The following is a 72089-nucleotide window of genomic DNA, read 5'->3' on the forward strand; positions in this document are numbered from 1 at the left end:
CCGATTTTACTGTATTTTACACAGTGGCAGAATTGATCTCCTCCTCCGACATTCTGTCCTTATTGTCAGTTACCAATGTTAAGTCAAAATCATATATATGTACATATCCTGCGTACTGCACGTGCAGCCGCAGATATTTATCCAGAACGTCGTTTTGTCTATCGATTGGCAACAAATTTATTCAGAAAATCAATGGATTAAACAAACTTAATACCCCTCGTTCAAATCATATTGTAGAACAAGCAAAATAATTATTATGATAACTTCTATGTTGCAACTAGTATTTCGAAAGTGCGAGAAGTTGGAAGGTGAAATTAGTTAATAAATATTAGCAAAGGTACAGAAAATACATATAATGCATGAATTTACCGCACATTGTTGGGAATGGTGTGAGGTATTCCTAATGAGGTCAATAAATTGTTGATATACATGTAGCTTTATTAGCAATGACTAAAAGACAAAGTATCCAATGATGCGTACTTAAATCAATTAAAGATTGATACTTTGCGAGGAATTATCGACCAATATAATTAATGAGTGTAATCTATAAAATGGCTTCAGGCTGAATAGCAAACAAAAGAAAAGTTATTTAGATCATTTAATATCTGAAGATCAAGGAGGTTTATTTCAGGTAGATTTAGTGGGGAAATTATTTATCATACTTTATTTTAAACGAGGAAGCAAACAATACGCGGTAAAATTTTGTCTCTATACAGTATTATGAAAAGGCATACGTCATAAATAAAAGTAAATTTCTGCAATTTTTGCCTTCTTTTGTATGGCTGTTGTTCTTATAATTTTCAAACCTTATTTTCCCTTTGTCGGAGGATTGATACTTAGATATTGAAATGGTTCAAATTGTGCAGAGATATTTTCGCAGCTTATTATGTCGCGGTCAGCGTGATACGTAAACATTAAGACTGACGTATGGACTGTGCTCTCAATAAATGTTTGACTACGAGGGATGGGATCTGCTCTGTTTGTGGCATGACTTGATTTTAATTAGAGTCCGCTCGATAACGGTCAGACTCATGGATGAGGTCAACGTTATCGTAAGGTCAACAGCGGAAAATGACGAGCTCAGACAATCAGAGCTAATTTCGGAAAAACTTGGGCCATTTGAAACTAGTGTCATAAATGATATTCTTTAGAATAGTTATAATAAAGGCTGACTACAAATGATTATTTTTACTTCGATGGGAGTGATACAAGTTTTGTCGGTTAAAGAACGTAATCATGATTGGCTAAGCTAAACAGCTAAACGAGTGAGTTTGGGTTCCAAGACGGACTTGAGGCTCTTAAGAAATTCCCCGACAGAAATTAGTTAGTCTAAGTTTCTAGGGCAAGTCAGTATTTAGATTCGATAATTGGCATTAAAAAAAATGGGGGACACAAAAGGAGACAGATTCGCCTCATAGAACGGTGCAAATTTCGAACAAAACACAAGGTTAGTCTCAAATGCATACAAAATATACTCATTGATATAAGTTTGTGGTTATTTGTTGAATTTGTTGATTTTGAATTCATACATCAATTTTCCCTTGAGTTCCGAAGTAATTCTTTGCTTGGTTTTTGTCTCAAATGATATATGACTCATGCATTATATGAGTTCGGATTTAGTAATTTCGTATGTAATAGAAGTTATGCATCATAAAGATTTTGTTCATTTCTTTTGATTCGATTTGAGGGATGTAAATCATCTGTCTTAAGTTATTTGACTCATCTATGCTGAGAATTGATTTTTCTGTATTAGCGAAGTAACATAGTTAGGACAAGGAGTGAAGTCTATTAATTCGTTTGTGTAGTTAAATTTTGAATTCTTTCAACCAAGGGTGTTACCGTTAGGAATGTGCATCGACAGACATAGTTTATCTAGTGATTTACAGCCCGCTTGGGCGAGGTAAAAGTTATCGAAGAGGTCTAAGTATGTCAGGTTCTGGGCTATGAATGCGTGTAGTCACAGAAATACATGTTACTGATAATCGGGTGAGTGTGTATTAGGAGGCGAACTGATCATAATAGCTTAGTTCTGTTGAATTACGATAGACGATATCTGACATAAAGAGTGGGAATATTGTTGCTGCCAGGGGAAGAAGAAAAACCTGACAAGTATTTAGGTTGACAAGTATATCTTTCATTTGAAGGAAAAAATAGCTTAATACCTGTAATGCGCAGAGGAACAAAAGCACAGTCTACAACCAAGACGGTTGATGACTCGAAGAGAGAGAGAGAGAGAGAGAGAGAGAGAGAGAGAGAGAAGAAGAAGAAGAAGAAGAAAAAAAAAACAAAAAAGAAATACGGCAACACAAATCGATCACCAACAGCGATTTCGAAAAGACTGGAAGCACTGGGTGATACTGACAGGCCGGCAATTTGAGTTCGATCAATTATTCGATTATATGATGAAATTTGTTTTATCGGTGTATCAGAACGGCTAATTGAATTTCTCATAAATTGTATAACTCTATTTCTAAGAGACAGTCAATGGTTCAAATGTTAAGATCAATTTCATGTAGTTTATGTAATTGATGAAATTGTTATAATTTACATACGGACTCGTGTTGTACTATAATAAATTTCTGCTCCGATATCTGTTATTCCATCCATTAATTTCATATTATATTTTATTGTTTACTCGATTTGAGAAGTGTGTGTGTGTGTGTGTGTGTGTGTGTGTGTGTGTGTGATTTGGATTGTAACATAGCTTTAACAGTTTTTCAGTCATATCGCTATGATTTATGTATTGTGACAGTTTATAGTGATGTCAGGCTTTGGGACATCGTGCCATGTAGCATCATGTTCCACCGAGTCACATTATCCTGACACCAGGCTAACCAGTCCTAATACTAACCTCTTAATGCTGAGCGCCAAGCGAGGCAGCTGTTACTACCATTTTGGTAAGTCTTTGGTATGACTCGACCGGGGATCGAACCCACGACCTCCCGCATCCGAGGCGGACGCTCTAACCGCTAGGCCACCGGAGCAGTGTGATTTGAGAAGTAACACCGTGGTCGATCATAACCAAAGCACCATAAAGCGTTGGGGATCTCAAACATCATCCCACCACCGCCTGACAGATTTAAGGATTGCGTTTTTGTACAAGCTTTTCGATTTTGCATTCCAAATGTTAAAGTAGACTGATATATATCGGTATTTGTCATGAAAACGTATTGCAATAGCTAGTTACAAGGATTTTTATTATGAAAAGGTATTGCAATAGTTTGTTACAAGTCTTTTATACGGACACATCAGTACCAAAACATTGCAGAAGGGTTTTGGCGTAGTAGAAGTAATGCACAATGGAGGATTTGCACTCAGTCTAGATCGGAGAACATGAAAGAAACTTGATATTGTCAAATTAGTTGATGAACGATAGCGGTATAGTTTATCCACAAAACGGATTAGATACAGCTTTCGATAGAAAATAGTTTCAAACACCTGTCCAAAAATTACTCTATTTCATTTTATTCAGTCCTGGCGGCATTTCTTTTTTAATGTGAACGTGAAAGCGAGCACTTTTTCATAGAAGAACAAAACTTGCGTTTCTGTTGAGATAAGTACTTACCTGTAAAAAAAAGAGCAGACTTATTTACCTGTGCTGAGCAGTATTTCCAAATTAGTAGCTTACATGTTTTTCTATCCTTATCTATATTTGATGGTAGATCGGCACCATTTGTATAAAATTGACAGCATTCCTTAGCGCAATGACATGTACCAACTTTGGCCGAAATAGATACGGTTGATTTTCACAATAAGATTAAAATAACCAATATTGTCGGATGTCTGACAATGCACAACGGAGTCGAATTTCTTCTAAAAAATATATTGACGTTTCCATGTATAAATAAATCTCCCCTTCTCCTGTTCTTTAGTCGTTGTATGGTATTTATCAAGATCAGTTGGGTTGCTTCCATGATGAACCCTAGAAACGGTGTATAAAGGTCCACCCGTTAAACTTGATTTCAATGGGGTTTTTTTAGGGGAAAGTAGGATGGCACAACGCATTCTAAAGCTTCTATGCTTACATAATTGGATACATTTTTTTTAATTAGTGAAGGATACAAACCAAAGAAGCGTTGTTTTTCCCAATCAGAAAATCTTCTGTAAATTACAAGTATAATGCTCTCTCTCTCTCATGCTGTACGTTGAGGCCACATAGTACACGGCTTACTAGTGAGACTGACTTAGGATGAAATACATAAACATATAACATGTAATTCTACTATATAATAATAAAATCGGATCCATGGTCATAACCACCTGATAGCACAAACCATGTTATAATTTAAGGCCTTATAGAGAGAGCGTGCTGTACCGTAATAGGTTATATTTAGGAAGCACTCTGCGATGAACAGAGAAGGCCTTCATATCACAGCGTATTATGGCAAGTTATTTGCTGTTATTGGTGCGTGTTATGTACAAGCAACAATGGTATAGGCTGACTCTAATAAACCTGCTTCTATTATAAGAAGAAAAACAAGAGCTCTGTATGGCTAGAAATACATGTTTTTACTGTTGGCAATGACGTATAGCTATTATAAGTATGCGTAGAACTGTTGGCAATGACGTATAGCTAATGAGTGACACTATATAAAACATTTACTCATGTTAAACTCATACCAAAGTGCGAACAGCGTAGATTCAGACCTGCCGCTTAAAAAAAAATCCTTTAGCGATCCTAGTAAACACACATTCTGGTTGATTATCTAAAATGAGAAAAGTGATCTTAACAAAAAAAAATCTAGCTTGTATGTGGACTGTTCTTATTTAAGTTAGAATAAGGAAAAAACTTTTGTTAACAAATGTGCCACGGAATGCGAATTTATTAAAAGGTTAAGTTGAACACATGAAGCCTTAGGGTTAATAGCGTCACCCCCACTGTCAGTGCCGGAAAGGTCATACCTTTGTCTTCCATTTATGGGCAAGACTCACAAAACGTACGGTGTGGTGTAATCTTGGTATTCCCGATGGATGCTAAATTTGTTTTTGTTAAACTTTCAAGACACCAATTAAAACTCCAAACTGAAACTTTAATACTAATGTTGCCAACATCGATTAATAAAAAAAAGATAATAAAAATAGAGAACTTTTCTCAGATGTGACAATAAAACTGTATATGTATTTTACACTGTGCACAAGTAGTGCAGTCAGTACTTTGAACGAAATTCTCACCACATGCACTAATGACTGCATCCATATCTGTCACAGAAACTTGAATACAGTCCCGATATATATTCCAATTTTATTATATACGTAAGCGTAAAATAAAGAGACTTATTGACGAAATAATTTTTATACTTTTTCATTCATATATTTTCACATGTGAAATATATATCATTATATTTTCGCATGCAATAAATATATTCTTATATTTTCACATGTGAACATGTAAGATTTCCCATCATGCCATGCGACGATTTACTGTACGTGTCTACAATATTTGTACCTAAAACAAAAATGAGTCCTTTGTGAGCTAGAACAAATAAATAGAAACTACCTTACATTTCAGACAAGGAAATTAATCATTGATAAAGAAAATTGACCAGACGCCGTTCGCGTCTCTCTGAAGGTATTTCCCTCCACTGCCTTGAGAACAACGACAAAACTGATGTGATGCATTGTTGAATCGACTTGCATTATTTTCAGATAGGGTCAATTAGTTCACACAATGGATCAAACATAATTTACTGCGATAGATTAGGTAAACCAAATCCGACCGCTTTCTTAAGGCACGTATATTTATTTATACGATCGTATTATGAAAGAGGTGAATTTACGAAAAGGGTGGGGAGGTGTGTTTTGCTGAAGAGGAGTTTAATCTCGTAAATTTCGATTTTGGAGCAAGTTTGGTAGAAAATTTTCTTTGCTTACGTTAATACCGGAGACATTTCATCTTGTGGTACCAGAAACTATGTATTTTAACTCACGGCTTTGCCACTCGTTAAAATAGCAATTGTTTTTTGGTACCTCGTGATAACATATATCCGGTATTAATGAAAGGATATTTCCTCCATGTATTCTGCAATCCCATTATTGGTATCACTTAAACAACAATCTATATTTTCACAAATACCAGTACCTACTTATTTCTTTCTTTTTTTTCTTTTTTTTTTTTTCTTTCTTTCTTATTTGTTATATTGAACCTCCGAAAACTCTTTCTACTTCACGCAGAAAGGGTGTGCATATTTAGTAAGTAACGCATTCATTGTTCGAAACGCAGGTTGGTGGCCAAACTTTACGTTGCAAACGTGATACCAGACCAGCACGGCGTGAAGATGTGGTGAATTGATGTGCATTGGCTGTATGTGCTCCAATATGTTACTGCATGTAACCTTGTATGTGCTCATCATTTCGGCTTAAGTCGTAGAACACTTCGGCATACTCAGATTATGTCTGTACAGAGAATTTACAGATATCAGACTGGGAAATAATACGGGCAATGCTATGCCTCGTTGCGGATTGCTTACATCCGGTATGGGCATTCAGCCCGCAAACTGGTTATGCCCTGTTACATTTACATCAAACGGGTATATTTATAAATCGCAATAAATCCCGCGCCCTGGAGTAACTTACACGTACCTGCCTTACTCACATCAGGTGGATACACCGTGATCATATCCTTTTGAGTACTTTCTATTGTAAATAAACAATGGACTTAGACGCCAGCACTTTTGATTTGTAAACAAATTATGTATACTCGCATAGTAGGCGCTTTACGTTTTGGTTGATTAAATTTGTTTCTGAATGAAGTAAAGTAGATGTTTCGTGGACTGCCACATACCAGCTGTCTGTTTTTTTGGATACAATGTTTCGGATTTAGGCTAGCTATAGAGTAGACGCAAGAAAGGGTCCTTACAAATAACATACAAGTGACAAGGCACAAACTGTCTTCTTTAGCTGGTAATAAGAATGGCAAAACAAAAAGATACTTTCAGTTTTGCATCCTGAATTTCCTCAAAATGTCCTTTCTTAGTTCTGCAAATCCGAATTACATGAGCGATGCCATAGGTTTTCAATCTTGATTACACATTTCGAAATTGGGCTGTAATTTCGAATATAAGTGCAATTACATCCTCCAGTGAGAAGAAGGAAGAGAATGAAAACAAAAACAAAACCGTTGTGTTGTGTTGTGTTATGTTATCGATGCTGATAGGCGCAATCAAGACAAAGATACACTAAACTTTCCTGTTATATTCTTGTGTAATAATTTTCACAATGAAAATTTCATGCCATATCACAACGGTTCTTTCTTCTATGTAAATGTTTCGCTTCCTTCCTTCCTTTCATGTCAAACAAGAGTAACAGGAATTGACCATCATGGGCAAGCAGATTTAGCGACAATGGGACCTTAATGTTAAAATAGTGAGTTTGCCCTTTGGCGACAATGGCATCTTAATGTTAAATAGTGAGTTTGCCCTTTGGCGACAATGGCACCCTAATGTTAAAGGGAGCGCTCACCAGTTAATATGTACTTTTCAGATAGTGACGTATGTAAGGTGAAGTTGTTTGCATTTAAAACATGCACAGTGGAGAGAATATTGACATACCCCTATGCTACTTTGGTGTAATGTGGCTGACATTTCTTTGGATATTGTACTTATGGAAACTGTACATGATCTAAGCACACTGCTAACTAAAATAACTGCTCCCTTATGCTAAAACAAATCAGCCTGAATTAGTCTAAAGTACACTATCTTTAGCACCTATGAAAATAGGGAAAATGAATTTTGCCTAACAAAACAATACCAGCTTCTAAAAGTGCCATGGATGAATTACTACATATATAACATGTAAAAAAAAGTTATCGGCTCTTCGTTTTACAGTTTACCTCTGAAGTCCAGGAAGTGAAAATGACCAAGCGGAGCTAGCAGTTTTTGAAAGGTGCACATCTGGAGTAAGGCCAAGCTGTATACTCTATAACCCATATTATACCCATCAATCATACACCAAAATGAAGGGAATTAAAGGTTCTTTGAACAATACCTAAGATATCCAAGGTATTTTTTAAACAGCCAGTATAACCAGTGAGGAAACTCGAGGAAATTCTTTTTCTATAAATATTCTAGCCCTATGCCAAATACGAAACTGTTGAGCGCCACCAAAATAGTGAGTTTTCCCCTAGGCGACAATGTGAGTTTAACATGGGGTGGGACTTTAGAGCGTCAAGGGGAATTGAACATAGGGACTGTATACCGAAAAGGGATTGGTACTGTCTAGCGACAAAGGAAATTGGAGAGGAGTGACGTCACGGTACTAGACACTGGGGAAACAATGACAACAATGTTGGAAGGGGCTGACCTCAATCGGGCGGACCTGAATACGTGTTACGCTAGGGTAGGGACGAAAAAAATACGTAGACATAGAGACGTGGTTAGAGACAGGGTTAGGGACAAAGACAGAGACATAAACAAACAAGCAAACAAATTTATCAGTATAGCAAAGATAGAATATATATAGTTTCGAGGCAGTGGAGTGGCTCTGAAAAGAGCCTTTGGGTTTCTTCTTCTAATTTCTCTCTTCTCTTCTTCTCCTCCACCATCTTCTCATGTTTTCATCACATTTGTCTTCTTCTTTCTTCCATGTTCCTTCTTCTTCTCCTCATTCTCTTCTTCCTCCTCTTTTTTATTCTTTTCTTTTTCTTCTTCATTTTCGAGCTTATCATTCCATCCTCTAATTTGCTCATGTTCCTTTAGATCCTACTTTTCTTCTTTTTCCTTCTTTATAAGATCCCTCAATATTTCTTTCCCTCTCCTTAAATTATTGATTTCCATTTTCAATCTGTGAGGGCTGTAGGAACCATACTCAGTTCTGCCCATCATTTCCTCAACCATCCCTATGTTATCCACTACTTCTTGTAGCTTCTGTTTTTTGTCCATGTAGTTCGTTGCCATCGTTGTTATTCAGTGTTGAATGGGGCGAATTGAATTGAATTGAAATTAGAGTCGCTTTCGCCCGATAGGGCATGTGCGACTAGTTTCTGCCTGCACTGCAGGCTATTTAATTATTTGTGGGGGAAGGAAGGACAGCCACGTCCCTCACGCATATATTCACTCAGAGATTGATGATCAATTTAGCCAACAGGACAATAAAATCCCAAACTACCTGTTTGTTAGGCTGTTATGAGTGGGAATAGACCCAACACACACGTTGAAAGCCTGTATCTACTGTTCAGTCGCTTATTGTGAACCACCCATTTATAGGCTACCCCCGGTTCTGTGATTACAAGGCATATCGAGGCACCTGAAGCATTTAGACGGTGGAAATAGTTTCACATTCCGTCATAAAGAAACTGTCCGAGTGAGGAGGGAGGTGCAATTGCAAAGGAAGGCTGAAACGCCAGATCGTACTACAATTCCAGTTGGGTCCAGTTATTCTAATGGACAAATTTTAATAACCATTAATGTGTAAGCCACCTGTGCAAAAATTAACCAAATCCAAAAAGTCAACAAATTTCAGTCATAAGTTAATATTCAATTAAAATTAAGTGTAGAAAGTGTACTTCAATTTTCCAAAAATAATATCAATCAGCTGATTCCAAATGACTCGTATTATTTTGTATCACGCAATATTAAAGTAGTACAATTTTGATGGCGGTATATAAAGGATCAAATCAGGATTATTTTTAAAAAAAGATATTAACAAAAGACGTTTCCAATACCAAAAAGAAAACCTCATGCATGCAGGCAATCCTAGTCATACATCGGGTCTTTTCACTCCCGAGTCGTTGTCTAAAATCTTCTTCATACACCGTCCATTTTTCATCAGCTAGGGCTACATTTCAGGATGGATCCATTCAAGAGTTTCTTCGGTAACTGCCTCTTCTCATGGAATGGCCCCGTCCAGCCACAGGAATTTTCGCCACCCCTTCTTTGTAGCTATATTTACAGGTCAATTGTGACTCGGACAATTTTCCTCCCAGATATCCTGGTGTCCGCCTCCTTCGGTCCATACGGTCAGTCAATTTGGCGTCCCCATTCAAAACCGGTGGCATTCTTGTCCGAAAATTAGTCGTCTAGCACTTGTTTTTTTGTATTTGAGATGAGTTGTTTGATTGGATTGATGTAATGATGCCGAGAGAGTCACTTATTATTACTGATCGTATAATATTATTTTGTTATCCATTTCAGAACTTCCAAGATTGCCCAGAATCCTGCTGTATAGGTGGAGCAGTGGTCAGGTAATCTGAATCCCGTTTGAGTATTGTATTCTGGGATGACTACTGTTGCTGCCGATCTGAAGGGCTCCGATGTTTTGGAACCATCTGTGTATATTTTTTATAGAGTTGGAGCATTTCCATTGTTATTGAGGTTTTCAGCTCAAGTTCCTGTTCAAATCTGCTACCAAGTGTTGTTGTTATTGTGTTAGTCGCTGGGATCGAATTTATCCAGGGGGCTAAGTCAGTGTATTCCATTAGTTTAGACTGACATTTAGATTTAGGTAGTTCTTCCATTAGCTCGTCTATTAGTTTCTCTCTTGGATTATTAGGAACTAGTTTGCGGCTGAAAGGTTTGTCGCATTTTTGGATGGTTATTCTTGTGGGGTGAGTGACTAGTCGGGTTGATACGTGTGCTGCATATCTTAGTATGAGCTCTTGCTGTCTTAGCTGCAATGGCAGCTCTCCAGTGAGTACTTGGAGCTCATCTAGTAATGTGAGTGGTAGCGTACCTGTACACATTATCAGGGCTTTCCTTGGTATCGTATCCAGCTCTTAAGGTGTTGCTTAGCTGAGTTGTATACTTTACATCCATATCCTTATGAGTGCTCTATATATTGTTATTAATGTTTCTTGATTGGATCCGCACGTTGTCCCTTTAAGGTTACGTAATAGGTTTATGTCTTTATTACAGGTTTTTATCAGTTTTTAATATGTTATCCACAGTTTAGGTGTTCATGCAATGCATACCAATGAACCGTACTCCCTTAACAGAGTTTATTATTTTATTCTGGATGTATAGTTTGGGGTATGTTATCTTGTTATTTCCGTTTGAGTTAAAAGTTATAGCTGCTGTTTGATCGTGTGATATTTTAAACACCCCATATATCCGCCTGCCTCTGTATGTTATCAAGACTGTGTTGGATTTCTTCTATTATTTGGGGACTAGCGGGGTTGGCTGCTCTCCAAATACCGCTGTCGTCTGCAAATTGTGAAATATCTATTTTGTTTGATGATAAATTGTGGTCTAGGTTATTAATCATGATGTTGAAAAGTGTGGGACTGAGGGGTACGATTTTCCCGGGAGTGCAGCTCGGATAATGTTTCCCCCAACTCTAGTAATAATTTTTCGACCCGTTAAACATGCGGCTTGTGATTCCATAATGGTTCATTTTAGCTCTCATGCCTTTGGTGCATACTATATCGAACGCCTTCTCTATTGTTATTGTTTTTAAATAATTGTAATTCTTGGTGAGGGAGATAGGTCTGTACGGATTGATGTTATTAGGATCTTTACCTGGTTTGGGGACCGGGATAAGAATAGCTTGTTTCCATTTGTCGGGTTGTTTTCCGGCAGTCCAGATTATCTTTAATAGTTTACGAATGGTTGTCAAAATGTTTACAGGTAGATTTTTTTAATGTATTTCATAGCCAATGTGATCTTCTCCAGGGGATGTGCATGAGTGTGTGTATGCATGTGTGTGATTTTGATTTTTAAAGTAGCTTTAACAATTCTTCAGTCATATCGCTACGATGTCTGCTGTGTTTCAATTTATAGTGATGTCTAGCACTGGGGCATCATGCCGCAGACATGTAACATCATGTCCCACCCAGTCACATTATCCTGACACCAGGCCGACCAGTCCTAACACTAACCTCTTAATGCTGAGCGCCAAGCGAGACAGCTGTTATTACCATTTTTTTAAAAGTCTTATATATGACTCAACCTGGATTCGAACCCGCGACCTTCCGCATCCGAGGCAGACACTCTAAACACTAGGCCACCTCAGCGGTCTCTCCTAGGGATGTAGCTTTTCTATATCCTAACGTTATTTCCCATTTATATAGTGTTATTAGGCTATTTAAGTTTGATGCCTTTGGTCTTGTGTCTTCAAATAGGTGTTTGAGGGTTTTTTCCACTTTTTCTCTGTATTGTTGGAAATTTCTTGTGTGGTTGTTGTTTCTGCTCATGTTGTAGAAGTGATTGGCTAGCTTGTTATCTTTTTCTTGGTTGGTGTTTGCACCTGTTATTTTGGGGGTTGTATTTACTGTTTTCCACGGATTCATTTGATTTTGTCCCAGACTTGTTTTGAGTTTGTTTTGATATTACGTTTTCAACAAAAGTTTTGCCATGATTCTCCTTTAGCTTGTTTGATTATTTAATTTAGCTTCTTTTCTCTATCTTTGTCGTGTTAGAAATCTAGGGAGTTGCCTATGTGTTTGTACCTATTTTAGCGCCTTTTCCCCTTATTTGCTGTCTTACATTTGTTATTCCACCATGGGACTGTTTGTTTTATTTGAGTTTTACTGGTTTTGGTACGATTTTTGTTGCTGCCTATTGTATGGTGGTAATTATCTTATCGTAATATTTATTTATATGCTATCTTCTAGGTTTTCTGTCTTTATTTTTTTTAATTTTTTTTTTGATATATCGGAATTGTTCCCAATTTGCCTTATGGCATCTCCATCTTGGATGTTTTGTGATGGGGTTGATTTGCACCGCCAACTGCAGGGTGATGATAATTGGGAAGTGGTCTACCTAATGCATTGCTTTGATCCACTCTCCAATCAGTCATCTGATCTAATTTGGGAAAGCATATGGTAAGGTCGATAGCCGAATGTGTACCATCCTCCGGGTCAAGTCGTGTTTTAGACCCATCATTAAGGATGGTCAGGTTGGTATCGGCAGTCCATGTCTCAACCAACCTGCCTCTTTTGTCTCTTCTACTACCCACCCCCAACTCGATGTGGGATTTTAGAATCTATGTAGATGTTGATGTCCTCTGTGCGATGTAGGTGTTTAAACTGATTGGTTATTATTGCCTCCTGGATTGTTTATAATAAATATTTGAAAGTTATTAGATCCAACAATGGCGCGAATGTCTTGTCTATTAAATTGTAGTCGTCTTCGCACATCTGGTCATGTAAGACTGGTTTACGTCCGCGGGGCAGACTGATAATAATTCGTGGGGAAAGGAATTAGTGCCTCATCTTCCACGCATTTATGTGCTCAAAGAGCACCGCTAATTTAGCCTCATGTCGTGGGACTATTTAAGTCCCTAATGACCTGAAAGTAAGGCCTTTCATGAGTGGGAATGGACCCAACACACACTCAGGTTTCTACCAACAGCAGAATGAGACGCCCGTTTAGATTGGTCGCGACTATGACGTCACATCGGGGCACCTGAATTTTGACGGGTGGAAACTGTTCCACATCTCCGTCACTGTTCGAATATCTGAAAGAGGTATCGATGCAAGGGACCCGGCAGAAGGCACAAACGCACAGAGCCCTGAAACTCCAACTCGTTACTGACCAAATCTAGTCCAGTTGTTTTTACTGGACAATACTAAAATACCAATAATGTGTAAGCCACCTGTGCAATTAATCAAATCGAATAAGTCAATAAATTTCTTTAATTCATTAATGAAATTTGAATTTTGTGTACAAACTGTACTTCTGTACTCTAAATTCATGCCAATCAGTCAAGTCAAAATTACTCACTAATTATTCAGTATCACGCTTAAGTAAATTGGAAAATTTCGATGGTGGCAACAAATGGATCAAATCAGAATATTGAGATAGATATGTTATCGAAAGCATACATTAGACCAGGCAACTTTGAAAGTAAATCGGCTTGTTCATAACGAGTTCAGGAACGTCGAGGCATGTCCAGAGTATGGTCTACACCGGTATTCGGGCTGGCATGTTCTTCATCCGGGAGTAGCAGCTAGGCTCAACTCTTCCAAATAAAATCTGGCATCCTTTCCCAGTCATGATTATGTTTCGGTCACAGTGTTTTTACTGAACTACTAGGCAGGTCACCATTAAGTAGACGCTCAAGTCTATTGGCTCGATATTTAGCTTACACATGCATGTGGCCACGCTCCTATTTTTTATATTTTAATGGTTTGTCATGCCCCATATGCAGCACGGTTTTATCGCCCCTGTCTCCGCCCTTACCATGATATATTACTTCACCGTCTCCAGCATGTATTTGGCATTCATGATACAGCCTTACTGTGGTTTAAATCCTATTTGGTCAACAGGACACAAATTGTATCTGCAAATGGAATACACTCCAGCCCAGTTGATCTATGTTGTGGTGTTCCACAGGTGTCTGTTCTTGGACCTGTTCTCTTCATTCTGTACACTCAGCCGCTCTCAAGTGTCATAGATCATCATCCAGTGTCTCACCAATTGTACGCTGATGACACCCAATATACAAATCTAGCCACCCAACTGAAGTTGATGCTACCATCCAAGGTGTTTTGAGGTGCATTTCTGATGTGAAATCATGGATGACATGTAACAAGCTGCAGATGAATGATGATAAAACTGAGGCCATTCTGATCACAACACAAAGACTTTCTCATTCACATCCTTTACCTCAAACAATAAATATCAGCAACGCCAACATTAAATTCACACAATCAGTACGAAACCTAGGTGTTACTATGGACAGTACTCTCACATTGCACCAACATGTCATGAACATATGCAAGGCTACATATCTTGAGCTGAGACGCATCAGTTCAATTCGCAAATATCTTTCAGTTGATGCCACTAAAACACTTGTATGTTCATTAGTACTTTCAAGACTGGACTATTGTAACTCAATTCTGTCTGGTTCATCTCAATGTCTACTCCAGAAACTTCAAAAAGTTCAAAACACAGCTGCTCGGATCATACTTAGAGTACCACGAGCAGAGCACACCTCCCCGCTGCTCTGTACCCTACACTGGCTATCCATTCGATCCAGAATCAAACGCAAAATTTGTTCTCTGTGCTACGTTTCACTGTCGGACTCTAATCCAACATACCTGTCCGATCTCACCCATGTGGATACACCAGCAAGATACTTACGCTCCTCTTCTGACAATCGTATACTCATTATTCCCACTATGAAAACAAAGTCATATGGACAACGTTCTTTTGCATACCAAGGCACAGCAACGTGGAATGAATTGCCCACTGAACTTAGACACAAAGACACAGTGATCACATTCAAGAGGGCTCTCAAATCTCACTTATTTCGACTGCAAGATTAAACTTAAAGATCTAATAATGTTTCCTACCTGAAATATTCTCAGCATGTTTTATATTTTTTAATGTTTTTTTTCTTCTAATTTCATGGTGTTTATTTTTGTAATAATATTATTATGTTTTTTATCTTATAGGTGTTGTCTAATTTTGTAAAGCGCTTGGAGCTTCTAAAGATTAGGCGCTATACAAAGTCCTCATTATTATTATTATTATTATTATTATTATCGAAATGGTGGTCAGCGCTCCGGAATTATTTCTGCGACGGTTCCGGTAGTGAGATCGGTTGGTCAGCTTATTATGCAGCATGCGATGCAGTCCACTGCACTCTTGTCCGTGTAGGGCTGGTGCCATTCTCTCCATTATACTAATGGTAAGTCACTGGCTGCGCGTGGAGGCATGATTTTTTTCAGCTTTTCAGCTACCTCCCTATGTCTGACGATGTGCTCTGGTAGACTTTGTCTCGTGGAATGTCATGAATGGAAATGATGACGCGAATTGAATGGAAATTAAATTAAAGAGGGTTTCGCACATCAGTGCATGTACGTCTGTTTTGTGCCTGCACCGCATGCTATTTAATTAACCCAGGGAGAAGGAATTGGAGCCACATCCCCCAGGCATTTATATACTCAAGAGCACTATTTAATTAAGCCGTCAGGTCGTGGGACTAATTAAAGTCCCTAACGACCTGAATGCAGGGCATTCATCAGTGGTAATGAATCCAACGTGACACTCATGTTAAAAAGGTAAATTAATTTCAATCTGCTATCAACTGAGCCAGGTGTCTACCAAAACAGTGTGTGACGCCCGTTGCGATTGGTCGCTACTATGACGTCACATTTGGACACCTGGATTTTTACGGGTAGAAATTGATCCACATCTCCGTCCTGGTACAGGAGGTCCGGGAGAGGTAAAGGAGGAAAGGTACCCCGCAGCAGGCGCAAACGCACACAGCCCTGAAACTTCAGCCCGTACTTAACCAAATCTAGTCCAGTTTTTTTAATGGACAATACAAAATACCAATATTGTGTAAGCCATCTGTTCAATTAGTCGAATCAAATAAGTTTTAAAAATTGCAAAAATAATTCATTCATAAAGATGGAATTTAGTGTACAAAGTGTACATACAATTAACTAATAACTACCAATCAGATAAGTAAAAATGACTCGTGCATAGTTTGTATCACACATAAGAAAAATCAGAGAATACAATTTTGTATGGCGGTACCAAACGGATTAAATTAGAATATTAAAATAAAGATATTATCAAAAATGGTTCTCAAGCCAAAATGAGAACCACATACATTCATCCAGGCAATAGTAATTCCCCGACCTATGCATGTCGAGCCCAGGAACATCCAGGCAGGTCCGAATTATGGTCAGGACTGGTACTCGGGTTTTCATATTCCTCATCCGTAGGTAACAACGTGGTGAACCTCCTCCAGATGAAGACTTCCATTTCTTTTTCGTAGTCGTGGTCGCTTTTCGATCTCAGTGTTAATATTGGACTAATGGTGCAACCAGTCACAATTAAAATCCAAGCTTTAGTCTTCAGACTCGATGGGTATGTAGATAGGTCTCCGCTGGCTGCTACACATGCGCATGGCCTTGCTTCCTTTTCTCTCTTTTGATGGATAGTCAAGGCCCATGTGCAGCACGCTTTTTCCGCTCCCGTCTCCGTCCTTGTAGTGACCAGCGCTCCGGTGATGTTACTCCTGCGACGTATCCTGGCTGAATGAGAAATGATGATAGCGCGAAAGACAAACGGCATTCTTTATATACCTCAAACACGGACGTGAAGATAAACATACCTTCTTACCAACAAAACATATCACTTACCAAATAACCTAAAGTGATTTTTTTTTTTACAAAACAACACACTAGTACTAACAAAACTCACTATACTTTCTATCAATACATAGAATATAAGGAATTTTTTTATTTACAAATCACACCATCACCTACAATCACATCAGTAAAGGAGTCAGTGTTTTTATGGTTACACTACTTCACTTTCATACAAAACAAATACTCATGAGAGTAGAGACAATGGTTTTGTTAAGGGAAAGACACACACGTACGCGTGCACACACGTATGCGTACGCACACAAACAGAAATACACACACGTACGCGTATGCATACAAATACAAACAAAAATACACACACTACCAACAAACACTCATATGTTTGGTAACATGATTAGCCTCTCTTTTATAGAGGTCTGGTTAGCCCTGAGAACGGCTGTTGTTTCGAACTCCAAACGAACCTGCCTAATGCCTGCACCTTCCAGGCCGGGCACCAACCGCAGAGACCACTTGAGATCCCCAATCGTCAAGCCTCGAAAACAAGACTTTTCCAGTCACGTACATCTTGCCAGTGAGGGTATAAGCCATAAGCTATACACACATCTTCGTAAACATCCTCAGTGACTAAAATTCGAGGAATATTTTTCTCAGAGAAGAGAGAAGTATCGAAATGAATGCGCAAGGCTTTTAACAGAATGATTCTCTCGTGCACATTTAAAGGTACAACCGCCCTCGTGTATTTGGTGGTAGTTAAGTCCACAAGAAATCAGTTGGTATTTGTAATCCCACAAAGGATGTCACTAAGACACACACCACACGACGTCCCCAATTCAAAGGGCACAGTTCTCCTACAAATGTTGGTAATCCTCTACTGTCTGAATAGTGTCAGTGACTTCCTTCCACGGAATCTGATGTACCACGACTATTAAAGGTCATGGCATAGTAGCATGTTTATATACCCTCTTTTGTTGGAGATAACAAAATGTACGTTTTGCACAGAACTGATCGTACTCCAGTGGCGTACCTAAATAGTTCAGCACTAACATAAACTTTACACGTCGCGCAGAATTTTCCTCTACAGATAATATTTGTTTGTGTAAAAGATTTTGGTAATCCTCTAAGTCTTCCTCTGGAATTCGATGTAGTATGGACACTTTGTAAGTAGAATGAGTACCATCCAAAGACTTTTGACCCTCGGGCAGATAATCAATATCTGACTGATGAAACACTTTAAAACAAATCAGTCCTCTGATAGCATTCAGGTACCAGTGGTAATTTAAACGTTGACGATTGCTCCGATGCAATTGTTTCTTGCGTTTCACTTGTATTTTGACAAACTCTTAGTAAATGCGTTCTCTCAACTCTACAGTCAAACCACGAATATTCTCTTGAAAAGTATCCATGAAGAGATTACTGAGGTCGTCCCACGGAAAGTAGATAGTGACAGAGCTTAGACCATCAAGCATGTTTCAGATAAGCCGAGTCTTTCTGCTCCCACTAGTGTATTGACAGATCACAAGTGAAGCACTTGACTTTTTCACCTTCACCCAAATAGACAAATCTGGCTCTGGCTAATTGTTTAGGGGTATGTCCTCCCTGATATTTAGACCACTTTCCTTGGAAGGTTTGGAAACAACTTTCAAAATCGCAGTATTCAGACAAGCGCACAGGGAACGAATATTCTTCTTTCAAAGGTTCATCTCGATGAAGCGGTGGTAATAACCGCAATAGTTGGCTCGAGCATGGATGACATCCGTAGGGTGATAGCCGCATGGCTTCAAATTGAGGATGAAAACCAGTAAAGAGTCCACGAATCGATTTAACCAAGTGCTGTAATTCTTTTACATATAAATGATGGAGAAACCAGAAAATACTATAGGAAAATATATCTTTTGAACATATATTAAAATACAATAATCGTGCTTACAATTCTATCTGGTCATCTGAAAATTCCTGGCATTGAGAATAGCCCAGTCGATAGAGTATATAACGACGAGTATATAACGACAGAGGTCTCGAGATCTAAAACCATTATATGGTTTATATATAGTACTTTAAGTCTTAATTGACATGGAAGATTTTGTGTAACAGAAACAGAAAAGTAACAGAAATAAGCGAAAACCATAAAATGCAACAAATAATTTATTTCCATAGAATACAACGTGAAAATTTAAAAAAGAACTTACAGTATTGTCAATTAAATCCTAAATAGTCCTAAAAGTTCAAGATCAAATCCTACTGTATAATGTTCCAACTGAATTCCAGTGGTATTACAAATAAATTCTTTTACTGAATGGGTTGATGTGCCCGTTGTCTCGAACATATTAATGTGCCAGTGGCCTGGTGCAAAGAGTCTTTTGTCGTATCACAGTAATATACTCCAAAAAATTTTCTGGTCTGAATTCACTATAATTAAAAAAAATGTTCCAGTCCAAGAACATTATTGATCAGGATATTTTATTTCGAGTGACCTAGATCGCAGTTCCTGAAAATACCCTACCAATTAATGCAAACTTCCATTCTAGAAGTTTATTTGTCAGAATAATGACTATGAACATATTTACCATTAATAATAATCTCAATGTTTAATCCACACTCATAGAGAAATATGAGCTATGTAGTATTTTGTTTACAAAATAAATATCTCTAGTCAGGTACACAGTGAACTTTATTAAGACATGGTCATCTACTAAATACAAATGTATAGGACATATAATCATCAAGAAACTCTTGCAAATAACACAAATTAAATATGCATAACAATAATTAAAAGTAAATGCAGAAAATTATTAAAATTTGGCAGAATTTAGCTCTTGGTCAGATAAAACAGGTGACGTCGGACAAGTAGGTCAAGTGGGTCAATTTATTAGGAACCACCAAGAACTCTATTGAGAAAGACTTGCTACAGAGATTCTGATTACCGTCTACATATTCTCTGTGTAACGTCAGAAATGAGGGGTAAGAATAGAAGGGGGCTATTAGACCCCCACGTGCACTAACATGTCCAATTTCATTTGCAGCGAATATTTAGAGGTTCTGTGCCTTACCATTCATCCACCATTCTCCTGGTCATCAAAACTGATATTGACCACTGTGGAGATGTATGCATGCGCCAGCACTCGGCTCGGAACAAGCCCCATAGTAGAGACCATTAGAAATATTGTTTTACAAAAGCAAAATCAAGAAGTATATAGCGAATATATTGCAGTCCATATCAAGGCCTGGCAGGCAATGATTTAAACTTGGATTTGTGTAATTATATTCAGGTTTGGGCTATAACGCCCATCCACCAAACCCCAAAAAGGAAAACAAAATGCGTACGAAGCAACCCGAATAGTAAGTTTAATTTACAGTAAAATGTTTAATATTATGCCCTGGAAGCGCTTAAAATGCGGAAGACACATTGCGAATTTGCTTCCTCCCAGCGCAACCCCTTAACCCTAAAAATACCAAACGGTATTTATGGACGACCACCCCATACGACTGGAGTCACTCTCTTCAATAGAAAATATATATACTGTGTTAGTCTCTTTATCACTTGACACGGTATACCGTTCTCCCGCAAGCGATCGCGTAAGACTCTGTAAGAACTGACACTTAAATTGACTTTATGGTCGGGTTTGATTTTTCAGCTTATTGATCAAAACAACATTCAATTCATAGAAATTTCTGGCTTGGGAATATAAAAATTACTGGAAGCACTAATATTTCAGTGGCATCTAGTGATAACTGTACAAAACTTTACTCACAGACTATCTTGTTTATCCCACGACCTGTTTAAAATGTGTGTGTATGTTCTTCCAAGATCATAGAAAACATTCCATCAACTTGAAAGCTTTGCTTTGCATGAAACTATAATTTTAAATGACTGGGTTTTGAGTAATCTTAATTCAACCTGTATTGCAAATAAGTTCTTTTGTTTCAATAATAAACTAACACCAGAGCTAATATCAAACGAAATTTATCAACCAGTTTTTTGGAAGTATTCTCGAGCAAAACATCAAACTTATTCGACGAATATCATTTTAAAGCAGCACAAATGGCTTTAAAACGCACTTGGATGCCTCGGCGATTATGACTTTCATTTTATGACGCACTAACTTTGTGCCATCACATAGTATTATTTGTTACATATAAAAAATATTATATAGCTAAAATGTAAATCCAATCATATTCGTAGACTGACACCATGTGACTGATCAACAGAAATCAATATTTTGCTAAGTGTGTTCTCTGAATCTTTATTGGACTAAAACAAGATCGATATTAAAACCTGTATTGAACTCGAAGCAAATTCAAGATTCTACTTCCCATTTGTTATTGTCTTTTATTTTGTCAGACTCACGTTGGATCATTAACTTTCTCTTCAAAAATCAGGTACGGTTTTCAACAGGTTTCGTTTTATAATTAAAATAAAATACAAACGATAATTGCAATATGACTGCATTTATTCTTTCGTCATGTAATACAATATCTAGTTAGGGACGGACTCAGAACCCAGCGATTGCCTGGGCAGTCGGGCAATAATGTCTGAGGTATTCTAAAGTTTAGTAAATGGAAGATATAGGGGGTAGATGTCGATGCTCACATGTTGCGCCTATTGGTGTAGGGCTGGTCGTGGGTAAAGTGGCGGTAGGGTTACCTTTTTAGGAACCACCAAGCACTCTTTCGTTTCGGAGAAAGCTTGCCATATAGCTGTTGAATACCCTCTATATCATCCATATGTAACTCTAGAGATGGGGTGTAAACGTAGAAGGCACCCATTAAAGACCCAGGGACATCGGAGTGATGCAATCCTAGAGCATGGCCAAATTCATGTGCAGCTACGATGTAGAGATCAAGCCCTTCCTTCGCAGCACTAGTACCCGTCAACCAGGTTTCATCGTCATCAAAATGGATTTGGCCCAATGGGGGTAAGAACGCATGTGCATTAAATCCGCCTGGGAAAAAAATCATCATAAGAACCATTATAAATACAACATTTTAAAAACAAAATCAAACAGTATGTAGTGAATATGCAACTCAGTGGATTACAGGCAAGACGTTAAGCTAACATTCGTAAGCATATGATGCAGATTATATTGTGATAAATCCAATATTGAATATCTCAAGCCTGTGTCATAGAAGGAGACTTAAACAACGTTTGTTACCTACATTACGCTGGATGACTTACTTAATAAAATAACCAAAAAATAGAAAGGAAAAAACCGAGAGAGAGAGAGAGAGAGAGAGAGAGAGAGAGAGAACATTCCAGAAATATGCATACGGATGCACATGTACTGATAAAGATTAAATATTACCGGGGCCGTCAAAGGAGGTTCCATCACCATGGTCCTTAGAAACAAATTTAATATCCAAGTCTGTAATGGCTCGTGGATTTCCCACATACTGAAAGAGAAGTGGTGAATCTTTCCTCCAGAGGTCTAAAGCTCGTGTCAAGGCTCCCCTGAAATTTAGATTAACTATAACGACAAATCTTGTCATAATATAGTTCCTGTCAAATTTCCTGATTCGATCCCATCGCCATTTCATGTTATATTCATGAGCTGGTTCTCGCCCTTAATTTGCTTGATAAACTGACATCCCTACGCCTGCTTTCTCATGTCAAACATAAAATGACGTCAATCTGCACTCACAAAAGCACCACATGCGGGACTTATATAACTGGTTTATTAGTCGGGTTTGATTGTTCAGTTCATTGATCACATCAAATACTTAATTCATATCAATTTCTAGCTTTAGATTGAAATCTTACTTGCAACTTCGAGATCACATATTACCGAAGCAACTTATTATAAAAGTACGATATTTTAATCACCGCCTACTTTTCTCATACCATGGATGGTGCGTATAATATATGTTCGTCTAAGATCATGGAATACATTCCCAAAGTTTGAAAGCTTTCTCTTCTGTGAAATTATGATCTCTCATGACTGAGTGTCAACCTGTATTGCTATTATTAGAGGATAATACACAAGTGCGCGTTTCAAATACAATAATTTCTATCTTTTCGAGCCTTGGAGGGTAAATTGAAATTATTTGACGAATTTCGTCCATTAAATTTGAAATGAGTACAAATGTAAAATCCTATTTATCGCATGACGAAAAATACTGATTCTATTTAACTAAACCGCTGAATGGTGTCTTATAAAGGCCTTAAAAACATTCGGATGCATCGGTCATTATGCCTTTGATTTGCTTGACGTTATGCCTTCTTTTATAACTTCGTGTAGTACTAGATGTTACATGTGTAACAATTATTATTCATCTTATATGATAATCCAATATTTTTCAGTTGTTACGAATCTTTCTTAATTTTCTGCTATGTGATTGGATATAGCTGGTCAGGTAATACTGATAAAGACTTTTTTACATCCGTAAATTTTGCTGACTACTTTTGATTTGCAGTTTCCAGGTAATATTATGTGAAGCTTTATCTGTACCAATGCCTTAACACCATAATAATAACACGCTCCACCCACACACCTCCGTGATTTCCGATCAAACATTTAAACCCTATGATTAAAATCGTGTACATTCATTCCTGCACTCAACACTCACCCCGTTTGCCGAAGAAAGCATATGACAGACTTTACTTTAGAAAATAATTTGCATTTTGCTTCGACAATATATTTCAGCAGCTGTTATTAAAGGTCAGGGTCATATGACGAGCAACGGATCTCACTAAAATGGACACGATTCTGCTTCTGGAAGATCGAAATGCGTGGAAAGCAAGAGCAACGGATGCTGTGACAATACGTGCCATACGCAAGCGCAATGTTAAAAAGAAAATAACCTATTTTAAACATCATCAACCATTTTTTTTCAGTAAAAGAAAATATTATCATAAATCTGCTGATATCATGAGAGAAAGGAAGTAATATGGAATTATAAGAATGAAACAATCCTGGCTGGGTATTTATCGATGTGTAAATTGTTACATAATCAGTCATAAAGTTAACATAAAGTCCTTCGGAAAGTATTTACTTTGTGAGTGATTAGACAAAATTTACACATCGATAAATATCCCACAATAATCATTTAATAATATAATGAAATTTTCAGATTGAAACCACGTGACCGAATAAGAAACTGAGTATTTTGCCAAGCACGTACTCTAAAACCTGTTTTGGACTTTGAAAAAATTAGTATTCATGAAACTTATTCTGGACTCAAGCGAATTCAAGATGGCTATCAAAAATTGTGTTTTCAACACAACATTGACTTGTACAATAAAAAATACCTATGCTATAATATTCAGTTAAAAATTACTTCATATTATTGAGATGATTCTTTTTATTATCCCCTGTGTTATATAGCTAGATTTTGGTTTCACGCTATTTCATGAAGAATCATTATAAATTATTTTGTCGGTAGATTTCTAGATAAATGTACACAAAACATTTCTTCAGCTTTGGTCACTGGGTGTGATAGTTAGTCATCATTACTCGAAAAGTTCAACGGTTTTTTTCACACCTTTATTGCCTTCTGAATACCAGTGCATCGCGTTGCAATTTAGTTAATATTCCACTTGTCTAACATCGGAGGAAAATATTTGCAAAGCAAACAATAGTCTGCACATGAGTGAAACAAAGAAACGCTAGAAACATGTCTTAAGTCATTATTTGTGTCGATTAATTAGACACAGAAGTTAATACAACGACTGATGTGTTCTTCTGTTATATAAGACACTGATGGTAATACAACGACCGATGCGCTCTTTGTGATGTATAAAGAAAAAAAGGTTAAATACAACGACTGGGGTGTTCTTCTGTAATATATAAGACACATAGATGAATACAACAACTGAGGTGTTCTTGTGTTATATATAAGACACATAGACGAATACAACAATTGGGGTGTTCTTGTGTTACATATGAGACAGAGATGAATACAACGACTGGGGTGTTCTTGTGTTATATACAAGACACATAGATGCATACAATGACTGAGGAGTTCTTGTGTTATATATAGGGCATATAGATGAATACAACGAATGGTGTGTTCTTGTGTTATATATAACACACATAGAAGAATACAACGACCGATGTGTTCTTGTGTTATATATAAGACATATAGACGAATACAACGATACAGGCGCTCATATGTAATTCCTAACTCGAATTGTATATGTGCCGGTGTCCTTAAATACTAAAGAATGTTTTTATTGTTATTGTCATAGTGATATTAATAATGATATTAGATGAGGGACATAATGTTACATGTATATATAATCAGATCTAAACAGAGAAATGTTTCTACAACTTATAATTCAAAACTGAATAGAAAAATAAACTCAGTATTCAATATCATTTTTAATTTTGCAAAATATGTTTACCCATTTTTCAACGGGTTTGTTCGTGTGTATGCGTGTTTGTGTGCACGTGTGTTAAACGTGCGTATTATTGGTGTATTAATCAAAGCAGACGACTCTTTCTAAGCGGTCAGACCAGTAGGAAACGGGATTATCTGTACCTTTTCAAGGAGTTCACACGCCGCCAATGTTTCACTTTAACTTGTTCATAAGGTAGAGAAATTTACTGAACTTTCTACAATCTACAGAATTTCTAATTTATTAGATATTTGATACTGATGTATCAAAGGATATGACTGGAAGCAAATTGATATCACCACAGTGATGGTATCACTTTTGGAACTACGTTCGTTATCTCTTTAGAGGTATATCTGCTCTTACGTGCGTTATTCGGAAATTGTGTTCTCTTACGGCGTTATTCGGAAACTGTTCCATATTTAGGTCTGTTTCATTTTCCTTCTTTTCCTTCCATCTTGTATAACCTTCACCGTCTTTCTCCCCGTCAGAATGAACAGATCTGACTGTTGACCGTCTAGCATACATTTGTGTAATCAATCAAAAGGCGTCGTCAAGAATGCATTAAAATGAATCCCAAATATCGCTTTTAAAACATTATTTTCCACACGAATCACCGAAATTGTTAGCGACTGAACTTACGTGACCTATCGCTATTTATTATTCTGTGTCTTCCAGACACTATGGCAACGACAAACGGTAAGATTATTAGTAAGAACTCGGTAACACATACAACAATAAAAAAAATTAAGTTGCAATTTTATCTATCATTACAATAATACTCATTTCTGAAAACGATGAAGAAATCATGCATGAATTAGTTTAGACTGCAAACCGAAAGTATGTAATAAGCGAAATTAGAGTGCAGCATCTCTTTGCGAAATAAATTTGAAAGTTAGCCTACACAGAATAGAGAAATAAATACATGCAAATCGAAGGTTTATGCTTTAAAATATTTTATAAAAAGAATATCTACCTTTTTGAGTAGATAAAAGGCAATATTTCACAAGTGAAGTGGAAACATATCTTTGTCACGAGTAGCTCCAAAACATTTATATGTTGGTTTCACAAATTCATGAGAAAAATAAGACAGAAAGAGAGTATATTTGAACTCCAAATCTTTTTGCTTCAAAACGATTTTGTGAAGCCAGCATGTCAACAACAGTTTTAATGCGGGAGAGATGTTTGCGTTTAAATAACTAGTGATTGGCGTCCGATAAATTGACGCATATTTATTTTAATTTTGCCGTTAAATATGATTTTTCAGGTCATCTGAACCTATTTGGAGTTAGTTATAGGTTCAGTGGACATTTATCGAGTCCATGTGCAGGTTGCAATTTCTTTGTTAAAGTTAGACGAAACGAGACTGCTATTTTGTTTTCTCATTTGTTTAGCCGGATTTGACAATGGTCTGACCTACCTCGGTTACTGAATTTAAGACCAATTCAAAATATTTCAGAGCGAAATCCTTCACCTGAGAAGGGATAGGGATCTGATAACCGAGCTTGAGATAATACTTATGACCCTGACCCCAAAGTCTTGTAATTAAAATTTTAATGAATTCTATTCCAGGTGTCATGTGAGATGTCAGTGTGTGTGTGTGTGTGTGTGTGTGTGTGTGTGTGTGAAAGAGAGAGAGAGATTAGATTTTAACGTAGCTTTTAACATTTTCCAGTTATATCGTTACGATATCTGCAATGTGGCAGCCTATAGTAATGTCTAGCATTAGGGCATCATGCCGCAAATATGTTGCATCATGTTACACCCAGTAACATTGTCCTGACACCAGGCCGGGGGCCCCGAGTGGCCGAGTGGTCTAAAGCGCTCACCGTTACGGATTACTGCTATCTCACCTCTGTCTGCGTCGGTTCGATTCTCGGATTCGGCTAATGTGGTTATGTGAGAAAGCTTGCCAGTAGCTTCTCGTGGGTCGGTTGTTCTTTCCGGGGTTTTTCCGGGTTCTTCCTCCACCATTAATACTGGCCGCCATGTATGGCCTATCTTGTGCTGAACAATGGCGTTAAACCCTACAACAACAACAACAACAACGACACCAGGAACAAAAAAGTCTAAACACTAACCTCTTAATGACGAGCGCCAGGCGAGGCAGGCATTATTGTAAATGACTGCTTTCAAGTGCTACATTCATAATTCTAGTCATGAATTTTTTATTTTTCATTGATCAAAGCTGTAAATGGTTGCTTGCAAGTTTTTCGATCAATTTCCTTCTGCGTCCTTCTGCGTCATTGTATCTTGCGATTTGCCAACTACTGAATTGATTCTGTAGTTTGTCGTATGACAAACGCTATGTCAGTTATTACAAGTTTTGTATAATCTGTTTATAAACTTTACGATTACATCATTCCAACTACTGTTTTCATACAGATTTGGCCTTGCAACAATGTAAATACTAAGTTTTATCAGTATCGTCTTTGTTGTCCAACTCGTGTCGCCATCTGTTTTCATAATGGCATACTATAGATTAGCATGGCATTATGACAACAGACGGCGCTCTAAATTTCTTAAGTTTTTCTTTACTAGAAACAATTAATGCTCCCCACGGAGCTTTACGACATTCATTTTGTGTCGATAACTCTTTCAGTCCCTTTTTTAAGGTGTACGTTAGCAACAAAGTTTTAATCGTCTCTAAAACCACATGCTTTCTCGTAGATCTAAGTGATCTGTAGCACCTTACGAAAACAAAAACACATACAGTACAGCAAGGTGGTCCATCTTTTTCAACCCCAGTTTTGACGCACTTAAGTATTTACCGTCACCGTTTAATAAATCTACTTCTTAGTGATATCTCTCATTACTTTGGAAACATTAGTTATTTTAGTAAGGATCAGAAATGATAATGATATATTCCCTCGTACTCTTCTTAACGAGCTTTCATCAGACGAACCCTGGTTGTAATGATTGTATTGTACGTCACCCATTTTGTCGCACCTCACAGGCGTCTATCTTTTCCTGTGATACTCTTGTACATAAGCTCCCGCGAAAATAAAATATTTCAGAGCAACATCAATAGCACATTAAAAAAATGTTTATAGGTAAAATGACATTAAAAAAATTAAGCATTCCTTAAAGGTGTTCTTATTCTTATCCCAATCTTCATTTTGGAACATATTTTGCCGCAAAAACCGAAATAATCAAACTGAGGAAAATCATAATCGTATCATGATAAAAATGTTTACTTGCGATTAGAAAGATTAGATTTAGTGTACAATTGTTTTCCAATATTTAATTTTTGTTAATGTACAGAACCTCAACATTTGAATGTATTTATAAAAAAACACCAAAAAACAGCTTTAAAACTGGTTGCATCCTTTAAAACTTTTGTCTCTAAAGGTGGAAATAATCAGAGACAAAAGATGTTACAGATTTTACTTGTATCTATTGTAATTCTTACTATTATCAAGCCAATTAAAATTAATAATTTGGTTCAAGAATTTTAAAAATATAAATATAGCACCCTTGGGTTCTAATTATTCAGCTGCTCTTTGTCACATTAAAGATTTTTTAATAACAAGCTTTAAAGAATTTTTGAAACATGGATGTAGTGACGCATGATTCTGACTTGTTAATTGTGCTGCTCTTTGCAATATGAAAGTAGCTTAGTGAACTATCTATGATCAAAGAGAGAGAGAGAGAGAGAGAGAGAGAGAGAGAGAATGCACCAAAACTGCATATTTCATTAAGTCATTGTAATTGTATACATGTATTCTGGGTTGATGAGTGTGTTTTAGGACAGTCTTCAGCAAGTATCAACAAAAGAATAAACTCTACTGATGGTACTCGATAATTATACATGGTAGAATTTTACAGATCGCTGTCTCTTTACTTGGTTTTATTCTACTTAACTGCCTACATGTATTCTGGGTAGCTGAAGGTGTTTTGGGACAGTCTTTTGTTGTTTTAGGGTAGTCAAGGGGTCTTTCATTTGGTTTTAAATACCAATATGGAGAAGAAAAAAAAACTCTCCTGATTTTACTCGATAATTATACATTGCATGATTTTACTGATCACTGTCCTTTTTAAGGTTTGATTCAAAATAATGGTATACATGTATCCTGGGAGGTAAGAGTGTTTTCAGACAGTCTTGAGCTAACCCCATTACTTTCAGGGTGACAGAAAAATTAAACTGTTGGATGTCTAATTCATGCATAAGTTGTTGGAAATAATCAAACATAAAATTTGCTGGACAGATTTGGGGAGGCAAACAAGTGTTGAAAACATTGCCTAAACTTTTAGAACAATTTTTGCTTTAATATTCTTCAAAGGAATAGACTATGGATATCTTGAGGACGCACACATTATGGTCAACAAGTATTGGTTGCTTGACTTAATATTAGGTAAAGAACCGACAGCCTACCATTTTTCTGTTAAATGGCTTGTCAAATGGTCAAATGCAGGAAAAGGTTACAGATGTGCCTTAGATATCTTCTGATTGGGATTTCCTACCATTTGACAAGTGTGACAAGAACTATGGTACTTATAAACGTCACTTTTAATTTTCGGCAAATAAAAATGATTCAGGATTTTGTGATACGTCGTACTGACACCAAAACGACCAGCTTAAGGAGTTATATGGGCTAGACTATGCGTTTCCTGTCCAAATGACTTAGGAACGACAATTTGATTGCTCACTGACCACTCATCACCAGCAGGTACATCAGATGTCTCCATTTTCTCATAATGACCCAATTTTCACAGAGTAACAAACTGGTACTTGTGTGGCTTTAATTTATAAAACCCAGTCGTGTGTCTTCTCTGAGGAATAATAGTACTTGGGGACCTATAACTCACATTAAAATGACTTGCGTGCTTATAAAGTAGCTGTTACTTCCTGCTCAGATATCTTACAACTGCAGTCAGAAATTTGCTTGTGGTTTCTATTATTCTGTGAAGAAACTAACTTACTTATGAATCTCTCTCTCTCTCTCTCTCTCTCTCTTTCTCTCTCTCTCTGAGTGATTAAGACATTTAAATTAAGTAATTTACCTTATCCATTGTTCCAAGGCACATACATCAGGGATAAGAGGCAAAATTTACAATTTCATCTTAGGTTCATAAATATAATAGTTTTGTGAAGGTCAAAGTATCAGAAATACGAATTTAGCAAATAAAATATAATCATTTTCATGGTTTTTGCTCATAGCAAGTGCAAACAACTTGTTTTTATTGGTCATCAAAGGTGAGCATTTTTCTACAGTGTATATATTGAATACAGATCCAGTGATGGAATGATTTTGGGGATTAATTCTTGACACAGACACTAGGGAATATAACCTGACTGTTCTTGAGTCATAATTTCTAAATGTATGTGGTACACAAAAGGTAATGTGTCTTGGCCAATCCAGAATTTACAGTTTTAATTCCTCAGAATTTGCAATGATGAGTGTGTGTCCAATCCAAACGCCAGATTGTGTGAAAAACTTGTCTTCATTCATGTTTTATTCATGTGAAAGTGAAAAACAAATGGGATTGGCAAATAAATCTATAAGAACAATGTAACAAGATAATCCAGGTATGTGTTCCTTATAATTGCCTACCTGAATGATAAGGTTTGTTTCAGACTAATTCATCTAACAACATTGTTTTTATGAATGCCGGTTTAAATTAAACTTTTTTTCTCTTATATTTTCTATGAAAAGTTAAACATAGGACTGTATATTGTTTTTATTTATTTATTTTGCTTTATTGCATAGTTGTATTGTGCTGATATTTTTGTGGCATGCCAATATTAGCTTATATTTTAAACAGGATAAAATAATGATAAAATCACAGACAAATGAAGATGTTTATGTCGGGTGGTGGGGGTGATGGATGCTACAACAGCCTGAGCTGTGACTAGCCTTAAAAACTTTACAAGTTGTTTAGAAAATTATGTGTTGTGGGGGGGGGGGTCTTATTCTTCTAACAGAAAACAATCACGTCTGTAGAAGATACATGTAAAAATTTGTATTAATCTTTTTAACTACTACATTAATTTCATATCCAAATGTATCAAGCACGTTTAGTACTGTACTGCAGCAGTAATAATACAAACAAATTGAGCTGGTTACTGGTAGCGGTAGCAATGTTATTTATATTCAATATATTATATTTGTATAATTGCTACCAAAGGAGTCTGTTGTTTTATCTGTGATGTACCGTACAATCAGTCATCTGTACTATAAATATCGCATCATATATGGATGAATACCGTTTTAAATAATAAAAAAAAATGTAGCTTCCAGTTTGATATATGTCGACATAAAGTATCTCATAATTGCATGGAAGTGTTCTTTATGTTTATATATAGAAAATATATTCATACTCTTAGAATTTCTTTTCTTATATAATGAAATAAGTTCATATTTTTTAAGTATATATGCTTTGTATGTGACGTGTTTGTTTCAAATCATTTGCCTCTTGCTGTTGTATTGGAATTAGTGATTAAAAATGAAAATGGAGATATGACATACTTGTTACAGACAACTAGTGACAATACTTGCTGGCTATTGCATAATCATCCATGCCATACATATATAAGAATTCTGTATAATTTGACTATTTACCTTACTTCTTGTTATATATATATATATATATATATATATATATATATATATATATATATATATATATATATATATATATATATATACATATATATATATATATATATATATATATATATATAATTAAACTGCCACTGTAAACTGCATATTAACATTAAAATTTAGTTACATATTGTCACGCTATAAGTAAGGAACAATAGCCAGATTGCAACATGTATATGCTAGACCCTGAGGCTAATTATTCGCTTCCTAAATGTTGCGAGTGTAAGCCTTGCGACCAATGAGTGTCAAAGCGATGCGTAAACAGCTGGCCGGCTGGCTATGTTACGATAATGACGGGTGGGAAGCCAATTGTATATAACATGGCCATCAAAACTTGTTACTGGCGCCTTATTTGGCTGCGTGCGATTCATAGGTAAGTGGCATGAATTGCCGGTGTTGGGCTCAAAGGAACATCATGTGGAGGTCGTGAATCCACCCTTGACAGACTGCTGAGGAGGGGGCAATGTCTGCTAAGTATGTAGATCATGGGTGAACTGACTTCCACTCGGAATTGAGCAAGGCGTGGCCACCATTGGAGTCGCAAGTTTAAATCTAGTGTCTTGAAACTAAACGTCCGTAGTCGTTAAACCATCTTGCGGGAATTACATAAGGAAGTTATAAGCTAATCAGACGTCATTCGAAATTGGTGGGAAACATTGTTATTCTGTGAATTACAAAGGAACTTCGGACAGGTCAGTGACTCATTTGCTCGATTGTCGCAATCTATTACGGCAAGGTAATTGTACTTTAATTATGTGTAGTATGTATACTTCATTACTGTAATCGTTAGTACGTAGAATTACCATCTGTAGGGTTTGATTCATTTGTAGTGTTTGATCTACATGCATATTTTGAGATATGAGCAATGTTTATGTAAAGAATTAATATTGTAATTCGCTATTTGGTTAATTAGTAGTAACCTCGTGCATTTATTCGTGTGATATTCTAGATTTGCAAATGTTGAATTGAATTATAATTTTGTATAATGGTTGCAGTGTGCAACATTAGTTATTAGGGGTATTTGATTATTTGTGTAAACTTTGTAGGAGCATAATGTGTAAGGATATATCAGCGCATGGATATGTGGATATCTGTGTACACTTTGTAGAAGTGTAATGTACAGAAATGTGTCTGATCATGTGATATTGTTCTGTATAATAAGATTGAGAATCTATATATACCGATGTGATGAAATCTATTGATATATGCATGATAAACAGTTGATACCGTGTATACCATACCAGAAAGTATGGGTATTTCGATGTGCACGAATGCGTGATCAAAGAAGGTAATGGCTTATCTGATGATAGATTGTTATTTAGTGTGAGACTACATAGCTAGAGAAATATACTAATGTCCTTGTGTGTGTTCGGACAGGAAGCCTTTAGGGACTGGAGGTACTGTAGGAGACAGAGAAGGGAAATACCCTGGTACAGTTGGTCCCGAGTCTCTGGGAGACAAGAAATGGAGAGAACGGAAGTGGAGGAAGTGGAAGGGTGAAGGACGTGGTTGTTGGACGGAAGGGGTACTGGGTACCAGTCAAGAAATACTACAGATGAGTAGAAACACAGGACAGGAGGAAAATCTATCACACTAAGTGAGATGATGAATTAGGCCATTACTTGGTCGAGTGAAAGACGAGTGATAGGGTTTTGAATATTGAATTTCATTTGAGGAAGGACTATCTGTTATTGAATGGCATTAAATTTGTTGTTTATTTGAATTTTACCTTTTGTGTATTCAGTAATTTAACTGTCGGCATCGCTGACTGTGGGCTCCGAGCTTTGCATCTCTATCACTACTTCAATTTGTAACAAAAACATGCCACGGTTGGTCTTCTGTAAAGATAATACTGGGAGCACCCCACCCCAACCTAAGGTAGTCTACGAGACCTTCACACATATGGTTGAGAGAATAAACAGAATCCTCAACAATATTTTTTGTCAGTTTGCATCCCGTTTGATTTAAAACACTATTCCAAAAAATCAGCACGTGAGCTTGTATTCTCTCTCTCTCTCTCTCTCTCTCTCTCTCGTGAATAAAGAAATTAAAGTATGGCCTTTGGCAGTCCTACATGTAAGACATAGCACATGTTGATTTTGTTTAGGTGCTATGTCTTAACATCCAAATAACAGCCTTGTATAGCGTGTTCCGATGTCGTTGACATGGGAATGAGTAATACAAATTTCAGGAACATCTCACACACTTGGCAGCCTATATCGACACTCTTCCACTAATTTATGTGTAATTAATATACTTACTGTGCTGTCTTTATCCTGGCGGAATGAAAATATGACACTATCAAATGGACGCATTTTCACGTTCCGTTGACATGCATTTGAATTTATTGCAATGCGACGTTAGTCGAGGTATGCCGAAGTAAGTTCAAGTAGGTTCATGTTGGGGACCTGTTTCTTGAACGAAACGAACCGTTGCTTACAGTTCCAATAGGCATAATATATTTTTTCTTCGTTTCGTTAAAGAATAATATTTCAACTAAACCCGATTTCGGCATTCTCGACTTTCATCGCGTTCCAGCCAGCTGAAAAATAGGCCAACGAAACTTGAAAACAGGTCCATTTCTTTTGTAAGAATTTGAATTTATTAGAGAAAAGGCATCAGAGTAAGTAAAGTCTGACTAAAACATTATAACTTTACTTTGTAGAAAAGCGTCGTTATTTTAGTTTTCAGCTGTGTTAAATATGCCTGAAAATTTTACTTTCGTAACGTTGTTAGTCGAAAAAACACAAATATCAGTGTCAGGTTTTAACATGTAGGACTACGCCTCGAGTAGTACTAATATTAGTACCCTTACTCCTACCTCGTGGACAGGGTACTAACATGAGCATATACGTGTCAATAGAGCAAGCCAGGTGTGATTCACACCCGGCAATATTTTAGCCTAATATCAACAATTTGAACATATTCCTTGCATATAATCCAATAAATTGGGTAGTCCTGTTATTTAATACCGGAAGTATCGAAAATCATTGTAGAAATAATTGTAAAATTCGTTTACCTTTTTTATCCTATATTTTCGTTTAGCTCGTCCGCCAAATTAGTTCAAATAATGATTACTTCCGTTCTCAGCCTTGTTTGTTTGTGTGCCATATAAGGACATTGAGACCTTAATTGGAAACGTAAACAAATCGTAGTAAGAATATGGCGTGGCTTGAGTCAGAAATTCTGCGCATTAAAAGTAAATATGTTTTTTTGGCAACCTTGAAATTCCACCAAGAAGCCATTATTCACCACTTGATTGATAATAACATAGCGTATAATATCCAAATATGGTCTGGCAAGCCTTACGTAGAAAATGGGTCACGACGAGAGTCTCGTGTTATCTGTCATGGCGGACACTGTGAGGTTAGTGTAACCATGCCAATTTATGTTATCGTGTTAGGGCTTAATAAATTCAAAATAAGCCAAACTTCTTTCACAACAAGATTATACTTATGAAGATTTCTACACTGTTTGTTTTTCTGACTTCAGTGATGACTTTTTTGTGCTCCATTACATGATATGGGATCAGTTCGTATTCTCAACCACAACAAATCAAGTTAAGGCTACGACATTGTAGCTAGGCCTCGAGGTGCAATTATCTACACTTTGCTCAAACCTTATAAGGTTTTTACTGCTACAAAAAGCAGAATTTGCACTGCACTCTAAAATAATAGATATGCTATAAACTGATAACATTGTGAATGATAATATATAAACAAATTAGGGCCTTAAATCCTGCTTGTAAGCGGCTACCCTATTCTGCCACCGTGCGGCACCGGTAAATTAAACAGACAAAATGTTCAAATAAAATGGGGTGGGAAGGGTTAGCGGGAATATAATGTTGCGTAAATACATCTAATTGTATACAGTTTGATACAATTAATTTATTTTGTGTTACTTGCAGGCCACTTCTCGAATGTTAATACTCTGAGACATCAGCTGCTATAATTTAATTCGAATGATATTTGAAATAAGACGCCCAAACATGCCGTAAAGTGGTATAACCTCTTGTTGCTATAGTCAGGGGAGTAGTCGTATTGTAAGAAATTGACGTGTCACAGCGCCATCTGTTGTCATAATGAAGCATCATTTTATGCTAACTTCCTTGATTCTAACTTGCAACGTACTTGATGCTACATTACAGTCATGATTTTGAAAGGTGAAATTTGTGAAACTTTTGATATAGCAAGTTTATAAATGGAATGTTAAAACTTGTAATAACTGACATAGCATTTGCCATACGACAAACTACAGAATCAATTCAGTAGTTGGCAAATTCCAAGATACAAGGACGCAGAAGGAAAGTAGATCAATTCATGAATAGAATTATGAATGTAACACTTGCAAGCAGCCATTTACAATAATGCAGAAGGAAAGTAGCACTTGCAAACTGCCACGTACAATATGCATCAATGAAGAATACAATATACATTGATAGAATATGAAAGTAGCACTTGCAAGCAGCCATTTACAATGGATCATCAAGGAAGATTAGAAAATACATGCATAGAATTATGGCGGTAATCCCCCTCCATAAAAAAACAGGTAGCGTATTCTTGGATGCGAATAGGTCCTCACTTCAACTATCAGCAAATATTCATGTATGTAAATAATTCAACATTCAAATCCCTTACCGCTGTTGTACTCTTGTTAGCGTGCTTGATGTAGAATACTGAGTAATCTTCCATGTTAGTTTGTTTCTCGGCCAAGGTTTTGCTGTGGAATAAAAAAGTAAACTTAGTTTTGAAATTTTCTTAAATAAAATGAAAACAAAAGAAAACTTGTAACAAGCAAAAGAGAAACAAGAAGAGCAAATTGACTGACTAACTGACGAACTTATTAAACATCTAAGTGATAAACTCTGTGTCACTCACTACCTACGGACTGACTACATTACAAAAACAACTGCATTTTATTTCGTACATGTAACATGTATTAGTCATGTTTCGTATATCTTTAGCACCAGAATGAAAGGTATTCAATTTTTCTAGAAAATAAATCACTTAAAAGTAATGCATTATAAACGTCAGTGTAAAGCCCCTATTAGAAATTGTCCTTGAAGTCTATGAACTTGTCAGATACTCTCGATGCTGAAGTTTAAATATGAACTGATTATTTAACTTTTGGCCTCCTTTTTCAAGTGATACTTCTAGAAATCATACAATCGACATTTTACTTTAATCCGAGTCGACAAACTTAGGTCCTCTTTGACAAAAATAAAAGTCTTAGAAGCAAACATAACATGATGTTTAATGTGGTGACATTTTTTATATTATGAAAATAATTAACTTAAACAACGTTCTTTTTTAAACCGACATTTCAAATGTCAGTAGTATACCGATTTCGTTTAACAAAATATGATACGGTGTTTTGAATGCTATATATATTTATTTATTTTTGCTGAAAACTCCTACTTTAAATTTAGACCGTCAAATTTTATACGTTCCTTTCGAAAGATTTGGCTTGGTGATTGATTAGATCTCTAAGTTTTATATATGAAAACAATACACTGTCCTAATTTCACGTGCATTCCAAACGAAGCTATAGAATATTTATAAGTAAATGGCGACCAATGTAATTGTTTAATGTGGTCTATTAAACAACATCAGCTTCAACAGCAGGCAGGCTTAATAATGTAATTCCTTCCATTGTAAGTGATTATCTTAGAGGTTTTATACAAGTCCGTTTGTATCAGAACTTTTGTATTGATTTGCCAATAACCATGATCTCTTCGAAGTGTAAATTATGATAATGTTAGAGTTTGCAGAATGGAATTTTGTTACCCATGAACAATGGAAGAATCTATGAAACATGAAAGCGTATTCAGAAATCTTCAAATAATCTAATCTACTGAATTTCAAAGGACTGGGCTTTCTTCAGGTAAATAATAAATCATCTATATTGACTTTTCTCAATGAATCTAGTAAACCTTGTCCGTTCGAGATATCATGGACTGCACTTCAGGTCATGTGATTTCTGATATGAATAATATCGTATGTGTCAGGTTTCATGTAATAAACATTCAAGTAGCCACAAACGATAATAGATGAATTATCAGAACTAATAATATCCTGAATCAGATTTTTTTTAAAGTTAGGGTTATCATCATTATGTACATATAGATTTACCAAAACTATTATATTTCCATCAATCAGATTAACTAATACAACGTATGTATCAGCATTATCTCTTTGTATTCACCAGATAATACATTACTTTATAAAATGAATGACAACACCAGATAATAAATTACTTTATAAAATGAATGGCAACACCAGATAATAAATTACTTTATAAAATGAATGGCAAAGCCAGATAATAAATTACATTATAAAATGAATGGCAACACCAGATAATAAATTACTTTATAAAATTAATGGCAACACCAGATAATAAATTACTTTATAAAATTAATGGCAGCACCAGCACTACTCCTGATTTATGACTAAAATCGCACCGAATGCCCCTTCTGTTCCCCAATATTTCTCAACCTCGATAATAATGTGTTTCTTGCAAACAACAAATGTATGCATATTTTTTTAACCCAGTGGAAGATATCTCTCACTTTTTAAACCTATATATTTATTATTATCATCTCTATCACTAACAATGTCATCGCTTTCTATTGGAGACAATATAAAACAATTGATGTTAATATTAACTATTACTACATTATATGTTAAACATTGCTCCTCTCAAATCAACCAGTAGCATGAATATCCTACCCACAGTCATCATTGGCGGTCCAGTCTCGGGAGACCATGCAAGTAGCGCCCTTTAGGTTTCGTCCGTCTCTTGGATTTTGGCATCGTCTGCTGTGGCTGTGCGGGCCTATGCGCGAGTGACAGTCCCTATTGCAGTTGGTGCAAACGTATTGGGAAGTCTGAGTTGCTGGGATTGCTTCTACACTCTTCTTTCTGTCACGTTTTTCTGCTGCCATCTGGTCTCTCCTCATATCAGTGACTGATGTGCCCTTGCGGACCGTCAGTCTCCAGGTGCCTCGGTCCTCGGCCTGCACTTCGCAGCCGTCTGGTGAAATATCGCATGCCTTCATGTCCCATTTGCACACATCCTTGAAACGGAGTGAGGGGCGGCCGACTCTTCTGGTGCCAGTGTCCAGCTGTCCATATAGGATGTCCTTTTGCAGCCTCCCATCGGCCATGCGTCTGACGTGTCCCAGCCATCGAAGGTGGCGTTTGCTCAGCAGGGAATACATGCTGGGGATACTTGCACGCTGCATGATCTCTCTGTCTAGGGCGCGGGCTTGTCAGCTGATATCTAGGATGCATTTTAGGCACTGTATATGAAAGGAGTTGAGCCGGCGATCTTGCCTCATGTAGGTGCTCTAGGTTTCACTTCCATACAGTAGGGTGCTGAGAATGCAAGCCTGGTAGACTTGGATCTAGGTGTGCTCTGTCAGCGCGTTGTTTTCCCACACACTTTTCGTTAGTCGAACCGTGATGCTGTTTGCCTTTCCAAACCTTCTGTCCGTCTCCACATGAGCCCGAACTGATTGCAGGCATCAGCAAAACGGTCCCCCAGTCTCTGCAGGGCATCTGTGGTGTGGGTCACATAAATATCCAACCCACTGTAATTATTAGCTACTCCCTAGAGCTGCAATGTGCTCATGACCCTAAGGACTCCTTCCACTGTAACTCTCAAACTAATAGCAGATGAGTAATATTAAGGCAGTAATGTACTCAGTACTACAGCTCATATTATTCAGATACAGGTAATCTGTTACTCAACCAACATTCTTAGATGTGGTGTTCATAGTACTGCAGTGAAAACAAGGTGTCATGGGACGCAAATCACTGCGGGGAACACAAGGTGTCCTGGGACTGCAAAGTACTGCAGTGAACACAAAGTGTCATGGGACGCAAAGCACAGCGGTGAACACACAGTGTCCTGGGACGCAAAGTACTGCAATGAAAACAGTGTCCTGGCACGCAACGAACCATTCCGGAATCCTCTGATGCACGCATATCATTCATATAGTGTATCTCTGAAATACAGCGGTGCCGAACACACAATATCTAGTTTCAAAAGTCAAAACAATATTTCCGGAAGAATGAAGTTTTTTTCTCCAAAACTTCACTTACAAATTACCATATTTAAAAAGTTTTATCTGTCAAATAACAGAAATAACATTATCTTAGACTTTTTAGTTGCTGTTTAAAAAACATGTGATGGTATACCTGTGTTGTATATCACTTACCTACAGCATACTTCATAAGTCTATGCATTCCAACGTCAGGAAAACCACAACGGGGCTGCGCCATCTTAGTTAGGGTTTCGTCGTTCAACTCGCCTGTGACGGGCAGATTAGCCATCTCTTGAAATTCACTTAAAAAGAAAACAATTAGTATAACAATGACGTGGAAGACAATGATGATGACACAATAATAATAATAATAATAATAATAATAATAACGATGATGAAAGAACGTGTGTGTGTGTGTGTGTGTGTGTGACGATAGGATGACTTGAGTTTGACATTCGTCTATAGAAATTCCAGAAACGTTCTGTTTAAAATCATTTAATATCGATAACTTTAGAAAATATCTGTTTATCATAGTGGTATCCCTTACATACATTTAAGAATTTTATAATTTGTGCCAAAAATATATATTTTATCTTGGATAATCGTGTATGTGTGTGAATACAACTAACCTGATTGCCGCTACCACTGTACCAACAGACATAACCGCGTCTGGAACATTGTCATTTATATAATTCGTTTCTTTTAAGTATTCCTGCCAGGAGGAAGAAAATTCATATCAAAAGATGCTCATTGACACAAAGTGTTTCTCAATCACATAGACGCACACACAAATAAAACAAAGTGTTTCTCAATCACATAGACGCACACACAAATAATGTGATATGGTAAAATGCCGCATGTCGATGACCAAGCAAATAACTGTTCTCAAATGCAAAACAAAAATAAATATGGGTTTTTCGAAGAGATGCAAAAGAATCATATTTGGAAAGTAGGCATGTCGGTTACTGATCACTGCTACTGGTCACCGTTGCTGGTCACTGTTACTAGTCAAAAATGGTCGTTTTACTATTTAAATCATATATGAAATTGAAACACTGAATGCCTGCAATAACAGTGACAATATTGAAGGTGATTTACATCATGATGATCGTCGTTATTATTCTTGTTACGAGCATCATCAAAATCATTGTAATCGTTACCTGTTAACCAGAGGAAGTCTCTAATTGGAATTTACTTATACGATAAGGCGGCCATCTTCAACTCATATATTCTTGTATTCTTTTACTATTATTGTACACATTCCGATAATAATATAAACAAACTTCGATACACATCATAATTGAAAATTCATTTTCAATCATTCTAAATCTTCCTCTTTCCTTTGTCTCGCACTTTAAAGGAAATGCACAAAATAATAATAATAATAACGAGGACTTTGTATAGCGCCTAATCTTTAGAAGCTCTAAGCGCTTTACAACATTAGACAACACCTATAAGATAAAAAACATATAAAGATATGATTACAAAAACAAACACCATGAAATTAGAAAACATTAAAAAAAACATGCTGAGAATATTTAAGGCAGGAAACATTATTAGGTCTTTAAGTTTGTTCTTGCAGTCGAAATAAGTGAGTTTTGAGAGCACTCTTGAATGTGATCACTGTGTCTTTATGTCTAAGTTCAGTGGGCAATTCATTCCACATTGCTTGGCCCTGGTATGCAAAAGAACGATGTCCATATGACTTTGTTTTCATAGTGGGAATAATGAGTATACGATTGTCAGAAGAGGAGCGTAAGTATCTTGCGGGTGTGTACACATGGGTGAGGTCGGATAGGTATGTTGGACTAGAGTCCGAAAGTGAAACGTAGCACAGAGAACATATTTTGTGTTTGATTCTGGATCGAATGGATATCCAGTGTAGGGTACAGAGCAGCGGTGAGGTGTGCTGTGATCGTGGTACTCTAAGTATGATCCGAACAGCTGTGTTTCGAACTTTTTGAAGTTTCTGGAGCAGATATTGAGATGAACCGGACATAATTGAGTTACAATAGTCCAGTCTTGAAAGTACTAATGAACACACAAAAGACTAACAATGACAGGAGTCTGAAATACTTACAGAGGTACAGTAAGGACACACGTTTAAGTATATCATTTTAAAATGGAGTACATTTTCCTCTATTTCCTTTTAAGTAGAACCGGGATGAAATGCGCTTTTTGTTTTGAATGACCTATGCTAATCACGTCCCTGCGATAATCCGTGAAAGACTTTTATGTATCCGTCCTTATGTACATCACAAACTCCTTCCAGGTTAATCACTTTTAAAAATTCCATAAGTTGAAAAAAGTTAAGTATTAAAAAAAGTATGCCATTTCATTTAAACTTTCTCGTAAAAGTTAGAATATGTTAAGGTCTTTGCTCAAAGATTGAAACAATTCACGTTACTCATGAATTTTGCTTTGCACACTGAGTAAGTAAATATATCTAGAAAAACAAGGTTTAAAAGATGGATGGGGAATATATATAGACCTACGGGTCTGAGACAGACTTATAATCTTTATTTGACTTGAAATTGTGTCATTGAGTCTTTAATTGCTGCTTTGCCGTGTGTGTGTGTGTGTGTTCTCGTTCTCTAATTTCATTTTTGTTTTACTTTCCAACTCAAATGCAGTACTAAAAGTAACAGAAACACCACCAAATGTGATACGGCCCGTATATAGATTTTAAACTGTCTTGCGATGAATCGATCCAAATTACAAAAATAATAATTTTCATAACATAAATCTGCTATTTAGAAAGTAATCTTCAAAATATAGTTAAATCGATGGAAGAAATCATGGATGGAGGGATGAACTCTGTGTCTTCCTCTGTGTGTGTGTATGTGTGTGTATCTATTTATTTACCTATCCATCCATCTCTCTCTCTCTCTCTCTCTCTCTCTCTCTCTCTCTCTCTCTCTCTCTCTCTCTCTCTCTATATATATATATATATATATATATGCAAGACTTGCAGACTTGTTTTCTTTTTATGTCAAAATTGTCTGTTGAAGAAGTCTTACAATAAATACAAAATAACTACCTTTCTCTGCAGCTATTGATATGAAATGAAACATCTTGCACCAAAAAGGTTCAAAGAACTTACTATGGCTTCAGCTTCAGTTAGTTTTCGAGAGGTAGTGACAGAACTGATTCCAATCCTCAAGACGACACACAATTCCAAAAGGATAAAAAGCACTCCAGTATGTTTGTCCATCTGTGCCTACACTGTATTGACTGCAGAGTATAATAATAATAATAATAATAATAATAATAATAATAATAATAATAATAATGATAATAATAATGATAATAATGATGATAATAATAATAGTAATAATAATAATAATAATAATAATAATAATAATAATAATAATAATAATAATGATAATAATAATAATAATAATAATAATGGTTGTCATCCTTTAGTGTCGAGAGACGATGGAAGTGCGCCCATGAGAGATGTACCGGTTGGTGGTTGTGCAGCGTTTGCTGTGGCTGTGTAGCAAAACACGGGAGTGGCAGTCCTTGCTGCACTTGAAGGTTGTGTCTGGTATTGGTTGGAGCTGCTTCTTCTTCCTCTGCGATCGTTTTACATCAGCTAGCAAGCGTAGCTTGTCCTCGTCGGCTTTTAGACCAGTGATCAGAGCATGTCGCCAGGTGGACCTGTCTAGAGCAAGCTCTTCCCAGGTGTTGACATCAAGATATCAAGCACACCAGCGAGTGGTCGGTGTCGCAGTCAGCGTTCTGAAAGGTACTGGTAAGAAGCACACCTTTCATGGCAGACCGTCTCGTAATAATCAAGTCAAGCTGGTGCCAGTGTTTAGACCGGAGATGCCTCCAAGACACTTTATACTGTGGATTTGTCTAAAAGAATGAATTGGTCATGCTGAATTCGTGGTACTAGCACATCTCTAGGAAGCGCTGTCCGCTCTCATTCATCTTCCTAAAGCCAAACTTGCCAAGACAGGAAGGCCAAGAGTCATGGTCGGCATTAAAAAAACACGCTGAGAATATTTAAGGCAGGAAACATTATTAGGTTTTTAAGTTTGTTCTTGCGTTGAAGTCGCCCAGAAATATCAAGTTCTCTTCCTTGGGAATTTTGTCGATGAGCGAGTCTAACTCGTCGTAGAACTCATCCTTGGTATATGCGGTGGCGCTTAGTGTGGGAGCGTAAACGCTGATCAGGTTGACAGATCCCGGTTGTGGTATGGAAGCGGAGGGGTAGCAGTCTTCCGTTTCCTTGTTGGCAGGGTTCTTTCATGCCCAGCAGAGTTATTATTATTATTATTATTATTAACCACTGGGGGGAATTTTATTATATATGGCTCTGCGACCAAGGAAACGAGCGTATCGAGCGTAACGTAACGTAAAGGACTTCTTGTGATCTTACAGGAGAATCATTTAACTTTTGTAAATTAAATAATCTTTTTTAAATCTCGTTCACGCATTCATACACACTCACATTCTCCCTCAAAGTTTCCTCTCTCTCTCTCTCTCTCTCTCGATTTCGATCGATCGATCGATCGAATTGATTTGGTTCTAAATAATTTTAAATAATTTAGCTGAGTCTACTGGAGACGCATAAAAATGACAAATTAATCAAAAGTACGCTGACGTCGGAATAAACATGCTCCTACTTCCCTGCTCTAACTTGTGCATCGTTTCGTATATGTCGATTTTGTAACAGGTTATATTGACTGATGTTTGGAGCAACGGTACATATGGTAACTTAATGTGAAAGAGGAAACCTGTGAATCTAACGAATAACGATCAAGAATGGATGGGCGATCACATACCCTTGCACAGTCAGAATAATCGAATCTCGAAATAGAGTGTGTATTTAGTTATGCCATATATACTCTCTCTTTTTGGGAGGGAGAGGGGGCAGAACTTATTGAAATCCTATTTATTTCATTTCATGTTTTCTCGTCAGATCATACACGTGTTTTAAGTTGTGGTAACCCACGGTTAGGTTGTACGGTACCGGTAAATGGCGCTTCACGTCATGTGGAATATCAATTAATGACACCAGACGTTAAAGCATATCACAATGGAGGTGGGGGTCAAAATCGAAGAATTTAGCAAGTAACACATAAGTTAGACATTATAAAATGCTCCTATTTATTGTGTCGTGGTATATGTGTACAATGAAGTAAACCATTATATCGCAAAACGAAAAGCCAAGTCAACGCAATGAAGAATCTACACAACAATGATAGAGAGATTGGTTGTTTTCTTGGTTGCTCTGGGGTTTAACGCCATTGCGAAGCGCAAGATAGGCTATATATGGTGGCCAGTATAACTGGTGGAGGAAGTACCTGGCAAAACCCTGGTAATAACCACCGATCCACGGGAAGCTACTGGCAGCTTTCTCTGATACTCACATTTGGCGAGCCCGAGACTTAAATCTTCGCAGAATAGAGGTGTGGTGGCAGTGATCGATAAAGGCTAGCTCTTTAATCACTCGCACCATGTTACGTGTTTAGGCTCGAAGAAACAGTAACACAGAAAGAGAGAATACAATAAACTTTTTAAAATTTAACAAATAATTTATTTTCCTGGGAAAATTCTGGAAAAAATGAAAAAAGGAGAACCTACGGTTTCAAGAATTCCAATACAAAAGTAATATAAGAATAATTCATGAATTATATTGCAAAAGTCCTATTGACAAATGCTCTAATAATTTCAAGTTCGAATCCTGATGGAAAAAATCCTAGATGAATGACGATGTCGTATGCTGTGTGCTGTAGTCAGTACTGTGCTTATCTACGGTTCATTGTAGAAATACAAATAATGGCACTCCGGTGTTGGAAATCCAAATTAAACTTGTAAGCAATGTCTTTCCAAAATTTCTGTTTGAGCACACCTCAAAATATTTCAGACAGGTAAAGGAATTAATTCCTTTGAAATCCAAATGATCTGAAGATAATTAACTCAAAATCTGGCACCAACAAAGAAAACAACTTGATACCAAGTGTAAAAGCCCAAAATTTATATATATATATATATATATATATATATATATATATATATATATATATATATATATATATATATATATATATATATATATATATATATATATATCTCTAAAACAAAGGTTATATTGTATTATAAGACGCAGTTTCAAAATACCTCCCAACTGCAAAATCAGAAGGGAGTCACGTGATCATTTTTATATTATGTACACAGAATATGGCTTTGATTAGACCAATAATTTTCTCTAAAATAAAACAATAAAAAAGTTGTTTACATCTTCAACCATGTAGGACCATCATGACCTTGGAAACAACCAATCATTTTAAAATAAAACTTTGTTTACTAATTTTGAATCAAGGTCAGCATTCAGGCCAACACCTGGTGTTTATGAAAAGAATGATTCAGGTCAACCAATTTTCTGGAAAAATATTATCTCCAGTGAATAAATTTATATTATAATAGCATATAATAGAATAAAAAATTTAAAGCTGGCAAACAATTAAATTAAAATAAATATCAATTAAATCAGATATACTCGTGCCATCCGAGGCCCCCTGAGAGAGACAGAGAGAGAGAGAGTAATTTTGAAATCAACTCAGATAATAAATCGCAATGAAAGACCCTGACAACTGACTGTATTTATTGTTCCATCAAGAAAATAACGACTGAAAGAGAGTATCTCACTTTCAGCTCTACCTTTGATATGATCTTAATGGTGTGGCAAAAATGATGCAGACTAGATTTGTTCAACATCACAACATTATCCAACATCGATATACAAATGATGATTTGGGGCAAGGCTCGAGCATGATCATGTGAGCAGTCGAAAATGATAGAGGATGCAGTATTTAAAATAAAACGGACAGAGGTGCTGAATGTTACCCGTTGGAATACAAATGAGAGTTGATTATAGAAAGAAAACAAAAGCCGAAAGTAAACCTCGATCGTGCAATAAATCAGTAAGGCAATAATCACACATGTGACAGCAATATAGCACTGCAGTTTAACCATTCCAGTGATCCGTGCAGACATGAAACTTTCAAAGTTGAGACACTTCTGAAAGCTTATTTATCTTATTTTTTCTCTATGAAACGTTACTGTTTGAGAAAATAGAGGTGACATTATAACGCAGAAGGGTTTAAATAGTGCATGAAACTGGAGATCAGTTGGAAAGTCAACAATATAGCCAAGATACAATATAGAGGACACCTTTGACATCGATTATGATGCAAGTTGCATTGACGGTATCGAGGTCACAGTTTGAAGAAACAGTGCCTCCTTGCTGTGCCTACTCGTACACTTCAGACTTTTAGGAGCTGTTTTGTCCACTATCTGCTAGCTTAAAATGTTAGCAATATTTTCTGATATTTGTTTTATGATTTAAAAGAATATTTGAGAGAGAGAGAGAGAGAGGGGAGAGAGAGAGAGAGAGAGAGAGAGAGAGAGAGAGAAAGAGAGCGCGCGCAATCATATATGTTGAACCGAGGGAATTACTTTGACATGTAGATTCATCCGTGTCCTTGGTTTATATAAATTGAAGTAGCGTGTAATAATAATGAATTCTCTTCGGAGGCTTATTACTCGTTTTGAAGGGTAAATTAATTGTTCTGAAGTTTTGAAGGATAAATTAATTGATTTAAGGATAAATTTGCCATCAAATGAATTAGTTAACAGGATATATCAAGGGGTCATCTCAAAATTGTATCGCTGATGGGAGGTAGTAATCGCAGGACATGGTCCATTATTGCTCTTTAATACTAGCTGTACAGTGGATTCCGCCTGCAGTAGAATACGTGCATAGGATTAAGCTTGCAGTAGGATATGTGCATAGGATTAAGCCTGCAGTAGAATACGTGCATAGGATTAAGCTTGCAGTAGAATATGTGCATTGGATTAAGCTTGCAGTAGAATACGTGCATAGGATTAAGCTTGCAGTAGGAAATGTGTATAGGATTAAGCCCGCAGTAGAATACGTGCATTGGATTAAGCTTGCAATAGGATATGTACATAGGATTAAGCTTGCAGTAGAATACGTGCATTGGATTAAGCTTGCAGTATGATATGTGCATTGGCGAGCGGAACAAAACTTGTATCGCAATGATATGGGTGGACTAAAAAGCAGCACGTGGCTACAATACAGTGGAATCGCATGATTCTGTGAATATAAAAGAAATGAATTGACACTAAAAAAAAATGATGAAAAAAAAACCTTAGAAGTATTGAGTGCTTTTTAGAGCAATAAAAAGGGATTTTTTATCTATACGATTTATTGTAATCTTTCTCGAAGTAATCCACATGCATCTTTTCCTGACCTTTGGTGAGGTATTTTCCGTCTTCGAAATTAGTCACCTGTTTCCGTAAATTATATACACAACCCCATTTTGGTAACATTTATATATATATATATATATATATATATATATATATATATATATATATATATATATATATATATATATATATATATATGTGTGTGTGTGTGAATAATGTCACTTTTAAATTTTTACTGCCAAAACATTATAAAGAACTCGTGAAAAGGGGCTAGATTAAAATTCAGCCAATCATCATTGTAATTATTCTTTATTCTCTTGCATCATACTATTGACTCAATATATCTCCAATTAATGTTACTTGTTGACATGTGTCTTATTTTTATAATGACCTAATCTGATAATTGTCTATCGTTGTCTGAATTTTGTCCAATTTGGCCAAGTGGATTTTGAGAGAAACCTCGAATCCACTGCTTAGAGTTGTTTAACTTAATCCATTCCGCTGTTTACTTCTCTAGATTAACAATTTATAAGTTGCTTTTCTAACTTTTAACAGCCATTTCAGTTACAAAAAATAAATAATATTCATCTTTTCCAAACTCTTTTCCACTCTCTCGAATCTTCACTATACCGAGTATTCATGTTTTGCATAGCGACGTGCTCACTTATTTAGTTTACATCGGGTATTTCAATCTGAATGAAACCAGGTCTCCACCGTCCAGCGTGAAGATCTGAAAGGGACCGCTAAGGACTGATATTGAACTCACATGAGCAACAATCGCATGCGATCATTGCGTAGTGTGTATACGCAAGTAGTATATGGGGATACGCTGGGGTCTATGGGACCGCTATGTTAAATTTGGGACGTTGTACCCTGGGGTCTATGGGAGTTTAACATGGGTGGGATAGTCTAGGATCAACGGGAATTTAACATAGAGAATGTATAGCGACAATGTATTGGGACTGTATAGGGACATAGGGAATTTAACCTAGCGACAAGGGATTGGGACTGTTTAGGGTCTATGGAAATCTCAGTCAAAAAGGTCGTGAAGCTGTTTAGGGTCTATGGGAAATTTAACATGGGGTAAAACCTTGGATTTGCATAGGGTCAATGAAAGTCCCGATGAAAAAGGTGTTCCGGCACTATGGGGTCCATGGGAATTTAACATGGTTGGGCATGTATAGGGACAATGGGAATTTAACATGAAAATGACACCTGGTAAATTGAACATGCGTGACGTCATGGTGTTATAGGGTCAAAACTATTTATAGGGCGAAATGCATTTATAGCGACAAAGGTTGATAGGGACAAACATAGACATACAGAAACAAACAAATACACATTCAAACAAAAAAGATGGAAACACACAGAAAAGAGGACAGGAATGTTCTAAAGAAAGACTCACAGATAGGATAGAGACTCGAAAAAGAAAAGCTTGTAGTATGGGTACAAAGCATTTATTCAAATATATGCATGGGCTCTCTGGCCTGTGCTTTGAACTAAGCACTGTCCATTTAATACATAAACATGCGGACATGAAACAAACCTATTTACGAGTTATTTAATTCTTGGTTCTAGTAAACTACTTTTTAAAATTAAAGTTCACGCCTTTCTAAAAAACGACTCATATACAACCTATTTATAGTAAATGTTTATTTATAAGGAAAAGCTAAAACAAAACAAGTAACAAACAATTAAATAAGACAAAGTGTTCATGTTTCTCTCTATATCCGTCACACACGTTGTTTAAAGTTTGGTCAGCTACCACTTGTGTGCCGGCGTAGATGTTTCCAAGTACTCCCTTTCATTCCTAAATCTGCTGTTATGTCCTTAGTGCTATGTACACTTATCGGCAAGCAGATCAAGTGCAGTCATCGTCTTCTTCCCATGACGGTACAACGTATGCCATATGAATGGTCACTTTTCCATCAGTGGTGTCAAATTATTTTCTGATCGTCTGCACGTCTTCAAAAGGCCTCAAAAGTTTGGAAGAAGTTAATTCTGCATGATGCAAAAATACTTTGGGTCTACTGGCCCTTCTTGTATGCACATTTTGCTGTGACGGTATGGTGGTGAAAGAGGTCAATGATGTTTGTTCCTTCTCTTTTTAAATCTACTTAGAGTGATTCGTCTTTCTCGTCGCTTGTCCTCGCAATGAAGTGTCGTTCTTGGAAGTGGTCCCTTTTTATACTAGGCGATATCATTATGTCCATAAGGTAAAGTCTTGTGATCTGGACGTTGCACTGGTTGCACGTAGATTGTCATGGCGTTAGTACATAAACAACTAAGATGTGGTACTGCATTGGTGATGTGATCGTGAGGCATACCATCACACCTGAGTTTCTCGTTGGAATTAAGTCTTACGCTCGATGCTTGCTGTTTGAAAGGATTCATCTTTCTCGATTGACGATGGTAGTTACAATGAACTATAGGTCATGGACGTTGTCCCTCTTTATATGCTGATCAATATCTCTGTGACCGTACGGCAAAGTGAAGTGGTTGGGAAGCCGAACTCTCTTCCGGTACACGATTTGATAGACTTTCTCCAACGGTCGGCATACGATTTGGTGTGTGCGTAAACGTACAATCTTGTTCTGTTCACGGGTAGTCACTTTAAAGTTTTCATCCTGTCCAGACTGCAAGGCTTCTTTCAATACGCCAAAGTTCACCCGTCGACTGTTGCGATAATTGAGAGTCAATCCTTTCACTTTACACTCCGTGTGTACTTTTTCTTGTTGGTCTCTGTATTTGTAGCCGTAATGTTTAGGACCGCCACTTGCAAAACTTGGAATCTTGTCGTCGGGGTGCTTGTCCGTCCAGGCTCATAAACGGCCTCCTTCGATGTCAGTGTGACGTTGACACAGGCGATCGATGAATTTACAACTGTCCGTGTCAAAGTACAGGACGCGATCTCCTAACAGTTCTAAAGCTTCGTACAATTTTAAGCGAGCATGGGCTGTCACGTAAGCCGCAACAATGACATTTCCGAATTCGTCGGCTTCAACAAAGTCCAGTTCTTCTTCGTAATTGACTAAGATCAAGTCCTCACGAATGACGTCCACGTGTTTCATGTATTTGGTTTTGTCATGAATCATCTGGAAGTAGCGGAAAGGTTCTGTCAAATACTCCGTCTTGGGTAAACACGTTCATTGTGCCGTTTAACTCCACAAGCAATTCAAGATCACTTTGGCAAACGATCGCATTCCTTTTCTCCACGTTGTCTAAAGTGATGCCATCCTGCTCCAAGTATTTCTCTCTGGGTTTCTTTTGGTCTTCGGGAGTGTGGCACTAGGAAGGATAGCCACTGGTTTCTTGTTTCAGTTTCAAAAAGGCATCCACGTAGTCTGCGAAAATGCCTTTCTGAGTCTCGTTGCCCTTGTGGTATTTTTCTCTTTTGGGGAAAGTGGTAAATTCCGTACACTTCTAACAGTTGGTATCCCAGGTCCAGAGCTTTGAACAATTCCACGCTGACCCACGTTCCTGTCAAGGCGCGTTCTTCCTGAGTGTGCTGATAAGGCTGGTCTTGGTTACACGTTTCAGCACAAGTACGGCACAAGGGAAACTTCAAGGTTCCTTGGCAATGGTGAGGTAAAACGGGATGGTACAGGTCCGTGGGAGGCAAGACTTTGCACTTGATCAATCCTTCTTATTGTCGAATGTTGTCCAGGTCGATGTGTTCCGTCAGCAATTGTGGGTGCCTAGCGGGAAAGTGACAATAATTGCACGCGTAAGGATGCAGCGAACACACGTCCAGGTATTTTATTTCTTCTCCTTTCTCTTCGTCGGCTTGGTACAGCAAACAGGTGGCATTCGTCCATCCTCCGTACAAACTGTCCCTCGGATTCAGTGGGTCTTCCAGGGTAGCAGATGGGACATCCATGAAATAAGCATCCGTTAAACTCGTTCATGATCTTGGGGTTTTCTAAGTAAATGTATTTCACCCTATAAATAGTTTTGACCCTATAAACACCATGACGTCACCCATGTTCAATTTACCAGGTGCCATTTACATGTTAAATTCCCATTGTCCCAATACATGCCCAACCATGTTCAATTTCCATGGACCCCATAGTGCCGGGACACCTTTTTCATTGGAACTTCCATTGACTCTATACAACTCCAAGGTTTATCATCATGTTAAATTTCCCATAGACCCTAAACAGCTTCACGACCTTTTTGACTGAGATTTCCATAGACCCTAAACAGTCCCAATCCCTTGTCGCTATGTTAAATTCCCCTTGTCCCTATACAGTCCTAATACAATGTCGCTATACATCCTCTATGTTAAATTCCCGTTAATCCTAGAGTATCCCACCCATGTTAAACTCCCATAGACCCCAGGGTACAACCTCCCATATTTAACATAGAAGTCCCATAGACCTCAGGGTATCCCCCATATACTGCTTACGCAAGAGAGCTGTCTCATAATTTCCCGAATTGCTTGGATATTCAATAACAAATCATTTCAAATGTGCTGGATACAGCACATTCTCTCAATCTGGAATGTATGTATGTATGTATGTATGTATGTATGTATGTATGTATGTATGTATGTGTGTGTGTGTGTATGTGTGTATGTATGTATGTATGTATGTATGTATGTATGTATGTATGTATGAATGTACGTACGTACGTGTGTGTGTATGTATGTATGTGTGTGTATGTGTGTGTGTGTATGTATGTATGTATGTATGTATGTATGTATGTATGTGTGTGTGTATGTATGTATGTGTGTGTGTATGTATGTATGTATGTATGCATGAATGTACGTACGTACGTGTGTGTGTATGTATGTATGTGTGTGTGTATGTACGTATGTATGCATGTATGAATGAATGTATGTGTGCGTGCGTGCGTGCGTGTGTGTGTGTCTGTGTATGTATGTATGTAAATATATATATATATATATATATATATATATATATATATATATATATATATATATATATATATATATATATAATGACCAAGTGATAAAAGATGCTTTAAGATTATTCTTATTTGTAAAAAGTCATCAGAAAAATTTGAAAATAAAGAGACGTGTATCATTTGTTCTTTTAAAAATAATGTATCTGGAACTGCTTCTATCATATTTGGAATGAAATAACAACTATGTTAGACTTTAAAAGTGCAAATGATAGGAAATTTAAAATTATGTAACTCCAAAAGCATCACACTAATCTATACCGAACTTGAGGTTTTGTAGGTTTCCTTATTCAAGTCAACAATTGGTCTTAGGAACTCCGAAGATATCCGATATTCTCCTAATCTTACTACCTAATGCAACTACCCGATTTTAATATTGGCAGTGATCATACCCTATTATGATATTGGCAATGATCATACCCTATTATGATACTGGCAATCCTCATACCCTATTATGATATTGGCAATGACTATACCCTATTATGATATTGGCAATGATCATACCCGATTATGATATTGGCAATCATCATGTCAATCATCATGCCCTAGTATCATATTGTCAATTATCATACCCTATTATGATATTGTCAATTATCATACCCTATTATGATATTGGCAATCATCATACCCTATTATGATATTGGCAATCATAATCTCCTATTATGATATTGGCAATCATCACCTTAATATAATACATACTAAATTTAGACAAGCATATTATCCCTCAGAATGACTTGATTTAGCTCTCCTATGGGTGACTGGTTATGATAATGAAGAGGATAAGCACTATTGTATTATATTGCCCTCTCCCCCAATTAACACCCACAAACTCCTTGTGTAACTCTAGATTGATTATTGATAGGTCAAGTCAAACTAAGTAAAGAAACAAACTCTGCAATGTTTATAAATCTTCAGAAATATATTCACGAAACTATACGCTTTTACATTTATATTCCAATTTTTTTTTTATAAAATAGACGACAGTGGCTGTAAGCAGTGCAATATATATTCTCTGTCCTTCTCTCCGTCTCTTCCTCTCTCGGTTTGTCTTATTTATTGCTTATTTGTTTTACTACAAACCTGTATGTTTATTATCTTTTCCTTTTAAATGTTGCATGCCTTTTGATATCAACAATTTTCGACATTGTTTTTCGGATATAATCGATTTTTTGGGGATAAATTTTATGCCACGTTTGAATCATGTTTGTATGTATTGCGGTAGGACCTAGACGGGTTAGACAACTCATGCCTATATTGTTTGACGAAGTGACAATAAAATAAGTTTAAACGAAAACCAAAGCAATTTAAAACCTGAATACATAGATGAAAACCAAACAGCATAGCAAAGCACAATCTGGAAATGTCTGATAATACCTAGAGAACACTGACTCTCATTTGAAATATTTTAAATAAAATCTACAAAAATATAATAAAATAGAGGATACAAATTTAAGGTGAAAGTAAAAAAAAAAAATTACAAAGTGACATTTTCGAAATTATAGTTAAAGCTAATGTACTTACTTATAAAAAGCCGTTAGTAAACTGAAGGTTTATTGTGTTCTTTCCACTTCCGTAACCAGGCAGGGAATGTATTTTCTAGCTAAAGCAGGATACTCATATAAGACGCCATGTTGAGAATAAACCAATCAGATTCATTGTTGAATGAGTGATTTAATGCTAAAGATTCTTGTTTACAGATTCAGCCTTTGTTATACCAAAGAAGTATGCAACCCTAATGTTATTTGCCTTCAAATGCGAACTATACCAAAACAATGCAACTCTCGTTCTTAATAGAACTCAATCGCTTTCAAATTTCCAGTTAAACATGCAACAAAGACCGAAGTAAATGCAAGTTAAATATTATTTGGACAGATATCTAAACCCTATTCTTCTAATGAGTGCATTGTGTAATGTTTTATATAGACAGACTTTACCTCCACAGTTGATTACCTAATTTGACAAAATCAAGTTTCATTGATGTTTGGCAACATAGACTGAGTGCAAATCCTCCATTGTGCATTACGTCTATTAAGCCAAAACCCTTCTTCAATATTTTCCTAAACGTCTCTACCAGAACTTTTCAATATAAATCCAGATTTCCATCAAACAGTTTAAGTTCTAAGGTGTAAAAAAGAAAAAGAAACATACCTTGTTTCACATTGTGTAATATACAATCAACCCTGGACAAAAATGCTATGGTTAAATTGTCCATAGGTTTAATATGTGGATGGTATGTTGGGGTCAAAAGTGTTTATGGTGTCAAAAGTTGTAGGTGGTCAAATTTTTACAGGATTAAATGTTATATGGGGTGAAAGACACAAGGGTATGTTAATATTAAAATATTTATCTATAATACAACACACACATTTACAATCCAATACACCATATAAAATATCCAGAAACATGCTTCTTGAATACCATACAACACACATACCACTATCCATCAAATCTTTTCATTACTAGCCATCACACACTCATAATATCCAGCAACTGATTGTTTATCGCAATCCAAACACACATTTCTACACTGTAACGAAAAGACTATGAGTGTTTATGCATTCACGTTATTCTTCCATGCACAAAAACACACTATTACACAAGGTTAGGAAGAGCTCGGAGAAAACACTACTTTACCTTCACGCATACAATTACACCTAAGAGAGAAGTGGTAATGAGGTTTTACGTTTTATTTTTATTGTGAAAGACAAACCATGCACAAAACATACACAAAACATTTTTTTGTGCAAATGATTAGTATCCCTCTTTTCTAGAGACCTGGGTAGATGCAGGTGGATCTGAAAGGGGCCGTTGCTTTCATTTTTTTTCTCTTCAAGACCAAGGCCGATTAATGCACGTGGTATCGATTGACAACCTATTTTTAAAACATCGTTTCCGTAGACAAATGTCCGCTTTAAACATATATGTCTCTTTACATTCTCTCTCTTCCTCCATATTAACGTGTGTGTGCTCCTGATAATGGCCCACAATAATTTTACATACAGGGGTCAGTCCGGATCGCACAGCGTGCCGGATATGATGGTTGAAGACTCTGCGCATGTCCACATTTTGGCTGAGTTCTCTTGAGGAATCATATTCACCTAGAATTTGGACATCCTGCTTATATTCCTGTCAGCAAATCGTATTTCGACAGTGTCGATATTAGTATAGAAGGAGATTTTGGACAAAATATTTTTTTCAAAAGGAAATGTCATTGTGAAATTCAGTTATCGAAACGATTCTAGATGTGAATTGTAAAAAAAAAGGAATAAAAACAAAAAACAAGAACAAAAACCAACAGATGTAATATGTAACCCGATGAGTGGCTCGACAACGAGGACGTTGTTTAGGAGATTTGTTAAAATAAGCTTTTCGTAAGGTAGCACCCATGTTAACACCGATGATGGCTCGATGATTGAATGCTTTAAAGACTACACTTTGATGGAAGGAGAAGAATTTCGTCAAAATATCCTCATCGACAAGTTAAGTTCAAAAGAAGTTTTGTTTCGTGAGAGGTGGAATAAATATGCTGCTTCAGACTGTAGAGATCTGTTGGACCTCCGAGACATCGCAATAAGTTCGCTTCACACTTCTAGTTAGGCCATTACTTCATCATCAACGCCACCGAAAGGACAAGGCAATAAAAGGCGGTAAAGCAAGTTATGATGTTGTAAACACCTAACAGATGAAATGAGTAGAACAGCAAACCTGGGCGAAGACCCAGTGCAAAGCAAAGGGTCAGACACTGTACCATCGAGAAGAGGAACAAGAAGGATCCCATTTGTCTCAGGATGGCTCAAGACGTCTGAAAAGTCGTCTTTAGAGATGGAAACATCAGGGAAAGTGATGAATAGGTGTTGAAGAAAGACATGGAAAAACATCTAAGATATCAGGAATATCTTACATTGAAAGAGAAACAACAGCAGCAACATCATGTGGCAGAAGATGTGGAGTGTAAGATGGAAGACAGGACCACTCACCAACAAAGTGATTCTTTTCAAGGCCATTAACATGTCTAGAAAGAGAGATGCTAATCATTTTTAAGAAAGAAAAAAAACTTGTATTTGTATGTTTATATATATTTATGTTTATGTCTCTATTTTTCACCAACAATTTAAAACCTTAAACCTTTTCCCTTCTAAAAATGTATGTTTGCTGGGTAGAGTGTGTGTTTGTGTGGGTATAGAGTGTATCATTAAACACTCCCTTTCCCTTGTGTAAACCTAAGAAAATAATTCAGAAATATGTTGTGGTTTTTTTCGGGGGCGGGGGGTCCGCCTGATTTCTGTTCCATCTGTGTTCTGTGAGAAGGATATAATCTGTGTGAGGCATGTTTTCCTTCACGTCTTGGATTCGAGAATACAAAGAGGTGCGTTCACCATTCATCGTTGATCAGACAAAAAAGAATGACAGCCCAACATTGCAAGGCAGGCAAGCTGATACAAGCCATCAGTTTGATGGATAGAGAACAGCACTTCCTAATTCGGATGGAGGAGATGGTTTTCTACCACGTTATGGGGCACTTAAAGTGTGAAATCTCCATTCTGATAATTGCTAAAGAGTTCGCCAAAGATGTGAAAGTTAAAAAAGTTTTAACGATCAAGACCGGCAGCAGCAGAGGGGCTGTACAGACCGAAACTTTTTGCACAATAAACCCCTCCAGGAAACTATTCCTCGATAGAGGGCTTATTTCGACGAAATAAACCCTTCTATTCAGAATACAGGACAAAAAAAAATGTCCCCCGAAAACTCGAAGAGTTTCCAGGGACAAACTCGTTGAGTTTGCACTGACAACTTGGGTTACTTCAATAAATCTGAAACAGTTTCCGTGGCGGGGTCGTTATTGAAAAATCCATGGGTCGGGTCCATCCCCTCTGCTGCTCTGGGAAATGAGTTTCCAAGGAAAAACATTTTTATGTTGCAAATAGTGTATCAAGTCCAATACGGTATCTTGTTCTGGGATCGTGTAAATTTATTGTCACAAATCCGTGAGGTTTTCTTTGAGCATGACTGAAGAAATTTTTAAATTTATTTAAATCCATATCGCCACCACACCAGGTTTGATGAATATTTCTCAGTGTATGTGTATCAACTCCATTGAATATCGCAAGAAGATTACAATTATCCCTGATTACTTTAGGAATTTGTGTATAACGCTGAGTAACATAAATCACATCAGTGTTTTTGTGACGTCCCCGGGAAAATATTCTTGCGGGATTTTTTTGCTTGTCCAACATAACATCATCATACACTACTAGGTTGTTAATTGATTCATCAAGATCCTCGACGCTGGGGGCTTCTTCGATATCAGTGATAAATTCAACAACATCCTCACCGTCTTTACTCAGCGCGCTTGCACTCTCATTAAAATCTTTTATAACGTTATAGCATCGTTGATCATCTACAGATGGAGCTATCAAATACAGTTTATCCCATTTCATCCACTTCATTATCAAGTTCAGCAACAGCTGTGTTTTACCTGAACCGGATGGCCCAATTATAATCGCGCGGATAGAGTTTGGTAGCACTGAATTATGCTTAACTGGCTCTTTCTTTTTTGTCGCAGAAAAATCTGTAATTTCGATTTGTATATAAAGAATAATAATTATGGATCTATATTGTGTGAAGTGTAAGGCACGAACCCCTACGAATGATCTAACAACCATTACAACAAAAAATAACAGACAAGCACTTTCTGGTAAGTGTACGCGATGTGGCACAAAAAAATTTAGATTTCAAAAAAAAAGCGAGAATTTAGCGGAGGTGACATTGCAGCCAAACTTGGAAAGCTCCCCGGAACTCCCTGGGCAAAGTATCCCGGAGAAAAACATCTCCCAGGATACAATTACTGCGGTCCAGGGACCCGACTAGATATCAGACTTGATGAACAATCTAAACCAAAACCGGGAGAGTATCCGATAAACGCTATCGACGCAGCGTGTCACATACATGATGTTGCTTATCGAAGTAAAGATCTACAAGACAGGCATATCGCGGATGTGAAATTAATTCATGCACTAAGCGCCATAAAAAATAAATCATTTAAGGAGTCACTCGCTAATTGGTTAGTAAGATCAGCGATGAAATCTAAATTAGTATTAGGCGCTGGATAATTAAATAAAAATGCAAGCGATTTATTATTCCCCAATCGGATACTGGAGAGGTAACTCAGCAATTAATAAACTCGCCAACGCGGCATCAGTAACACGCGAGGTTGCCAAAAATTGGCTATCAAAACAAGCAATATGGCAAATCTACTTACCACCACCTCGACAAATCAACTTTGCACATTTTGATGTTAGTGTGCCCAATGAAGTTCATCAGGCTGACATACTATTCCTGCCTCATGATACTGTCCGTAGAAAAATATACAAATACGCGCTAACAGTAGTTGATGTTGCCAGTAGATACAAAGAAGCAGAACCGTTAGCGACTAAAACAGCGTCCGAAGTCGCCTCTGCGTTTAAACGAATTTATCAACGAGGACCTCTAAACTGGCCACGATTATTACAAGTTGATCCTGGCAAGGAATTTCAGGGCGCGGTGTCATCACTGACAAAGCAGCATAACGTTACCATACGACGAGGACATACTGAAATTCATCGGGATCAGGCAATTGTTGAGCGATTTAATAGAACACTCGCTGAGAGATTATTCGGATACCAGTACGCGAGGGAATTCATTTACGATACGAGATCTCGTGAATGGGTTGCAAGACTGCCAAACGTGATAGCCGCACTGAATAATGAAATTACCAGAACAACAAACATGAGACCTGTAAATGCAATCACAAAAAAATATATACCCCGCGTCAGTGAACGCGGACAACAGCAACAAAATGTTTCAACGCAGCCAGGGACGCTAGCGTCCCCACTGCTGGGTAATGTCACCGTTAGGTATTTATACGAACCAGGCGAACTAGAAGGAGGAAAAAAAAGAGCAACCGATCCCACATGGAGTGTTACTACACATAAGATATCCAGCATAACCAGATCAACTGGGAGAAACGCAATCTACAGATTAGATTCGACTGCTCCTCAACGCGGATTTAAACGCGAGCAACTTCAGGTGATTCCCGAGGATACACAATTACCACCCCGATCACTAAAGTGATCCGCACTGAAGTGATTCAATCATTTAAATAACTGCAGCAACACCTCTGCGTCGGTTACACTCAAGACAGGTCAACATCACATTTTCACGTGTATGACCGCGACTGCTATCTATTCTATCTACGGTGAATTGCCTTGGGTCGTTTTTCGAATACTGCCACAGCAATAAACAATTACAACTCGCACAGTGATTATTCTGCTGTTGTTGTAATTGTATTACAAATTCAACATCCAAACTTTGTTTGGGATCAAACTCTCTACCATTTTTTTTGTCGCTCTGTTTGTAACCGGCTAATTTCTTTCTTATTGTGTCATCAGCGATTGAGCTGTCGTTGACAACATCATCTAATACAATTCTTCGTAACTGACCTATCCTTCTTACTCTTGACACGGCTAAATAAACTAAATTTGACCACTCGATGCGATCATCAACAATCCAAACTGTTGTATCTGAAATAGTTAGTCCCTGCGAACTGTGGATGGTCATAGCGTATCCTAGCGTCCACGGGGATTTGCTCATTTTCAGTGCCTGTTCAACAGCATCAACATCAACTGTGACAATATCATTTAATACTAAATTCTGTTTCTCCGGACCCGACGCAGTCAGGCGCCCTGGAATATCAACATCAATATTCTGCAATCGCGTATCAGCTGGTCTATAATACAACGGCACTGGCAACATGGGAAATTTCTTCTGATGTAACTGAAATAACCGCTGCTGAAGTGTGTCCCTGACTATCTTTCTACTTGCCACAATTAAATCACCTGGTTTCCACGTTTCCCAAAAGTCGCTCAGCGAAGTCTCTGGAATTATTTCACGCATTATCTCACACTGGACTTTATTGGTTTGTAGCCTGATCAGTGCCTTAAACTCTTTCAGCGTTTCATCGAGTGCTCTAACATCGTTAGTTATTTCCTCATAATAATCTACAAAAGTTTTCAGCCACTCGTGTGGAGATTCACCTGTAAATGGGGGTGGTTGACCATGATCGCCGCACATCACCACTGCGGTATTTTTCTTTAGCAGCCAATCCAGAAACTGTTTTAATGTATCCAACGGCACAGTGTCTATCTCATCCCAGATGATTTTCTCGGGAATATATTTCGTTCCCATTCGTTCAGGTGTCCACGTGCCGCCGCTGTATTTGAAAAAACTGTGATACGTGCACGCGTTAACATCCCGTTGTCTCATCTCCCTGGCAAGTCTGTGTGTGGGTGTTAGCACAATCATGTCAGAGTTTCTAAATAATTCAATCGCTCGAGTTGTTTTACCAGAACCACCAGGACCGTTCAGATAAACTGTTTTGTGTCTTGTAACAGGATCGTGCACCGGCGGCAACAACGAAGTTGCCCCCGACGAAACCATCGAAGATATTTCTGCGCTGCGATACTCATCCTCGATTTCAACATCAGCCGATTTACAATATCCGTGTAACATTTCATTCTTTATTCTCCACGAGCCCCACGATGGATCATCCGATATAACATTATCCAACAGCGCTGAGTGTTTTTTATCAATATAAAATGAATCCGTTGCAACTCTCACTGCGGCAACAGGGAATCTATTGATCATCGACAACAAATTTATGGATACATAAGCCAGCATCGAAGATCTCAAATGTATGTACTGAGATGATTCTCCGTCAATATAACTAAAAACAGTCCCTGGTTTTTCCCCGTTTGACAGAAACACATCTTTGCGGTTACAGAACATGTTGTTCGTGGCTGCATCAGCGACAATAAGATCCAATTCAGTCTTGTCCATGATTAATCGACTGTGATGTTGTTTATGATCATACGCTCCACCTTGAGTGAATTTCCCTATTATTCTTCGTCCTAGATCTTTTGCTGTGCTTTCATCATTTCTGAGTTTGCTTTTAAGTACTTCAGGAGCTTTCTTGATGATAGCGTCGATAGAAGTTTCTGGATATTCTCGTGACCAATCTTCGATGACTTCTTCTAACGTAACCGGCGTTGGAGTTGGCAACCAAACTTCGGTTTGACGACAATAACATATAATCGCTTCGCTGACCGTCAGCGACAACAGTATTCGACTGTCAAGCATGTATCGCAATAACACTATCGGTGCCCATCGCTTCTCAACGAAATGTCTGCCAAACCAAACATAACACACAGGATGTAAATCCTTAGCGAATTTAAACGACGACACACAAGCAAATCCGGTCAAGTCAAAATCGGGTAAAACACCGTTGACAGCTACTCTTGTCATGGTATTGCCAGCGTGGCCAAACCGTTTAAAATATTCGCTGCATTCTCCACGCCCAAGGAAACTTCCTGGATAACACGCCGTCATGTCCACGGATATCATACCGCGGTGATCATACTGAGTATTCCACAAACCGCCGTGTCCGTATTCGACACAGCTCTGCTGGATATCAGCAAGAAAACTTTTCGGAGTTGGTCTCCATGAATTTCGTTCCCGGGCTACATGCGCGACAACACCCGGGACAGTAAAACAGTGTGTCAGTAACGTATCAGTGTTGCCAGCATGATATTTTTCTGCGAGTTTTTTCATTTCCTGCTGTAACGCCATTGTTCTGTATATTTCCCCGTTGGGTCTCACAAACTGATCATATTCTCCATCTTCGCTACTTCTGAATAACCACACAGACACTGGATCGGTTTTACTTATCTGATAAATAAAATCAAACATGCTCCCAGAATTGCTTTGCAATTCCGGATAATACTTCACAACACGGTCTTGCGGAAATATCCTAACCGAGTCAGTCCAGGCGTGACTGTTATGATCGATAATAGTTATTGGTGTTCCACGGGAATTGTATTTACACTCATACAATACCTCACCGGTTAACGATGAAACCGTTATAGGAAATTTTAGTAATCGCTCTAGCTCAGCAACATCATTTATTGACGCTCCTTTATCCGCTACTCGTGTCGCCCACGCTGTTATTTTAGTTTGTCTTAGCGGTGTTAGGCCGTTTCCTCGCATTGCATTTTTAAAATGTTCCATTACTCGCTCAGCTACACAATTCAACACCGACACCTTCATCGGTTTGAGTTTATCAACGCGTGGTTTCTTCATTGGATAAATTCCATAAACAACTGCGGTCACAGGATACGCTCTGGCATAATATGGTATATCAATCCCAACAAGTACTCCCGGTTTTGAGTCTTTACTTAACAGAACGGTTTTTCCACGAACGCCTCTGGCATCAAGAACAGGGTCTAGTTTGTCTCTGATAATCCACGTTCCCTCGCCGACTCCAACAATAAATTTTATCTGTACGAAATATCTTCTATCGTCGAGATACCCAATTATGTTACGCGCGATTGTATCGTTCATGGTAGCATCAATGATACGGTCACGAGAAATGCTCGCGTTTCCGAGGATAATTTTATACGAAGACCACGTGTGTGCGGCACCATCACGACGAAACTCTTCTTTGGCATTCTTGATAACACCAATTACCTCTGCTAACTCTCTTCGTCGTGGATCAGCGGTTAACCGGTCAAGATCGAATCTAGAACCTGATATGGGTTTTATTCTGGATAGTCTTTCAAAACCCATTATTATAATTAAGACAAATATTTAAATAGACAAATATATTATATGATGAACCAATGCAAGTGGATCAAACTAAATTCATCAGCGCCGTGTAGCAAACCCTGCAGAGGCGAATACTGTGGACAACATGCTCAACAGGTCCGCGGTGGGAGTCTAGGACCGATACCGTGTATCAGATGCGGCATTGGAGTACGAGGAAAAACGCAATTATGTTCAGCGTGTGGTGGAAAACGCTATCGAGAACTAAAACGGTATTATGATAAAAAAAATCCAGACTGTGATAACGCTCTCAAATGCGAGCGTGATTACATAAATAAGTTTTCAGACAAATTATGAATTAGACAATGATTTGCTTATAGTATAATGAATCAAGAATTCGTCCGACATCCAACTATTCCAAATTATGAGGCAAACCGAGATGGCATAGTGAGAAACTACAGGCTGAGGAAACAAGTTGGTACAGTTGATAATGCTGGTTATTTAAGATTTACTGTTAGGAAAGGGAGGTATTTATGTCATCGTTTCGTCTATGAGGTTTTTAACGGAGAGATCCCTAAAGGCCTTGTCATTGATCATATTAACGGGAACAGACTTGATAACAGTATTGAAAACCTTCAAGCGATCACTCAGAGCAAGAATACCATACGAGGAAGAGTTAAATGTAAAACAGCTATAAGAAGAGCAGTGAAATCTGTGAATGTTGAGACTCGTGAAGAAATAATATTTCAATCAATGAGCGCAGCCGGTAGGTATTTCGGTATTTGTCCACCTTCTGTACAGCATGTCGCAGATGGGATCTACAAAACAGCATTTTCAAAGAAGCTCAAACAGAAGATTTCATTCTGTTATATAACTCTTATCGTTGACACAAACGACGATAACTCCTCCGAGAGTGTGTAACGCTTTGCAGAGTTGTCGTTGCTGGTCAGAGGATTTGCTCCCCCTAAGAAAGCCACCTTGATAAAATATTTTATCGAGTTCATAACATGTAATCATTTATTTACCGTAGAATATATATTTTTTTACAAACAATATCCTCGTTTTACTGAATATATCCGACTGTTTTGCTCTTCTGTGCTTGTTATATGACCGCGCTTAAGAAAACATACAATTAAAATATTTTAAACAAGTCCCGCCCACTGCTAGAGCGAATTTCCAACTCGCAAGTAACAGTTGGGTTATATACGAAATCGCTCCCTAAGACCTTTGGGTCGATCGAAAGTCAGCACGCGCAAGCAAAACCATAAATTTAATCCGCCAATGGCGGGTGTCTTTTGTGCACCATCCAATGGTCGATTCAATGGATGGTTTTGCTCTGCTGCTGACCGTAGAAAATGACCCACCTGTGTATGTTTGTGTCGTCATAGGATAAGGTCTTAGGATAAGTTAGGATAAGATTACATGTTCATTGTGCCTTTACTTGCTGTCATACTCGAATCAGAGGTTAAAGGTTGTCTGTTCTGTACCGTCTCTTAGGATAAGATTACATGTTCATTGTACCTTTGCTTGCTGTGATACTCGAATCAGAGGTAAAGGTTGTCTGTTCTGTACCGTCTCTTAGGATAAGATTACATGTTCATTGTACCTTTGCTTGCTGTGATACTCGAATCAGAGGTAAAGGTTGTCTGTTCTGTACCGTCTCTTAGGATAAGATTACATGTTCATTGTACCTTTGCTTGCTGTGATACTCGAATCAGAGGTAAAGGTTGTTTGTGTTGTCAAATAAATGTTTGCCGGGCCTGCTAGAGAACTCGATCCTAGAAGCCAGGGCTGTCTCGTCTTGTAAATAAATGTGCCTCTGAGTCACTTGGCAGTCAGAGGGGTCCGTCCTTAGGATAAGTTACGTGTTATATGTTTGTCCTTGTCAATTCACTAAACACGTCCTCTTGAGCCTATAGAACGTTATTTGACGATCTAGAGGCTCTTGCAGGGGATAAAGTGTTTCGTGTTACATGTTGTATTGTCATGTCGGAAGCAGTCCTCGTGGGGTTCTAGAACGTTATTTGACGATCTAGGCCCTTGCAGGGGATAAATGTTTCCGACTGTCTCGTTTTGTTTTGGAAAGCTAGCGTTTCTCATGCAAAGTGTTTCTATTAAAAATATAAAAATATATAATAATATGAATCACGAAAATATAAATACCATACTTGTTGAAATTAAAGAATTACAACAGCGAGGTTTTAATATTTTACTAGACACTGAAACAATTATGTCAGATTTTGAATCCTTGAATGAGCTATCACGCTTGGGGAAGAACAATCTCCCTGCTCGTTATAGGTTCATTAAGGGTTTGCAAGATCGTGTTTACAGATCACTTGCCGGGATAACTGAAAATCAGGTATCTGAATTTATTCCACTGTGCCGTGCAGTTGAGAAGATTCGTCTTGGATTGTCACAAGAGTATGAGACTCGAAAATTAATTAGCACCAGGGTGAGACGGTTAAAAGGTTATATAAAGAATCTAGACACGGAAATGCCTTGCATTTCTGACAAAAATACTAGTGTTTCTGACTACGAGGCCGACAAGGAAGTATAAACCGCATAGCGTGTGACTCACAGCACAAAGTGAAAGTAGAACCTGAGAACGCTAGCGCCCCCCCCCCCCCCCCGCTTGGAGTGTAAAGCACATTTCCACGGGTAAAAAAAAAAGTGTATTATTTTTTTTGCCCTTGGAAACTCAAAGAGTTTCTCAAGTGAAGGGCGCTTTCAGATTTTCAGGATTTGCTTAAGCGTTTCAACATCAATACAGGAATGAGAATAGTTCATAATCTGTTCTCGTTGACACCAAACTATGATCATATGATTTTGCTGTAGCTCTGTTAATTGTGACGGAGTTAACAAGAAGTCTTCGTCACCATACACGTCTATAACTATTTTAACGGGGAAATACTGTTCTGGGAATGTCTGTATTTGAAATGCGGTTTTTATTGCCTCGTAAAGAATTTGTTTATCATGAATATGAACTCGTGCATGAATGTACTCGGGTTGATACATTATACACAACCGTTTTTTTTTAAATGCGTGCTAGCACTTTCAACGATAACTTATGCTGGTTTTGATAGGGTATTTGCACGATAAAATGACGAAAATGGATCAGTGCAGAAAAAAAAACTATTATAAATATTATGGATCCCTTGACTTAGGACTTCACCAGTAAGTTTATACTAACAGTCTCGTCACGCAGGTCCAACAAATTCCCCCTCTGGTCGGTGAGTTTGAAATTTATCGTTGACAACCACGGGTTATGACACCGTAGATAGACCGGATTGATTGGTTCTTGCACAATCAGAAAACCAGGGGGGTCTCTTGGTGTGAACGTATACAGGATAAACCCCTGTTGTGCCGTCGTAGTATCTGATGCGCTGTAACTGCCATCGATGACGTCACATACAAGATTGACCGCAATAACATCTGTGATATTTACGATCCCGGGTGAGATGTGTCTGCCATCGGATGCTGTACTGTTGTCGTGCTTGAGAATAACAGGTTGTGGTTTTATTCGTTCGTACGCGGCAAGAATATCTTCGAAAGATTGATCGATGAGATCAGAGACTGATTTTCTCAGCTCGGGCACGTTATATCCAGGAAATTTAAAATCTGAAATATCATTCACTTGAATACCATATTTAATTGCAAAATCTGCTCTGGCTATCTGTCTATAATTATCATCGATATAGTCTTTAAGATCCAGTAAAGCCTGAATTATTCTTAGATTTATAGTTTCCATGGCCGATGCGAGTTTGTTTAGTTTTTCTATGGTTGTGATAATATTATCACGCGGACTTGTTAAATCAGAAATATAATCTTGGAAATATACTCGCAGGAGTTGTAGCTGTTGTTTATGTACTAGATTGATCGGAATAAATAATTCAGATTCTATATCATCTAGACGGTAAACACGGAGCTCCTGCCCCCCCCTTAACACGTGGAGCTTCTATACTCCAAGTATCGGGCATTAAAGTACTTTTTCTTGCTAGTAATTGATCTGCAAGGAGTAAATAATAATTGTACTCGAGGTCGTGTAGTGCTTCTTTATAGGTCATAAAATCCGATTTTTCAGGTTTTGGTGGACGAGGTTTAACCTCGGGGGCCTTTGGCCATCCTAATAATGTTCGGATTGAGCTGTTATAAATATCCACGGCGTATCCTGGCGTTGAGATTTCAATGACCGCAGACAGCGTTGGTTCATGAGCTGTTATAGATATTTTGGCTTCCTTGCCGGTGATTCGTTTTATTTGGCGTTGTATCTCATTATTGATTTCTTCGATCTGATAACTCCCAGTGGGAAGTGTAATTGTATTCCAGTCAAGTTCACCCTGTTCGCCGGAGTCGGCTTTGCTTTTCCCGAACACGAATGAATTATTTGGCTGCAGACCACCAAATGATGCCGACCTAACATTGGGCCAGCTGTGATACACACTGAGCTTTGCTAACGCGATTTCACTCACTGGAATTGGAGTTCGAAAATTAATACCGAATTCTGGTGTCGTCGAGGACACTGAGATCATTGTGGTCCTTACCGGTGTTGTGTTTGTGACTATTTGTTGAAGCAGTTCTATTGACATTATTTATTTGTTTAGTTTTCAAATAGTCATTGTACGCATCTGACATTAGTTTGAATTCAGAATCTGATATCGTAGCGTCGCTACTTTGCACGTCTAACGATGATGATATCAGCGATGATAATTTCTGATATGCGGTCGTGGCTGTATTTAATTTTGTCGTGTAATCGTGTAATTTTGTGTTAGCACATGATGATATTTTTTTTGCTATGATGCCGAAAACTCCAGCTGTTGTTGTGGCCGCGGAAACACAGATCGTGGCGGCGACTGCTGCAGTTACCGGAGTGACCGCTGATAGTATTGCTCCGGCAGATGCAACAACGGCAGATACTGAATAAACCATAATATCCAGCACTGTTATGCGGCGCTTGTATTTTTTTACTTTTTGACTAGTTACTTCGATGACAGTTTTTAACTCAGATTGCCACTCACGGACTTGATTGTATCGATATTGTTGAGCATCTGGCGTCGTTGACATTATTCAATTACGCGGTAACCAATTGAGGCGTTGCAGCGACGAATTCCAAACAAAACCAGTAAGATGTTGCTGTTAAACTATCGTCCTCGGCTTCAAGCATAAATGTTTCCTCGGTTCCGCTGTTTAGTATTACAGTGCAAACCCCGGAATACTTATCGGTGGAATGTCTCCAAGGATATGTTGTGAAGATTTCAAATTTAGCGGCTGAAAACACAGACAACCTGTAAACACCGGTGGCTGTTGCTGTATATTTGATAGTGTTATTTTGTCGTGACCATGTTGCGAATCCCGATGATACCGTGAATACGATGTTGGTGATATGCCCCGGAGTAACTCCAGTGGGAACTTTAATCAAACTGGTTTTGTTAACGATATCAGGAATACCCGATACGATATCCTGCTGTGTTTGTTTGATCGTGTTAATGTCGGTCTTTACATCAGCGAGTTTTACATCGACGACTGGAGGAGTCCCAAAGAACTTATCCACGACCTCATCAGTTTTTACGAAGTTTCTTCGAAATCTTGTAAACGCGCCCACGTGAACATCATGCTCTGCACGCAGCGTATTTAGTTTACCGTTGACGATGTCCACGTATTGTTTGTTTGACGCATCCTGGTCGGATTCGGGATTCGCTAACGCGGTTATTTTGTTGCCGCTCATGCTGAGTTCGCCTGTCATCGTGTCACCGGCTTTTTTCACACATTTATCAACACCTTTATCAATACTGTCTTTGATGCTTGCGATTGATATATTCGAGTCCTTGATCCGGCCGCCATCACTAAATGCAACGAAGTTATCCTTGGTAGCTCCAAGAACTCTGCGAATTATATCATTCCACTTAATGTTGCTCGTTCTTAGTTTTCCTTGCCTGTCTTGGAAAATAGCAACTTCATCTGGGTCAACTCCAGCTATATTCAAAAGATTATCGACTTCATCTTTGGTCGCATATTTTGAGAGATCAGCATCTGTGCTTGGTTTACCTCCTCGTGTGAAAGGTCTTCCGTAAATATCCACCATTATTCTTATTGCTGTTTTTCAAATGCTAGCATTTCTCGATGCGGTATATTCATACACTACTTTATGAGGAGGAGTTGCTGGATTTCTTGAGATTGCATCAAGAACATTTAAAACCTCCCTCCCACAAATGGGCGGATCAATTAATGTTTGTGTTGGTAACGTCGACTGCCACACTGGAACATTAGAAAATCTGCTGACATACTTGAGAAACTCAACTGGCGGTGCTAAACCGTACGAATCAAAATAGATAATTCCACGTGGATCGATCGCGTAAGCAACCCAGTGAGTTCCCGGACCATCTTTGTTGTCGAGATTGATAATGCCAGTTTCTGGATTATTCGGTCGTTGCGGTAATTGATCTCGCATAAATACGCCTCTGAAATGTTTTACACGCAATTTTTTAACAGCATCGAGTAAATCAAAATTGCTCAACGGCGTTAGAATTTTTTTGGATACCATGATGGTGGAGTTCCTGGTAGTCTTAGACCGCGTCCCTTTTTTTTCTTGTATCCTTTTCCCGTTGCCTTTTTTAGTGCCATTCCAGCTGCAGTTCCAACTGCACCGAGTGCTGCGGCTTTTGCTACGGCTGGTGCTGCCGCGGCAATCAACGCCGGTATTGCTGCGAGAAGAGGAAATATTCCACCGGTTTTAGTCATGTCCTTGATAGCTGCAGCAGAGAAATCAAGTCGGACACCGGTTTTTGCTGTTAGTGCCTTATTAAAATGTTTAAGCTGAGTATTAGTCAACGACAATTTGTTTGGACCACCAGTAATCTGATCTCGTTTTAGTGTTATTGATGTCCCGCACGTGCTTGCGTTCTTTGATTGCAATTTCTTCGTTTGACCGGAAGTCAAGGTGACATTAACATGACTGTATGACATTATATCCTAAGTTTGATTTTAATTGCGTTACATATTCTCGATTGGAGCGTCGATGACCCTCATTCGTCCGCCAACACCTTCAAGCAGCATTGCTTTATCGGAGAGTATGACAGCAATCGCTCTGTAACCACCAGCAGGAACACCTACACGAGCTCGGAAATGTAGGTCGACAACAGATTGTTTAACCAGATCAAGATGTTCCAGCGAAAATTAATAAATCGGATATAAACTCATAAAGTCTCGCTGTGATATTTGCAGGCCAGTGTCTACATTAAGGTCGCGCCCCATAAATGACATCAGACGATGATACGCGCGTGCGACACGATGATGTTCGAAATCTATTAATATATCCTCAGATGGCTCCTGATGCCCATTTATTCTCAACGAAACTTCAGAAACTCCAAGTGTATCAAATACCATTGGATTTCTTTCCAGGCTATCTGTTCTAGCACGGTATTGAAATGCAATGAAAATATGTCGTGGTGCTGATACTCCTTGTTGCGATGATATATGCCATGTAAACAACCCACCATTATCACCCTGAATAACGTCTGTGGTTGTTGTTTTCCAGGATAGCAGTGATTTACCGCCCGTGTCCATGAAAGACAACAGTCGTTGTTCTTCGGTGATTGACGGAGACAACACTGGCATCCACAACCACAGTTTAGTTAGTATTACCTGACCAGGGGCAACAGCAGCATCTCGCCAGATAGCGTCATTATCATCAGGTTTTCGCACAAGTACAACTGTGTGTTTGGCACCGAATATGACCTTGTGGACATCTCTGCAGAATCCAAAGATGTGAGACAATGGAATCACACCTGAGAACTCTTCATCTCCACTTAACATCGATCTACGTGTTGCAAAACCCAAATTAAAATTTTCGTTCATCGATGCAACTGCGTCACCGGCATTATTCATTGTTACATTCCTGTTCTCGGGGCTGTCGGTTATATCCTTTGCAAACATCATTGATGGTCCGGCTGATCTGGTGTAATCATCCGAGTATCTCGCCAACCCGAGAATTGTTGTGGCAACGTCGACGTTATCATGAATTGTTTCAATTTCTTTTCCATCTATCATGTAAATAGCGGATTTAAATAACGCCATGATGCCGTTGTTAACAAATCCAACTCGGTCGCCGATTCCGTAGTTAGTGTTATCATTCTTTAAAAGCCTACCTTCAACTTCGATGAAGGCCTCAGCGGGCAAGAAGTATCTACTTGTATCCTGGACCTGTAGTTCAATTCTTCCGCGTTGGTTAGGATCACGTGCTTCATAAGAATAATATTGAAAATCACGTACAGAATCATCTTTAAGTACTGGTTTGGACATATC

The 72089-nt window shown here is 37.7% G+C and overlaps 1 pseudogene; it reads right to left on the reverse strand.

Moving 5' to 3' along the window:
- Positions 1-21637: 21637 nt before the first annotated feature.
- LOC149777139 (collagenase 3 pseudogene) lies at positions 21638-40218 on the reverse strand (annotated as a pseudogene).
- Between the last annotated feature and the right edge of the window lie 31871 nt (positions 40219-72089).

Source organism: Sinohyriopsis cumingii, chromosome 18, assembly GCF_028554795.1.
Source record: "Sinohyriopsis cumingii isolate HCF-2022 chromosome 18, ASM2855479v2, whole genome shotgun sequence".
Taxonomy (NCBI): domain Eukaryota; kingdom Metazoa; phylum Mollusca; class Bivalvia; order Unionida; family Unionidae; genus Sinohyriopsis; species Sinohyriopsis cumingii.